We start from the raw sequence: 70940 nt of genomic DNA on the forward strand, positions 1-70940 counted from the left end.
CGGCGAAGCCAGAAGCCCTGTCTGTTCCGCTCGTCTCTGCACCTCAGTGACTCCCAGCCCACTCTCTAGCACACAGCACATAACTGATAAATATTTGGTGAATATGTGAATGTACAGGTGAATAGGAGGCACTGAATAAGGGTTTGTTGGATCATAAAAGAGCAAGGTGTGCCTCGAAGGGCTGCTAACGTTGTTTCTTGATTCGGGTGCTGGTGACACCCGCTGGCAATACACCCAAGTTTCAAAATGTAGGTTTTAGTATCGTTCAGATGTGGCCAATCCAACAGATCAGGAGACGCCTGCTACTGGAAAGCAAAAGAACAAAGAGATATCTGCTATGGTGAGTGTGAAGCATCAGAATATAATCTATAACACGGCGTACTAATGGTCGGCGGTAAACACAGAGGGCTACAAGACCCTGTAAGAGGGGCTCCGGCGTCTACCTAGTAGGGACAGAGAGGGAGACACCATATGGAATAAAGCAGCTACACACAAGCTTGGGCTCTATTTTTGTTTGTTTATTTTCTGAAGCCAAACCCAAGAAAGACGGTCCTAGCAAGGTGGTGATGGGAAACTCAGGAGCTGAGGGCAGTCCAAGGGAGCCAGAAAGATTCACAGTTCAGGTTCACAGAACTAGTAACTTGCAGGTTGAGCTCTGAGGCCAAGTCTATCCAATTCCAAAGCCCATGCTCTCTCCCCTACTCATCACTACAGCTCTTTGGGTAGAAAAATATTTTGCCAGTCTAAGCAAGTATGAAAGAAAAAGCTCATAAAGTTATTCATTTGTTTGTTTTCTGATATAATGACTTGGTTTTATAAAGTTTCTGAGAGACACATAAGAATACATAATTTTCAAAAATTACTTTTTAAATATTTACCGTGCGGCAGATACATGCTAAAGTTTTTACCTACACTATTGCATTTTTTTTTTTTTACACTATTGCATTTTATCTGCAATAACCCTTTACAGTAGGTAGCATTATTATCTCCCTTTTGGGGGGTGAAAAAACTGGGATTTAGAGAGACTTTAATTTGTACAATGCGATACAGTTAGTATGTGGTAAAGCTAGAATTCAAATCAGGTCTGAGGCCTTAAGGTCTTAATCATTAGGAGAAATAGCTGAGAAGTCAAGGTAAAGGAAAAACATCATTAAGAAATTACAGCCTGATTACCCCCTAGACTTACATTCTTTTTTTAAAATTTTTTATTTATTTATTTATTTTGGCTGCGTCGGGTCTTAGTTGCGGCATGTGGGATCTTTGTTGAAGCACGTGGGATCTTTGGTTGAGGTGCGAGAACTCAGTAGTTGTGGCCTGCAGGCTTAGTTGCCCCGCGGCATGTGGGATCTTAGTTCCCCGACTAGGGATCGAACCCGCGTCCCCTGCACTGGAAGGCGGATTCCTTACCACTGGACCACCAGGGAAGTCCCTAGAATTACATTCTATATCATCCTGATTGGAAGTCAGGAATGAGCCCAAAATACTAAAGATTCCTAGCAGACAAAGCAAAATAGAAGAATACTAATTATGAGTCACAATATGCTTAAGATAAAAACTGGGAACTCCCTGGTGGTCCAGTGGTTAGGACTCTACTGCAGGGGGCCCAGGTTCAATCCCCGGTCGGGGAACTAAAGATCCTGTAAGCCACCTGATGTGGCCAAAAAAAAAAAAAAAAAAATTAGGATAGCCCCAGTTTTTCTGCTACAGCGAATTTTACCTGTGAGTCTTCACAAAGAGAATAAAACTGTGTGAAGCCATGGATAATGTCCTAACCACATCTTTACAATAAGTACAATGACAAGTTTTATACATCATACACTTGCAATTCACACGCTTCATTGCAGTCAGGATAAAACAAAAGAATGTGTTAGTTTAAGAAATTCTGTGTGAGGCCAAACAAATGCAGTCTAATTCACAGCTCTCTGAGCAACTGATCTGAGCCAGGGTGTGTGTGTGTGTGTGTGTGTGTGTGTGTGTGTGTGTGTGTGTGTGTGTGTGTGTGTGTGTGTACAGACTGCACTTCGTTCAGGGAATCCTCCATACATATTTGAACCGGAGTTATACAGGGAGCCCTAGCTGTCATTTCTGTTAAAATTGAGGAACTAAGAAAGGTTTACCTGGATGGATGGTCACCCGATCTACATGGAATAATTTGATTTTGATCAATATTATCTCATAAATATTATTTTTCAATATCAATAGGCGGAATTCTATGAAATGCAATCTAAAACTATTCTAAGAACAATATGTGAAATACAAATTCATATGCCAATACTATTTTCTGTTCTCTCAATTGTTTTGAAAAGAAAAGCAATGATTCTTACTGTTTAATTCTAAATAGAAAAGGACTTTAATAATCAAATAAACAATGGCCAGTGTGCGCAGTTGGATTACAGATGGAAGCAAATGAGGTGGCTCTCTTTAAAGCAGATTTTTTTTTTTGCGGTACGCGGGCCTCTCACTGCTGTGACCTCTCCCGCTGCGGAGCACGAACGCGCAGGCTCAGCGGCCATGGCTCACGGGCCCAGCCGCTCCGCGGCACGTGGGACCCTCCCGGAATGGGGCACGAACCCGCGTCCCCTGCATCGGCAAGCGGACTCTCAACCACTGCGCCACCAGGGAAGCCCTGAAGCACAGCTTTGATCATGTAGTAAAGAATTGTTGTTTGAAAGATTTTCCTCTCTTCTTTATAACGGAAATAAAGTGCCTTATAAATGAAGTTTTCATTAAGTATTGAAAGAAAGCAATGAGAACAGAAGGAACTTGGAATGAGGGGGAATTGGTGAGGAAGACGTATTAGTAGAAAGTACATCAAAATATATGAAGATGTCAAATAAAATATGACTTGGAATGTCAGCCAGGTAGTATTCAACATACAGGTTTAAACTGGGAACAGAATATTCTGATGTTTCTATTTAAGTCAGGAATAAAATGAAAAACGAATAGGCCTAATACCATGAAGTGAAGAATTCACAGTTTGGTTAATCAAAAAGGATTCTTGGATTTAAACATAAAACTGTTAAATTCACTTGAGAATCACCTGTGATAGTTTTTGCTCATGACGTGGTTTTCGTAACACAGACTGAAGTAAATGGTGGCTAAGATCCGGGCCTCTGCAACAAATGGATGGAGTGTAAACCTTAATGAGAAAAAAATGGGCTGATGATGAGCGAAAATGGGCTGATGTCTTTATGACACCAGTTACAGAAACCAGAAGTTCTCTGAAGAAAAATGTGGACCTGTACCAACTTTTTAAACATCTTTATTGCTGTGACATACAGTAAAGAAGTTATATGTTGATGTTTAAGTTAGGATGCAGATTTTAGGCAAATTCCTCAATTTTAGTTTTAACTAGAATGAAAATAATTTGGTTAAAACACTTCCTTACAGCCTCACTCACATATGTCTTTGCGATCACAGCTGAATGGTACGTTGCTGCCCGTTTGCATCACTGGGCAGACTTGTCTGGTCACTTCACTGGTATACCCGCAGCACCGAGAACAGTGTAGCACACAATTACTGCCCAAGAAGTACTTGTTAAAAGAATGAATGCTTTTGAATGAATGAATGAATGCCATTTAGACACAGAAGTAAATGCCCCCCAAACTTGGAAATAAAGTTGCTTCGGGGAATGAAATTAATAATAAGATATACTAAAATACCATAGCTGTAAAAATAACCCCAAATATTGCCTATACATGTGAGAATGAGGAGATTTGGGACTCCTAAGTATAATCAAGATATGGGGTGTAGTATTAGGGAGTTATGATATAACGTGATCACAACCAAGAAAATAAAGACATTTTTTATATGTTGCTGGAAAAAACTAAGTAACTGAATGGGATCTGGGAAATAAGGGATCAATGATTAAGAATTTTTAATTTCTCTGACTCCCTTACTAGTGAGAAAATAAGCTCCACGGGGGCAGAGACTTTTTTTTTTTTGGTTTGGATAGGTGGATGGAGGGAGGGATGGATGGATGGATGGATGGGTGGACGGAAGGATGGATGGGGTGGATGGGTGGATGGAAGGATGGATGGATGGATGGATGGATGGATGGATGGATGGATGGGTGGATGGAAGGATGGATGGATGGATGGGTGGGTTGATGAATGGGTGGATGGAAGGGTGGACAGATGATTCATTCATTCATTTATTCATGTAGTAAAGAATTGTCCGTGCTAATCCAAATGGTAAGTCTTAGACTCACTGCGTCTCAAGCCTCCTGTGGATCTGTTCCCCACACCTGCATCTCCACCAGCTCCATCTGTGCCGGAGGAGAGACACAGAGGCTGGAAGGCTGAGCACAGATGTGTCTCGCTGCCAGGGAAAGGGGTGCACGAGGACGTGAGGTGAACGGTGACCCCTGGCTCTGCAAGCACAGATGGACACTCAAGTGCAGCCCCTAGCTCTTCTGCCTGGTCACCTGCCGGCCCCAGAGTATTTGCCTTGTCTACGTGGCTGCACTCCAGGCAGCAGGAAAAAGAACCCATTCCCTCTCCTCCTGGAGAACAACAGGGCAGATGCACACATGACTTCCACTCGTGCCCCACTAGCCACGTGGCCACGCCAGGTAGGCTGGGAGGCATAGCCTTTATGGTCCGTGGCCACATCCCTGGTGAATCTCTTCCTCAGCAAGGGGAGAACAGACACTGAAGGCAGCGTCTGCCCTTCGCTGGCACGGTGGGGTCATTTGTAAGGTACTTTGGGGAAAATGTGACACCAGTAAAAGTTAAAATATTGATGTTTGTAAATGAGCTGTTGCAATTTGCAAATTATATCTCTCCTTGACTGTCTTTCATTTCAATACGACTCTGGGTAAAAAGCAAGGCACAGAGCTTCGTCGGGCACAACTGCGTACATGAGCAAGGCTTTGGTGGCCCCCAGAATTCATCAGGGGGGTGGGGGAGAAAGGCACAGACCACAGTGGAATTAGAGAGCTGGGAGTGCAGCAGCCTGGGCTAGAAAGCCATGTGGGAGCCCTGCAGCAGCTCGGCATTGCCAGCATTTGAAGTTCGGGAGGAATGCTGTGGAAAGACCCACGTGAAGTGTCCTTAGAACCCTGCAGATCCCTTTACACAAACATCATCCTCACCAAGCAAACCCCGATGAGAACCAGCTTCCCAAGGACTCTGAAACTGGGTAGGGCTTGGTGCCTTTGTTAATAGATCAAATATGGCAGTCACCATCAATAGATCTTGTCCCCTGTAAACCTCTTTCAAGTTTGGGGATCATAACATTGTGAGTTAACTCAGAACCTAGCTGATGCTGGGCTCACTGATATGGTGAATGTTCCCAAACTAGTGCGTGAATGCATGTCACCAGAACACAGGGACCGTGGGTGAGGGGCCCGGCCCATGGCGAGCACCCCCTCGGCGTTTCGATCACTGCATGACTCATGGCAACAGAATAAGCCCAACACCATGTATGTGGCGTCATGGCTTAAACATGCATGTTTACACCAGGATGACTGCCTGCCAACCAGAAGATGCAACAGGATAGCAGACCTGTCCCTACAGCCACCCATGTGAGACACAGGTGCTACTCTAGCCACCAAGAATCACAGAAAACTCTCAGGGCAAATGAGCACAGAAATCCCTAAATGCCTTTTTCCCAGCACTAAAAAAATTAGACCGTTCCAGTATTTCTGATTTAACATGGCTGATTTTAGATTCATATACCGGGGAGAAAAAAGGGACAGAACTCTTGCCAACTGCTACAATGGAAATAAAATAGCAAAACTTTACAAAAAGCCCAAATCAGAAATACATTGTAAATATAATTAAAGGTACATAATGCCCTGCCTGTCAATTTGCGTAAGTGATCTTTTCATTTTCAGTGAAAATTATAGGCATAGCTATTCTCAATAAATGTGTAATTTGGATGGAGAAAAGCCCAGAGCTAGCGTAAAATTCATCTCTACCAGTTGGTGTTTAGCTGTTTCTAAAATGAAATAGAGCAGAAACAATCACAGAGCTCCCAGAAAGTGAGCGGGTCCAAAGAGGTAGCAAACAAAAAGGAAACACCTGCAAAGCCCACAGCGTCCAGCCACCTCGGAGGATGTTGTGATTCCAGTAGATTGGGTCCACTTTAGGAACCCAAAAGTCTTTCTCTTTCTGCGTCAAAATATCCTTCATTGCCTAGAGCCAAGGATATCAGTTCACGTCTATGACTCAAAAGGCAAGGACCACAAAGAGAATAATGGCTAAGAAGGTCAAGGCTTTTCTTAAATTTCATTATGTATTTTATTTTTCTGGTTCTGTTATAAACCCCAATTTCCGATACTTCCGAGAGCAGCTTAAGTGTCCAAAAAGCTGGGCTGGCCGCGAGCACCTTGGTGGCAGCCGTGTCAGCATATTGTCCTCTGGGGAGGAGAGGGAGCAATGGCAGGGGGGACATCCACACCTGTTGAACTCCTTCTATGGCTGGTATTGGGTGAAGCCCTTTAAAATCCATTGCCTTGCTTAAAGGGCAGGACCCCTCTGGGGTAAATAATTATTATCTCCATGTCACAGATGGGAAAAATGAAACTTGGAAAACTAAGTCACTTCCCCAGAATCTCACCACTAAGACATGGTTCCTGCTACGTAGTCAAAGTTAACAAACGTTTGCTCAATGAAAGCAAGAATATATAGTTCCATAAGTTAAAAATAAAAATACAGAGGCTGTCAGATTCCATAAGCAGATGTATTTGTTTGCCAGAGGAAAACTATGGCCCAGTGCCCGAGGATCCTGACACGGGGCACACTGAGGGCCTGGCTGAAGGAGGGGAAGTACCCAGGGCCAAATCCTCACATCTGAGCAGGCACAGGAAGCCCAAGGCAACAGCAAAGGCCTCTGGGAAGCAGGGTCTGGAACCAAACTCAGGGCAGGCGGGGGAGGGGCCCCACGAGCAGTGAGCACAGAGTCTGCTCATGAGGGGGTGTCTGAGCCATACTCGGGGCGTCCAGGCGGGGGCACAGGCCACAGCGGCACAGGTGACATGGGGGACCCCACTGGTCACTTTGGGAAAGAAGGTGACCAGTATTCCCTCAGAGCTGAGAGATAAAGGCATTTGCCTCTGGGCGGGCACAGGTCCCTGGACACAAGGCTCAGCGAACAGAGTTCAGATCAGGAACTTCTGGGCAGTGCACAAACCGTACACCTGTACACGGCAGCCCTGAAGGTAGGCAGGTAGCTGGAGAATCTGTATCAGAACCTCTGGACCCCAGACGCTGCCTGTCTCCTGGTCCAGCTCCGTGTGGATCGTGACCTCCTGCCGACACAAGCAGGCCTCACCGAGCATCCTACCCCTCCGCTTCCCTGGACAGAGGCCTCCTCTCCATCTCCCACCTGAAGCCTGAACAAGGCAGGTGCAGCCCCCTGGGAGGGGCAGGACATCCCCTCCTTTCTAGGAGCTTCTCTCCTCTCTGCTTCACGGCCCTGCCCTCCCTCCTCTCCCTGGACCACATTCCAGAAATAAAATAAGATCACACGTGTCCTCTGTCTCACACCCTGCTTCCTGGGGAGCAGAGGTAGATAGCTAAGAGAGTAAATGGAAGCCCCCTCCCCAGGAAAATGCACATGCCAACAAACTGAGGCATGGCGTCTCCGTGGTTCGTGGCTCCCCCGAAGGCCAGGCTGACCTAGGTACGAGTTTCGGTTTTGAAGTAAATGCACATTTCTTTCTCTTATCTGTGAAGACACTCCAGCACTTCTGACCCCAGGAGAGCTCAACATAGCACAGAGCACCCTCAACACAGCCACCAGAAGCTAAAACCAGACAGGGGTGAGGCAGCTCTCAGAGGCTCCTGGAGACCTGGATGGGGGTTTGAAGTGGATCTGAGACAGGACAGGGTGTTTCCGCCGCACTGCTGTGGCCCTTGACCAACCTCGGCTCACGTGGTCTTTTCCCCAAACTCCCTTGTATCTTAGCAAGTAGCATCAATGTTGTTCAGTAAGATAAAAGGTTCATTACAAAACCTTCCATGGTCCAGAAGCCCACCCGGACCGCAGTTCCTCCAGCCCTGCTGCCATGGCCGCCCCACGTGTGCAGACACCTGAACCACTGCACTGCTCCCCCCGACACCCCTACCACCTGGAATTTTGGTGGGTTTCCGTTTGCCAGAGACCTTGAAAGACCTGAAGGTTCTCCCTCGTCTCCCCTAAGGAGGGAAGAAGCAGCCCCCTGGCCACGTGCCTGCATCTATGAGGATGAGCTTTGAAGTGGCTGGAGGAAACCATTAGCCATCGCTGGACACACAGCCAATGCACCAGCCTTGGACACACACGCTACCTGTCAACTGAAAACCAGCAGTGGCATCCAAATGCCACCCAGAGAACCCCTGAGAGGCAGGTAGGCAGTTAGGTCTGCCTAGCACCCCTGCTCTGTGCAAAGGTGCTGCAGACAGACAGACAGGCTGGCTGCTTTTAACCCACTCCAGCTGCTCTGAATACTTCCTCCTCTTCACACCCCCATTGCAAAGGGAGCCACCAGTCCCTGCATTTCCAGCGCTGCAAGCTGAGCCAGCGCCAGCAGCAGTATGCGTGGCCAGGAGCATCCTCGGAATTCAAATCCGGTGGCTCTACCTTCTGCCTGGTCTCAAATCTGAAAGACGACCAAAACCAGGTGCCTGGCAGACAGGTTCCCAAAATATCGGCCTCTGGTGTTAAAAGCGCCCTCCTGACATGTGCCTGATTAAGGGTGATGGATCTGGAAACTGCTACAATCAGGAAGCTAAAAAAATATTACAATGCTAGCATCACATTTCCAGTAAGCTGTGGGAGGGCGTTAAGTGGAAGGAGGCCGCAATAACGCTTCCCCGCGGTAAACAGTGACCTCAGAGGCTCAGGCCACACGGCACTGGCCCACTCGCTCGTTCTCCTAGATATTTATTCTATGAAGACACATTCATTGACATTTGTGGAAGCAGGAGGGTGGAGAGCAGGTTTTCAAACTGCTCTGCTAAAAGCCCGGAGCTCCCAAGGGGCTTTCATTCAACGAGTATGAACCAGCGCCTACTACGTGCGGGCACCGTTCCTGGTGCTGAAATACAGCAGCAAAGAGGTCAGTCCCTGTTCGCATGGAGTTCAGCTTCTACTGGGAGAGAGGACACCAGACAAAATTAATAAGTAAAGTACGTATAAATTGAGAGCAATAAATATTGAGGAAAAGGGAATAAAGCAGGGAAGGGGTGAGGACAGCCAAAGCAGGAGGCTGGGGCTTTAGGTTCCCTGGGAAGGCTTCGGGGAGAAAGGGACATTCAAGTAAGGCTGTGAGAGAAAAGGAGACCCTGGTGGTCCACCAGGGTAGGGGTGGGGGGAGAAGGAGGCAGAGCCAGGAATGTTGTAAGGGAGGTAAGAGCCCAGGGGAGGGAAGGGGATGCGGGCTGACCCGGAAAAAGCCAGTATTAGGAAGGGGAGGGAGGGCAGAGTGGGCTGTACCGGGGGACCAGATGCTTCAATCATGGTAGTCCTATTTTCATCTGTTCAAAAAACACTGATGTTCTACATCAGATTTTGTTTCGGAAAATCACTCACTGTCAAAGGGGGGCTGGGGGACAGTTTGAAAACGCCTTTCACCCGTGTGGTGTGAAAGGCTTTGGAACAAGGCAATGCTGGGTTTGATTCCCAGGTCGGTCACATGCGGCCTGAGTGTCCTGGAGCTCTGACTTGCAGCTGACCCTCCCTCTCTGCACGCCCAGCACAAGGAGGCTTGGGGAAAGAGCCCTTGGCACAGTCTGCAGCTTACCTGAGCTCAACGGACGGTTTCCCTGATCCTGTCTCTAGCATGGACAGCCTGGGCTTGAGGGACACACAGGCTGGGACCCACCTTCAAGGAACCACAGCCAGGAAGGAGGGTGAGATAGTACACACAGGACCCAGTGAGAGGCAGCCTCAGGCCACAGCTGAGCTAGAGGTTTAACCTCCAGAAGCCACTGTTTTCAGCTACAGGGGCCAGGAGGAGGTGATTCACTAGGGAGGACCTTGCAGGTGGAGGGGACGAGGCGCAGGTTTATCAGCAGGGTGTGTTGGAGGATGCCAGGGAGACTTTGGTGAAGGTCCATCCTCGACAGCTGGAAAGGCTGTTGACCGACCGTAGTCAGATCACAGAGAGCCTCCAGCGCCAGGATGATAGGGTGGTTTTTAGAAGGAAATGGGTCCTTGGAGGTTTTAAAGATGAGATACAACCATTAGGACCATTTAGACACAATGTGTGGGATGGATGGCCAGAGGCAGCAGGAGACGGAGGGAAGACAGGGGCTGGGGTGCAACGCAGACGCAAGCGGCAGGAGCTCAGAGCCCTGGCAGGGCTTAGATAACCGTCTGGGCGGCTGACTGAGAAACCTGCCCTGTTCTCTCTGGTTGTTAACTCGAGAGACAAGGCAATTGGAAGAGTAGAAATTGGGAAGTTTAAGAGGGACTTTGCTCGGTGATGTCGGAGGGGGAGGAGAGGAAGCAGGTCCAGAGACGACTGTCAGGGACTGACCCCTGGGGACACAGGGCCTGAGGGAGAGCGAGCTTCGGGGACACCCGGGACCCTGGAGATGGAAGAAGCAGAAAAGCCAAAGGTGCCTGGATACAAGGAAGATGGAGGGCCAACCCAACAGCCCAGAAGCTGGGTGGTTCAAACTGGCCCCAGGATCTTTCTGAGGGCAGCTTCAAGGGGGAGGATATCAAGGTAAATAGGGATGACAAACGTAGACTGTTCATATCTGGTCGGCAGTCAAGAGAAGGGGCTGGGGTGATTTGGGAGAATTATAGGATTGATACCCAAGTTTTTTAGATTAAAGATATTCTGTGTGCATCAGTAAACAGAAAGGAAAGTGATAGAGATTTGAGAGACCGAGGATGTGGTTAGAAGACTGGGAAAAGGCTATTTGACTCATTTAATCTGTGATAAAAGCCCAGAGCGTAGAGAAGATACCAGCACATGCCACCTGGCCAGAAAGCCGGGACACCAAGTGCCGTGCGCACCCACATGTGCACAGACAAGGGCAATCACCTCAGTCCTGAAAGTGGCCTCGGTGGTCCGTTGAGTGTGGCCACATCCTGTATGCTGACTTGCGTGGCTGCCCCCCTGCTTCCTCTGGGGCTCATCACCACTGTGGCACCTGCCAGGCGCTCTCTGCTGGGATCACATTTCTCCGAATGTGTTTCTCGTCCCCGACGCCTGTGGAGCCTAGTCCTGCCGCCTGCAGCATGGTTGAGGCCCCCCCGCTGAGTCGCACCCCTCGGCCCTCCTTTGTAACGAGAACCCTTTCCCACTCGTCTCGGTTGCATTCATGATGGAGCATTTTGCAAACCTTTCTCTCCTCCGTAACATTTATGTTCTACCATCAGCTATAACCCCATGCAAAATCATTACAACAATCCAATCACCACGAATTCATAGCACCTCGAAGCCATGCCGCCTCGGCCATGCTTCTTCCTCTGAGGAAGAAAGAGATTTTCCTCCCAAGAGGTGGACCCAGCTGAGCAGCGAGAACAGGATTTTGCAGAGAACCATCATGATTCTGTTACTTCTCCAGCCACAAAGCTTCCTGCCCCGCCCGGGCGAAGGATAACCAGAGTGTGACAAAGTGACAGGAGCCAAAGGAGGGGGATGCTCGTGAAGCATGGCGGTCACGGTGCACGGAGGGACGAGGGGCAGGCCGAGACCGGGCAGTGCGGAGGGGAGGGGACACTGAAGAGGGTGCCTTGGAGCGAGCGGGCTCCCACGGGAGGGCGAACGGCTAGCGGCTGGTGGCCGAGTGGGGACAGATGTGGGGACGGCGGGAAGGGGGCCAGGGGTGGGAAGGTCCTCGGCGTGGACGCCAAGGCTACAAAGAACAGAGGCAGGAAATGGGAGGGAACTAGACACAGAGCCACGGAACCAGCAAGTGGGAGAGGGCTGGGAGGCACGGGCAGGATGTCCACAGCGACACAGGTGACGAGAGTCCTCCGGCCCAGCGCCCAGGATGACACCTGCGACACCCGTCAGGCCAGGGAGGAGACAGACAGAGGGGGCTTGAGACCCTCCGAAAGGAAAGTGAAATGAGAAAGAGAAAAGAGAGCGCTAGGAACACACGGGAGGGAACGAAGAATCACAGGTGACCCAGCCTACGCCTCTGCAGAGGATTTCATGGGACTTGAAGCATAAAGGTGAGAGCTGATTAGACAAAAGAGGAAGGGGCGTAGCTGAATTATTTTGAAGATGAAACGAGAAACTAGGCAAACGAAAACTTCCAACCCGAATCCCTCCCAGGCGCGCGCGAGCCCTCCTTGGCTGGACCCTGGGAAGCAGCCGAGAAGGAAGACAGGACACAAAGGCCCGGCCGCTCTGGTCCACGGGGGGCGGTCAGGATGGCCAGGGCAGCCCCCGCAGGCACGGCCCAGAGCCCCACATTCATTCTTCTCGCCCCCCAACTTCCAGCACATCTGTCCTGCCCTTCGGGTGCCCATCCTTGGCCAAAACCATGGTGACAAGCGATGTCCATGCAGCCTGACTGAAGGCCCCTGGGGGCTCCTGATCATCCGGGCAGGTCTCAGCTCAGACATCACCTCCCCAGGACGGCCCCGCCCTTGCCCAGCGCCTGCACTGGGGCCCCCTGCCACGATCCTGCGTACCTGTCGGCGGGTCTCAGTCTGTGTCCCCGGCAGGAAGCCAGCTCCGCGAGGCCCAGCACCGCCCTGCACAGAGGGACTGATGTCAGCATGTCAGATGCAGGAACCACACAGGCCTCCAGTGCAGAGGCTGGGGCCACACACATCACAGGGGTCTCACTGTCACCCCGGGACGCCCCACTGCCACGCGGAGAGCAGCCTGGGCCACCTCTCTGCCCGCAAGGTCTAGTCTGATAAAGTATTTAAAATGAGGACTGCCGAGCTCCCATGATTACCACTAAGAAAATGGTTTCCTCTTCCCTATTAACCACCAAAACAGAGTGGAAAATTATTCTCCCCTAGGAAGGTTTAGCGTTCAAGCAGAGATGTCTGCAGGGATGGCCCAGATCCACAGGCCCGTCGTCCCCTCCCTCCCAGGCTGCAGGCACCTCTGAGTCCTGAGCAAGGACAGCAGCCCTGCAGTGCCACCACCAGGACGCCCGAGGAACTGCTCCGGGCCTGCACCCCAGGAAGGGTCCCAAAGCAGGGCGATTCCTGAACTTCTGGCAGAGAAAAAAACAGGCGCAAATCTGTGAGGGCCTCAGAGACCAGTGACCCTCCTGTCGGGGCACTTGACCAAGAGGGTAAAGCCAAGAACATGGTTTTCACTCCAGCTTTGTTTACAATCTGCATCTGTAAGGTCCCCTGCAGGCTCCAGCACAGCATCTCCAGGTGTGAAAAAGGAACATCAACCCCTCGGAGGATGCTGCAGGGAAGTGGGCACAGGGACAGGACTCCACCAACGCAGAGCATTAGGCAAAAGATGTCAGAACCCCGGATCCATTTCTGGTTACCAGAGTTTAGAAAGCTTCTACACACAAATGTCTAGACAGAGGGTAGGAAGCGGATTAAAACATGTAGAATGCAAAGCAGAACTATATCCCAGACTCGGTCAGCCAATGCAAGAAATACAATCAAATCTTGAGGCGTGAAAAATGGGGTATTTCTCTTAGGTTGCCAAAAAATCCATTTTATATTGTCTGCTACAATAACACGTGCTTGAAAAGTTAGGATTAAAAAAAAAAAACACCTTTTGCTTAGGGATGATCCTTCAAACAATTTGTCTATATTTTGACTGACTAAAAAAGGGGTATCAAGAAAATTCCAACATAAATTCCACAAAGATAATAAGAAAAAAAGCAAATATCCCAATTGAGAAACAGGCTAATATTACATAAGGAACATAACTGTATAAACATAATTTTTATAAGAAATAAAAATGGTAAGTATAAAAAATGAAAAATCTCAGTAATTAGAGAAATTTAAAACAAAATAACATTTCCCTATCAAGGAGGCATTAAAACAAAGAAAATCAATAACATTAAAGTTGATTCACTGGGAGGAAAATAAATTTGTATACCTTCTGGAGGGCAATTTGGCAATATTTACATAAATCCTTAAAAACCGACAGGATTTTTTGACAAATAATACAACTTATGGGAATTTATCTTATAGAAATAATTATAGCAGGAAAGAGCTGGCTGCAAGCATCATCTGTAAAAGGAAATTTGTAAAGAATCTGATGTCTACCACGAGGATTTATTAAATCAAACAGCTGTGTCCTCAGCAGACAACTATGCAGCCATTACAGTGTGTCTAGTATCTGTATGCCCCCAAGATGTTATTGAAATATTACACAGGAAAAGAAGCTGGGTAACTAAAACAAACAAAAAAATGCACTTATGATCCAATTTGGCAACTCTATATACATTTATTTAAATACTCATCTACATATATATATGTAAAGGGACAGAAACAAGGCCCTCCCAGATGACGGCGGCTGTCTGTACAGCTGAGACTGGGGGTATTTTTTAATTTTTTCCCTTTTATTTTCTGAGGTTGCTACAATGAAACATATTGCTTAGGCAATACAAAAAAAACAAGAGTATTTCTTAACATTAAATTAAATTTAAAAAAAGAGGAAAATAAAATTCCAAAATAAACTCCCGAGAGTGGAAGCAGGAAGGAAGAGCCCCAGGCCCAGCACCTTCCCACCGAGTGGCCACCCGCACAGCAGGGGCCGCCATCCCCAGCCGACACCAAGTCTCCACGTCCTGACTCGCACAGCTCCATCGGAAGATGCGCTCCGAGGGGGGGCAGAAAAGCGGTGTTTCAGAAAACGTCCCATGTTTCTTGAAGAACGTAAAAGGCAAAGATATTTAAATTGGGCTTCATTACACACCCACGTACCTGAAGTGAAAAAAACAAGTTCTACGTAGTTCCTAGTGGGGAGATGGGACCCCAAACCACTGGACCGAGACAAGAACCACATTTGGAACGGCCACAAGGGAGATCTGGCAAATTTTATTGAATTCAGGATCTATTTTCAGGATTCTATTGCAATACTTACTGCATAAAAAGATGTTAAGAAATAGTGTGAAAAAATAACTGTAAAATGCAATACATATTATATAAACTCCAAAGGACTCTCCACGTGTTTCAATGCCGTGAATTCAAGCATCTGAAGTCCTGCCTCCTCCAGCTCTCTTGGACCTGGGCCATGGCTGCATGTCCGTACGCAGCTTAGACGGTGTATCTTCTCTCTCCCTCGTGCTTTGCCTTGTGGTACTTCACATAATCACTATGCAACTCCTTAAAGACGTCTCGGACCCCCGGCTGCAGCGAGGCCCGCAGGAACTGGATGTCGGGCTCAATGCACAGGTCCAGGATGAGGTAGATGCCCTCCTGCAGGAGGCCTTTCACCGCCGGATACAAGGTGACCTGGGAGAGGGGGACACACTCACTTCTCTGTGAGCACAAACAGGCAGGTGCCAGACCCTTGAGGCTCTGACAAGGGATTCCAGCTTCTGCCACCAATTTGAGAAAAGACATTCTTTTTAAAATGCCATTTTGGGGGCTTCCCTGGTGGCGCAGTGGTTGGGAGTCCGCCTGCTGATGCGGGGGACGCGGGTTCGTGCCCCGGTCCGGGAGGATCCCACGTGCCGTGGGGCGGCTGGGCCCGTGAGCCATGGCCGCTGAGCCTGCGCGTCCGGAGCCTGTGCTCCGCGGCGGGAGAGGCCACGACAGTGAGAGGCCCGCGTACCGCCAAAAAAAAAAAAAAAAATGCCATTTTGCTTGTAAGTGAAACAACTGACTATTCATAAACTTTTAAGTTTATATTTGGGGGAAAGAGAGGCCAACTCAAGCAAACAAAAACCTGAGATGGAGTAAAACATCATGAAATCACAGGGGTAGCTTTGCTATTCAGTGAATGATGCCTCCGCACTTACCAGAGACATTTAAAAACTTGAATCTTTAGATTTAAAAAATCTTATGGTAGGACTTCCCTGGTAGCACAATGGTTTAGAACCCACCTGCCAGTGCAGGGGACACAAGTTCGAGCCCTGGTCCAGGAAGATTCCACATGCTGCGGAGCAACTAAGCCCGTGTGCCACAACTACTGAGCCTGTACTCTAGAGCCCACGAGCCACAACTACTGAAGCGGGCATGCCTAGAGCCTGTACTCCATAACAAGAGAAGCCACCACGATGAGAAGCCCGCACACCGCAACGAAGAGTAGCCCCCGCTCACCTCAACTAGAGAAAGCCCCTGTGCAGCAACGAAGACCCAACACAGCCTAAATAAATAAATAAATTTATGGGGAAAAAAAATCTTATGGTAAGAGCCACCTGAACACTGTGTCATATTCTTCCTCGTGGCCAATCACGTTGGAAGCTCTACTAACTATGGGATGAGGGCGGCAACGTTGCCACCTCCCCCCAGAGCAGGGCAGGCAGGCAGTGGCTCTGACGCTCTCCAACCGGATCCCTGATAGATCCCGTCACGTGGCTCAGTGTCAGACGTGACTTATAATAGATATTTTTACTTCTTTCAACAATAACACAATGGGCCCTAAATTCCTAACTGCCCCAGAATGGTTTAATCGGTCCCTGTGTCCAAAGAAGCAAGCCTTCCTAAAAATCTGGGTTAACCAAAATCCGGGCCACAGCAGGAGGAGTGGCAGCCCAGCTCTGGCGTGGCTACATCGGCTACTGGCACAAACTCTGCAGATCAGAGATTCAGGCTGGTATGTGGACACAGAGGCCAGGACAGCAGGCACTACTCACCCTGCCAGAGCCGCCCAGGCTTCAGCCGGACCTGGGCAGGGCAGAGTCTGCCCACTGTGGCAGCTGCAGCCAGAAAGCAGCAGCAAGGTTCCGGCTGACAGGCCTGGCGTGTGGCCAATTCTCCCTTAGTGTCCTGATGACCTAGGAGTTCATGCCTCTCTGCAGACATGCAGCTTCCGGAGAGGACACATTTTATTAACTAGGAGAAGCATGATTCACCAAGGCAACCTCCAGGAGACAGAGTCCTAAAGAGGCGGTTTGTTTCTGCCCCTAAGACGATGCTGTTGTTCACAGATACGGTTATTTTCACACAATAGCTCAAAAAACATCTGACAGATGATCATCTTAATTAAATTTTACCGTTTTATAGATGATAAGAACATGCAAGGGCCACAGGAGGAATGGCTTGTCTGTGATTCCATACTAAGGTATTAGGGAGGGAAAGAAAAAATAAAACGGACAAACTGAAACCAGAAGTCCTTAACCTCACTAGCTGGGTGAGGGCTTGCTCATCCATTCACCGAATCACCACTCACTAAACAAATAATTCCGTTTCCAAAGGCAAAAAGAGGCGCAGTAATTTCCCCAGTGGCAGCACTGAGGTCTGAACTGGGCATCTGAGTCCAAATGTCACAGCCCTTTAGCTGGTGTGTCTCCTTATGAAGTACAGCCCGGAGCACGGGGAGGGGGGAATGGGACAGCAAGGCCGGTAGTATCAGGACAACACAACCCCTTCGCATCTTTACGTTAAGACAGATTATTTGGAAAACAGGGGAAAAAAAGTCAATTTCTACAATGTTACGGTCACTGGCCAACGAATGGAAACATCTCTAAGTTAACCTAAAAGGACCTTAGGCCAGGGGAATAGTGCAAACTATTTAACTCTAAGCTATTGATATAGAGGGACAGTTGTAAATCTGATCTACAGGTAAAAGAGGAGATAAAAGTGACCGTAACTTCCCTGACACTTCTCCAGGGTGACACATCTCTGCGTGGAAGGAACAAGGTCTGTAGGAGCGGCTGCCCTTCCTGCCCGAGGCCGTCTCACTGTCATCGGCCCCAACCACCGAAAGACCTTTACCTATGCTGCCCGCTGCTGAAAAACTTGCCATCTAGCCTGTAATTAAACTTCAACATGTCTTCCTGGTCTAGAAAGATTTATGGCTCTCTCAGTAGAAGCCTCTAATACATATGGAATACTTTCTTCATTCCCGATTTTAAAAACAAATAAGAGTTAAAACGTAGACTGTCCTGCCAGTGGATTCTGGGACGCAACAGCCTCAGATAATTCCCAATGCCTTTGGCCTTCAAGATTAAAATTAAAAAATAACAGATAAGCATAAATTAGACACGAATAATGAGGCTGGCAAACCAGAGACTTTTCATAAAGTAAATCTCAGAAGAATAATCAGTGACTTCAGGGTTCAAATCACAGCCTCTGCTCTTGGCCCTTGGGTAAGTGATATTGACGTGTCTCATTTTGTTCTTCAGTGAAACAAAAAATCATACCAGCTCGGACTTCCCTGGTGGCGCGGTGGTTAAGAATCCGCCTGCCGATGCAGGGGACATGGGTTCGAGCCCTGGTCCAGGAAGATCCCACATGCCGCGGAGCAACTAAGCCTGTGCGCCACAACTACTGAGCCTGTGTGCCACAACTACTGAAGCCCGTGTACCTAGAGCCTGTGCTCCACAGCAAGAGAAGCCACCACAATGAGAAGCCCACGCACTACAGCGAAGAGTAGCCCCCATTCACCACAACTCAAGAAAGCCTGTGCACAGCAACAAAGACCCAACCAGCCATAAATAAATAAAATAAATTTATTAAAAAAAGAAAATCATGCCAGCTCGTATTCCAGCAAAAGCTCACATATTAATGACTTGACTGCTTGGGAAACAACAAGATTCTATAAAAATGTTAAATAATTGCAAGGAAACCAAACCCCAAGCCCATATCTCATTCAAAGGACGAACTGCAGGGGCCCTTGTATGCGGCCCCAGTTCCTACACACCCCGCTCCCCCCCCGACCCGGCCAACCGTCCGCCCACGTGACGGGTATCTCCACTGGCTGAGGGATTGGGGCCGGGGCTGTGGAAACAACCTGAAGCGGGGTCAGGATGGAAGCTGAGGCCACACCAGGCTTTCTAAGGAAGCCCATTCACACGACCCTCCCTTGAGAAACGCCAACACCTCTAATGGAACACATTTAACCAGTGGCTCGCCACCATTCTTACGAGATTTACAAAGGGGGGTATTCTATTGAGAGCAAGATAAACGATGTAACTGTGTATCTATACCTGCACAAGGAGACATAATACACCTGAACACAGTACTTTAAGAGTGCGACGTTCCATTTAAACAAGTAAGACACGAAGTCTTGTAACGAACTTACTACACAGGTCACGCGGGGTCTTGTGGAACTGTGAAAATAGCACACTGACACTCCAAAGTGAGATCACTGTTGAAGAATGAATGAATTATCCAGAATACTAAGGCCAAAAGTCAGATTAGTTGGGACCAGAGCGTTTAATCCAGTTGAACAAGTCTATGGGGGTCTCCCCCAGGCCATCTGCCTGAGCGTCGGAGAGCGGCCCCATGAGCCCCTGCTGCTGAGGGACCCCGGGATCCCTCTTTCTGCCTCCTGCTCTTGGAGCGGGGTAACATTTCACCTCCCTCATGACCCAAGAGACTGAGCAAAACAGGCCCAGGGTTTGTGCCAGAGCAAGGAGAGACCTACCGGTGGCTGAGAGCCCCCGCGACCCAGGCACCGCCAGCGCCCTGCGTCTTCGTGCAGCCCGCACGGGGACCCTGCAGGGGCTGCAGCACACGCGGGACAGCCGCCACCGCACAGGACCGCCAGACCCCACGGGTCGCTGGCCGCACAGCTGGGGGACCCTGCAACCGAGGACTGTGGGCTTACCTTCTGCACCTCCATCACATACTGGGCCACCATAAAGGGGGAAAACACCCTGAACTCCTCAGCCCGCAGCGCCATGTGGCTGTACATCCTTTCCACGAGGCGGGTGCACTCCAGCACCACTGGCAGGTCCTCTGCGCTTCCTACAGAAGTAAAGAGTTTCCCAACCGATTAGCTCAAAAGCCGTGAGTTTTAACTCTTCCAATTTTACTCTTTCAACATAGCCCCAATTATTCAAACCTTCCTTTTTTTTCCCAGACTCTTTCGTTGGCTCAATTTGAAGACAGAATTAGGGAGACAGGATGTGTCCAAATATTGATCTATGTTACAAAAGGAAAGGCACTTACAATCCTCAGCAGTCCGTGGGTTTTTTAAGGATCAGACTAGAATAACCAAGGTTTTAGGGTGGAATCTAGGATTGCTATTGTATTTAGAAAGGAAAATATGATTCTAAAGATAAGACGGCCTAATTATGTCTTTGCCTCGTTAAGTTTCAGAAATCGTCTAGGATTTCTCCTTTATAGACAGATATGAGACTCAACTACCATTACTAGACCTCTTGCTGGCTTCCCAGGTTTATTTCTGACTCCTAGTTCCTCCCACCCTGAAGTGCCAGGATCACCCAGGCCTTTACACACTCCTCTCCCAGGGATTCTAACAGCCTGAAGTGTCCCCGCGACCCAGGTTACATGCACCCCGGCCCCCTCCAGCCAGGCCGTCACAGCAGTTGGGGAGGGATCCCAACTCAGCAGAGCAACCTCCCCGGTTTTCACTCAGCATAGTAATACACCGTTTTTATAAAATTCTAGAAAATGGAAACAAGCCTACGGTGACAAAAAACACATCAGTGGCTCCCTGGGGCTGGGGCTGGACCCCAAGAGGGCTCTTTCGGGGATGATGCAAATGCTGTGTTTTGACTGTTGGTGGTGCTTCCCCGCACGAATTTACCCATCAAAACTCATTAAAGGGGCTTCCCTGATGGCACGGTGGTTGAGAGTCCGCCTGCCGATGCAAGGGACATGGGTTCGTGCCCCGGCCTGGGAAGATCCCACATGCCGCGGAGCGGCTGGGCCTGTGAGCCATGGCTGCTGAGCCTGCGCGTCCGGAGCCTGTGCTCCGCGACGGGAGAGGCCACAGCAGTGAGAAGCCCGTGTACCACACACACACACACAAAAACTCATTAAAGTATATACTGTAAACAGATGCAGTTTGTTACACGTAAGTTAGGCATCAGTGAACTTGACTTTTGGAATGCACAGTATAATATGCAAATTTCTAAATAATGAGACTCTCCCCCGAATTAGAAATTTAGCAAGAATCAACAAACCTCCAGGCTGGAAAACAAGCTGTACACATAATTTATGCGATTGTCATATGGCAGCTTGCTTCATTGGTAAACAAACACAACCTTGCTGAGATGCAGCAGGAACAGTGAGCTGCAGGAACTCTGCCCCCGTATAAGATGAGCAATAAGCTGGCTCCACCACTGCCTGTTCCTCCTTCATTTCCCCGTTAAACTATGAGCTCTGTAAGGGCAAGAATGGAATTGTAGATGCTTTTATATCCCCAGTAAATGAGAGTAAATATTTCCTGAATCTAGATACTTTTTTTCTCCAGAAAAGAACTATTTCAATTAGGGGATGTTAAATGCATTCACTGCTGTGGATACGGTTAAAAAATGTCACAGTCTGAAATTTTTTAAATTGTTTATGTGTTCATTTGATGATCTGAATATTTCTTTTACGTAAACTCAACTGTGTGGTTTTATCTTCCGTAACATGTGTGGCCAGAGACACCTGTAAAATAAACACATTTGAAATCGGTATCTGATACTGTTACTCTGAATTACCTTTGTCTTTCTGCCGCCCTTCACGTATAACTGAACACACCAGTCTATGAAAACAGTTCAAGAAAGAAGGGATGGCTTTCTGCATTACCTGCAATGATAGAAAAAAGACTATGAAAATATGTAGGCAACTGTTTATTTCAAGATCTACTTTAAAGGAGTTCATATTTATTTCCTTCTTAACCTTACCTATCAGGACACTCAAAACAGTGTGGCAACTCCTTTTTGCCAGGATTTTCTAGGGAAATGCTCACCCTACTTACTTAACTCTTTTACATCCGTCTTCATGGTTCGGGGTGGGGCTTCCATGCTGCGTAACTTTAGGAATCTAATGCAGCAATCCTAGTTTAGAATTTGCTGAGTCTTTTACTCTGTTAGTGGTGCCTTCTGGAAATGGGTAGAAATAAATAAATGTACAGTAGCCAGTGTATTCAAGTATAATTGCCACTAGAGAAAAAGATTACATAAAGCAAATCCATCTAAAATGAGAAACAAAACTTCTCATTTTTTAGCAATGAAAAGGTCTGGCTGGGACTTTATCTTGAAAACTGATATGAAAGTTATAAAACAGGCTTCTTCTCTTTTTTTTGTGGTACGCGGGCCTCTCACTGTCGTGGCCTCTCTCTTTGCGGAGCACAGGCTCCGGACGCGCAGGCTCAGCAGCCATGGCTCACGGGCCCAGCCGCTCCGCGGCACGTGGGACCCTCCCAGACTGGGGCACGAACCCGCGTCCCCTGCATCGGCAGGCGGACTCTCAACCACTGCGCCAACAGGGAAGCCCAAACAGGCTTCTTTTACACTCAACCGTCCTGAGATCATGATCAAAGCAATGCACTGTCCAATAAGGCAGCCATGAGCCACTGAAATGTTAATTAATTAATGTTAAAATTCAGTTCCTAGTCATACAATTCCACATTTTACGTAGTCAAGACACGTGTGGCCAACGGTTCCTGTGCTGGGTGGTGCAGATACGGAACACGCCCGGCCCAGGAGTTCTACTGGGCGGCACTGCTCTAAGGCTCAGGGTGAACGAGGAGTGAATCAAGTGTTGGGACTCTTTTCTTTGGTACAGTTTATCCAAGCAAAGTCTGGAGAGCATAACACCACATTCTTTATGTCAAGTTAGCAGCTTCAGCAACGTGTTCAGAAAGAGGTCATTTCTGCCAAAGAATTGCAGGGCGTCATCACATTTCCCGAGGCCCCGTCTTCCTCCTCTGCTATCACAGGGATTAAATGCACACAAATCCAGGGCCAGCCCATCTGAGTTCACACCCTGGCTTAATATGCAATCCCGGAGAGAACACCGAACCTTTTCTGTGCCTGTTTCCTCATTTGCAAAGTGAGGATAATAACAGGCTGTCGTGAGGGTTAAATAAGTTAAAACACGTCAAGAGCTCAGAATGGCACCAGCTGCAGATCACCCTGCCGGGGACCTGGCTGGGCTCACTCTGTGCTGCTCCCTGCACATTTACCCAAAGCCGATTCCAGCCGGGGGCCCGTATCAACCCCCATCCACCGCCCACACGGCCCAACGCGTGGGCCCCGCTCCCCTGAGTCTGCCCCGCGGGCAGTGAGTGTGAGCTGCCATCGTAAGTCACATCCTTCTTTGCTGCAATACCGTGTCATTATCCTTGTCAATTCTCTCCTTTCATTAAATGGTCTAATTCTGCTCAATGGTCATTCCTCACTGGTTTTGCAGGAGGTGCACACAGTTTTCCAACGTCACTTTCATCAACTGCATGAAATCCTGAATCTTTTGCAAGATCTGCAGTGTCAGTTTGTAATTGATTGGTATTGCATTTACATCCTACGGTCACACAAAAATCTAAGAATCAGCAGAGATCTAACAACAAAGAGTCTCACAAGATAGGCAGGGCCGAAGGCGATCCTTAAGTGGGGAGGACATTGGATGGAATGCTTAGTTTACCAGAGAATAAATTTTTTAAAAACCGCCCTGCTGGCAGGTCTCCAACCGTAGAACATCAAAACACTTAAAAAATATTTGAACGTGCCTATGTATGTGTGTATCTGTCCGATTTATAAGTTCCCACGCTTCACACGTATAGCAGAGGCACACACGAACACCAGCCAAGGAAATCCAGTCTTGTAGCTAAAATTCAGGCTCAGCGGGTGACACCGGCCAAATCATTCAGCAGCTCTGAGCATCGGTTTCTCTACCAATGAAATGGGATTGCCACCGACTACACAGACTTGCTGTAGGGGTGAAAGGAGACACACAGCAAACGTTCAACAAGTGGTGGCTAAACTGGAATCTCTTCTACGGGGCGTTTGCTCCTAGTCTCATTTTATTAAAAAAGCAGCACACTGTAAAACCGGAACTCAGGATGGCTCACTCCCTACATGCAACTGAATTATAAACCCGAGAGGAGATCTACGCCAGTGAGTGACATTTAAATATATGATCTGCAAAAACAGAATAATTTCTAATGGGCTTCCAGAAACACCCAGGACACAGGTATGTTCGAAGTGTCAGATCCAACACAGCCTGATGTGAAGGTCACATACTTCTGTGCTTGACAAGCCACCTGGGCCCTAGAAATTACTCGAAGCCGGAAGTTTGTTCCGCAAACCACTGTTCTTCCCACGCCGCCGCTCTTCTCAAGGATGCGTTTCCCTGCCCAGCGGGCGCCCTGTCCTCCTCACCTTCGGGTGACACTGCAGGATTGAGAAGAGCACGTTGTGGACCCGCGGGAAGATGCGCCCATACTCGGGGGGCCTCAGGGCGTCCAAGGGCACGGCCAGCAGGACGCCGAAGGCCAGGCCAACGTGGTGCGGGTTGCCGATGGCCCCCTCCCCCTGCCTCAGCAGCGCAGCCAGGACGTCCAAGACGGGCCCGACCAGTGCCGGCGCCACGGGCTGTTCCCGACAAGCCTCTCGGGTCTGCAGCTACAGGGCGAGGAACGAGGGACAGAAGATGAAGGCGATTCTCCAGAGAAACAGCCCCAAACCCAAAATGACCGAGGGAAGAACGTCCAGACCCCAAAGTGACCCGAGTGGTCACTGGGCAGTTCAGAGGGACAAGGAGACCAGCGTTCGACCCCTTGGGCGGCACCTACGAGGGACGTGGCCGTCTCGGTCCACACCCTCTGACGGATGCGCCTACCACGAAGAGAAGTAATTTCTCACAGAAGAGTTGATTCATCTACTTTCTCAGAATAAAGAAACTTCACATCACACACATAACTATTCTCCCAAAAAGATCCTTGGTTCTAAAATGTCTATAATTCAACTCCATTTGTTACATTTCATAAAGGACAGCTCTAGTTCAAGACATTCAATTATTGTTCTAAAGAATAAAGAGACTGAAGTTGAGGGGTGGCCCGAAGTCTTACCTGGGTGCCCTGGGCGAGCCCACCTGTGACAGCCCTCCTCACACGGCCAGCTGTAAACAGCACCCCAGCTGAGGCCGTCTGGGGCCTCTCACAGTGATCATCTTTCCTGGGTGCCCTGGCTCTGCTGACGCTGTGCTATCCCCTTTAGAGTGACCTAAACGCCTAGCCTGGTGTTTATATCCACGTGGCCCTACTATGCGCTCGGCCAACACTGACCAGGCACTGCCCTGGGCCCTATTCCCCCCTCCCCCCCTTTCTTCCTGATGTTCCCCCTACATACACCTAAGTACAAATGGGCTTCGTCCACTAATGCAGATTCCCAGGGAAACAACAAAGCAACAAAAGATCAGAGAAGAAAGCAATGTCTATTCTCTAGACCCTTTTGCCCTGAGAATATGCTAACCCAAGGCAATGCTCTCACGTAGCACAAGCTATAATCAGGGTTGATAATGATGCTCAAATAGGCACTGCTCTTCCAAACCCAAGTCTGGGAATACTGACACCAGACTTTTATTTTTTTTTTCTTTGCGGTACGCGGGCCTCTCACTGTTGTGGCCTCTCCCGTTGCGGAGCAGAGGCTCCGGACGCGCAGGCTCAGCGGCCATGGCTCACGGGCCCAGCTGCTCCGCGGCACGTGGGATCTTCCCGGACCGGGGCACGAACCCGCGTCCCCTGCATCGGCAGGTGGACCCTCAACCACTGCGCCACCAGGGAAGCCCCCCCTCCACTTTCTTTTTTTTGACACCAGACTCTTTTGAGAGCAGGAACACAGACTGCGCCCACCGGAACCAGGCTTTTGTTCTAATGAAACAAAAAGTCACGTGACTACTGTGTACGTTCACATGTACCAAAATTTAACGCCTGCATGGGATTAACAATCGTCTATCTGCAACATCACTATCCTAGTCGAGACCCATTTTTCTCCTCACTGAATCGTCACTTAAACACACATATTCCTCCACGTGAATGAATGCACTAAACTGCCCACAGCATTTCGTGTGGACACAGAGAGGCCTGGGACTCCTTCTCCTGTCACCTAATTTAAATGGAAGCCTCCTGTGGGCACCATGTTCCTTCCATTACGGACCACGAATGCTTTCTGACGCCCAAGGGCCTTCACATCACATCTACTGATGATACTACGTGTGCAACCAGACAGAGGTGCTGCCTGGACACCCAGACAGAAAAGCAACGTGGTTACAGCCGTCTTCAGGACACGGCCCCGGAAACACACTCTGCATAATAAAACCAGAGTGTGACAGAAGCAGAAGCACCGCCCCGTCTGCACGTGAAAGGCAGGGGCAGGGGGACGCATAACCCAGAGGTACTCACCATTAGAGCCATGACCATCTGTGGGCACGCACGCCAGAACAAACTGGCCTTCTCGCCACCAAATGGGCAGTTCAAGAGCAACTTGACCAACGTCACAGCCGACAAAACAGCCTAGGGGACAAGGGAAAACACTCAGCAGTAGGAGGAACCAGCTCTCTCGGGAAGCCCAGCTCGGGAAGCAGGCTGGTCACTGGTGCTGCGACAAAGCGGAGCCCGTTAGAGCCCTGTGCTGGGGCAGCGACGAGACCCAGCTTGGGTCAAGTGCTGGGCGTGGTGCCCTTCACGTCACCTAATGAAATGAACAAGGTGAGCAGACTGCGGCAAAGGAAGGGCCTTCTCTGTAGCGTCTCACTAAACCGAACACGTAAACGTGCCAGGACAGTGAAACACAGGAGGCCACGGCATCTTATCAGAGGCCCGTCTCGTCAAGGTGGCGTCGGAAGAGGAGGCCGCTGTAACTCACCCGCGAGAACCGCACGTGCCTAGGGGTGAAAGGAAACACGGACAACGTGCGACAAGTAGACCAGGTGCCGGGATGACGGGTGACGGTTTCCGACCATGGGAAGGGAGGGGAAGGGACTCAGTGACCCGTGCTGGGCATCTCTCAGCATCCGCTTCATCCATCGGCCCCTTCCTCCTGCCCCTAACGCTGCAGAGCCCACACCACGAAATCCCGGCTTCTGCCCTTTGCTCCCTCTGACCACAACCCACCCCACCCGGCCCGAGCTCCGTGTGTCTCCCCACTGAGGGTCTGCTGGCTGGTGCCCCCATCCCCCCATCTCCTGGCACTCACCTGCGCTCACTGCGCTGTGCAGTACTTTCCCCTCCCTGTCTCCAGCCCCACCCAAAGCCTCTCCACCTCTGACCTCAGCTCAGCCTCACCTCCTCCACGACCCTCCTCTGACCATCTGAGGGGCTTACACAGAAGCTTATGGTTTGTCTCCCCGGCTTGCTGAAGGGAAGCCCTGAGGCCTTCTCAAAGCTGGGCCCATCCTGCTGCACACGCACGGTGAGAACTTCCAGAGGGAGGAGGGTGGCAGCAGAGATGGGCCTCGCGTTCACACAGAGGAGATGTAAGTCCTCCCCGCTGCCCCCAATCTGCTCTCTCCAGCTCTCCTCCCACCCAAAGCAAAACCCAGCTCCTGGGTGCCAATTACTACCAGCAATCAAGCAGCCACTCATACAGCAGAGAAAGCTCAGAACCAAAAGGCCTGGGCCGCCACCCTGGGCCCAGTGAGCTCCCAGCCTTCCTCTGCCTGTGCGAGCAGGGACAGCCTCTGGCCGGTCCGGCACTCAGGGCCGTTCAGGGGACCAAACTCGAGCACATCAGCTCCGCGCAGAGCCTCCCAGACACACAGGCCTAGTGGGAGTGAGGGGCTTCGTTAGCAACTACCAAACAGACTAGGGGGCTAAGGACCAAAGGGCAACTCGTCACCCTGAAAGAGCCTCAAATGGGACCCAGGCTATGTGAGCAAACCAAGTAAAAGCAGAAGTACGACGTGAGAGGTCTCACACAACGGATGTGAATGTAACTTTTTATGGGTCAGTATACGAGTACGGATTGACTTTGCACGTTTGTTTAGTTTCAGCGCTGACACCGCATTGCAGGTAACTTTTCCCGTTGAAGCCCATATCACTTACGTGCTGCCGCCCAAGAGAGAAAGGAGCAACCCACCTGCAGATCTGCTCTCCACGCGTTACTGACGTCCAGTCCCTGGAGGATACTCTGCAGTGCCATCCGGAAGTCCTCTGTCGTCCCAACCTCTAACATTTGGGTGAACAAGGCTCCCAAATGAGGCTCTATCTCCTCAACTACCTGAACCGGAATCGCAGGATCTGCGAGGAAAACAAAACTGCTGTGATAGACAAGGGGCAGGTGAAATGGTACACAGCTGCTAAAGGTCAGCATCTCAGGGACGCAGCAACGGTCACAGTGCAGGTCGAAACTGCAGGGCAGATGCATAGCATGACACCAACCCCTCACACCCAGCACCTGTGACCTGCCCGTGGCACCTATGCCCTGCCCGCAGTACCTGTACCCTGCCTGCAGCACCTGTGCCCTGCCCGCAATACCTGTGCCCTGCCCATGGCCCCTGTGCCCTGCCCGTGGCACCTGTACCCTGCCTGCAGCACCTGTGCCCTGCCCGCAGTACCTGTGCCCTGCCCATGGCACCTGTGCCCTGCCCGTGGCACCTGTGCCCTGCCCGCAGTACCTGTGCCCTGCCCATGGCACCTGTGCCCTGCCCGTGGCACCTGTGCCCTGCCCGCAGTACCTGTGCCCTGCCCATGGCACCTGTGCCCTGCCCGCAGTACCTATGCCCTGCCCGCAGTACCTGTACCCTGCCCGCAGTACCTGTACCCTGCCCGCAGTACCTGTGCCCTGCCCGCAGTACCTGTGCCCTGCCCATGGCACCTGTGCCCTGCGCGCAGTACCTATGCCCTGCCCGCAGTACCTGTACCCTGCCCGCAGCACCTGTGCCCTGCCTGCAGTACCTGTGACCTGCCTGCGGTACTTGTGCCACCTGTGCCCTGCCTGCGGTACCTGTGCCCTGCCCACAGCACCGGTGCCCTGCCCGCGGCACATGTGCCCTGCCCACAGTAACTGTGCCCTGCCTACGGTACCTGTGCCACCTGTGCCCTGCCCGCGGTACCTGTGCCCTGCCCGTGGTACCTGTGCCCTGCCCGCGGCACCTGTGCCCTGCCCGCAGCACCTGTGCCCTGCCCGCAGCACCTGTGCCCTGCCCGCAGTACCTGTGCCCTGCCCGTGGCACCTGTGCCCTGCCTGCAGTACCTGTACCCTGCCCATGGCACCTGTGCCCTGCCCGTAGCACCTGTGCCCTGCCCGCAGTACCTGTACCCTGCCCGCAGCACCTGTGCCCTGCCCGCGGCACCGGTGCCCTGCCCGCGGCACCTGTGCCCTGCCTGCGGTACCTGTGCCACCTGTGCCCTGCCCGCGGTACCTGTGCCCTGCCTGCAGTATCTGTGCCCTGCCCGCGGCACCTGTGCCCTGCACCCAGCCCGAAGAAAAGCCCGAGAGAATGAGGAGGAAGACGATGTTCAGCAGGGCTTGTCTCTGGACCATAAGAGACAGGTGACCGGCACTTTCTTTATACTCTTTTTCTACTTTGCTTATATTCTTTTATAAAATCAATAGGGGCACAGGGGTGGGGTGGTGCTTTAACACAGACGGGGGTGTTGAAGAGATGGAAAGAACCCCAAGCTTGTGGGGACTGCCCGCTGCAGTCACCCAGTTGTTCCCACTTAATGCAGGATAGCCTTCTGAAGTAAACCCAGTGTCCCCAGGTTAGGGAGTTCAAGGCCCTTTGCAATCTGACTCCAGAGTAACTCTGCAGCCCCGTTCCAGCCAGCAGGCTATCCCACACTGCAGAAGACCCTCCTCTGCCCCAGTCTTTGCTTACGGGGGGCGGGCAGGACCAAGGCTTCGAGAGAGAACATCTAGGTCCAAGTGTTCCACAAACTGTAACATCCTGGATGCAGGACCTCTCTGGGCCTCAATTTGCTCATCCGCGAAATGGGTAGAACAGCACCAACTCTTGCGGTTGGCACATCAAAGAAAGGGCACCGCAGACTCCCATCCCTGGGAGGCTGAGTGTCAGCACTGCCACCTTACCCGCCCTCCCTTCACCCACCTCCCATGGCGGAGGCCTCGCCTGCCTGCACGATCCACCGCTCTGGTCATTTCAGAGCCTTTCCTCACCCTGTGACTCAGGTAAGTTGTGTGAATGTCTGTTTGCTAAATTAGACAAGTCAAAATCAACAGCTCGTTTATCGCCAGAGGACACAGTTCCACGTGTATATGAAGCGTTTTCAAAACCGATGCGTTCTTATAATTGAACCGAGGCCGCGGATTCTCCCGGCAGAGAGCACTTCTTTAAAATGCTCATTTTTCTGAGCTGAAACCTACCTGAATCACCCCCGAGGACCCAGGTGGTCACCTTAACTCTCCCTCTCCCAGCTCAAAGCCTTGGGCCACTCCCCCCTTGGCCTTTGCTCCAGACCTCCCACCACCCTGGTCCCTTCTCCAGGCCCAGTCTAGCAGCTCAGGTGCCTGAGGCCTGGGCCCTGGGGCAGTGCTCAGGCCTGCGACCTGGGGAAGCAGTGGGGTGGCTGGCCTCACTCCCGACCGCGGCTCTGCCCCCAAAGTCAAAGGTACCACCGGTCCAAGGACACACAGTTAGGACTTAGGGGCCACCTCCACTGCAGGGATAAAGGCGGACACTGCGTTCTGCAGGGGGTTGCAGGGATAAAGGGGGACACTGCATTCTGTCTAACGAAGGGGCAGGAGGGTCAGAGCTTCGGACCACCGGGGGCCATATCTCAGGACGTTCGTTTAGAATGCTCTAACCAGTGTTAACAGAGGACTGAATTTCAGCCCCCGTTACTAAGGTGACACCATTCCCTAAGACAGTAGCTGACAGGGTGAGACAGAACACGTGAGACCGAAGCCTTTCAGTCAATCCACAACCAGGGCAGATCAGAAAGGGGGGCGGCACAGTGTCCTTCAGGTTACAGCACCCCAGCCCTGGCCGTGGCCCAGGCGGCCTTGCTTCCTACGGGGCCCAGAGAACACCTGTGTGTGCTGTGATGGCTGGGCTAGGCTGGCAGACTCCCCAGCCCCACCCCAGAGGACTACCCTGACTAGCCTCCACCTTGGTACCAACCAAACAAGAAGAAAATGGACCCACGCCAACTGGGAACAGTGCCACCTTGATGAGCTCAAGTTAGGGACGGACCCTAGCCTGCTAACCTCTGACCTCGGGGACAGCAGGTAGTGACTGTCCTGCTGGAGAGAATGAAGACACCGGCTGGGTTTTGAGTCCTGATTAGCTGGCCTGCAAGGGTGACATCCGACTACAACACTGCGATGACATCACAGGCTGAGCCTCCGTCCAATCAGCATCCACAGCCCTGCGACGCCCGGTACCACTCTCAGACCTGCGGGACGCTGTCCTGCCCTCAAGGAATTTTATGAGGTTCCCTATAAATTAAGTCACTTGGAGTTTTGAAAAGTTGGCAGATTTTATCTTTCTGAAGTCCACTGATGGCGCTGAAGATCTGATACTGAAGGGCCTACGAATAAAGATGAAACGATCTATGTTGACCTCTGGGGCCAGGACAGAAAAAGGCTAAAACAGAGAAGAGTGGTTCAAAACTATAAACTAGAACAATCTCCAAAATAAGTGAAAAACTGAAGTGCAAAACAATATACCTAGAAGGCTGCTGTTTGTCTAAAAAGCAGGTAAAACAACTGTGAAGGTAACTGCTTACAGGTGCAGAGAAGGCAGACGCCGGAAACGAACTCCAGGGAGGGAGAGTTTCTCCCAGGTCATCGTGTGGTACCTTCGGAAATGCAGACCTGCTCCGAAAAGGAGAGGGGGAGCAACTCACCTGGCTGCCGCTTAGCGACCTCTCACCAAAAGCTCTACAGTACAGAACTAGCTCAAGAGAAAACGTCTCACCTGCAAGGACTTTTCTCACAGATTGAAACACAGAGGTAAACACAGACTCCTTCTGGGGGTGCAGTTCTGGGGCTAAAAAGAACAGAGTCAAAAACTGCACAGCTGCCTGGAGAGATGGGGTGTCTCCTGCTAGAGCCGGCAACTCCGACAGGATCCGAGAGTAGACAGCCTGGTAGAGGGCGGCACGGGGCAGCAGCACGTGGTCCGTCCCGCCGCGCCCGGAGCACAGGGCCACATCGGCCTCCAAGAGCGAGGCGACCGACGAGAGGACGGGCGGCGGGAGGCGGCGGCCCCGGGCCCCGCGGGCAGCGCACAGCTGAAGCACGGCCCCCGCCTGTACCACGGCCGCCCGCAACAGCTCACGCGGTGCTTCCAGGGCCTCGTGCTGCTTCTGCTCCTTGACCAAAGGCCCCAGCACCTGGCACAGCTTGGTTAAGGACACCAGAAGGAGCTGCTGGCCCAGAGGTGTCTGATCTTCCGACCGTGTGCCTGGAGCTGCTTCAGGGCGCAGCTGGGAACTCGAGAGGAACGCAAGGATTTTCCCAAAATTGAGCTCCGGGCTGAGCTTCCTCTGGAGGAGCACCTGCAGTGGCTGTTCTAAGAACGTCCCCACCACCTGGAGGAATTCCAGCCAAGAGGGGTCGTCCACGTCCACAAGAAACCTCCTACTGGCTTTGAACAAGGAGGTCAGCGTGATCTCAAAGATATCACTAACGTACATGACCCTGAGCACCGACTGGGCGTTCTTCCCTCTCTGCAGGTAACCGAGAAGCCGGTAGCACGTCATCAAGAACCTGAGGGTCAGCGAGGGGGAGCAAGAACTGCCCAGCACGGTGCCGGCCAGGGACAGCAGCAGGAGAACACAATGCACATGGCAGGGGGGTGGGAGGCTGTCCAGCTGCAGAGCAGAAAGAACCTCCAAAAGCCGAAGAATGCTCTCCAGCTGCTCTCCCTCCAGCTGGATGGGGGAGTCACCCCTGGCCAAGGAGAGTAAGTTTTGGGCGATTTCTCCCCTTGGCTCTACACCTTCCGATCCGACCTTTGGAAATCTGCTTTCCCCGTGAGCCACGACCGCATAATCCCCTTCAAAAAGCCAGGGCAGCTGCTGGCGGAGAAGAGCAGGGCCCCCCTGGGCGCCAGCACACAGGATGCCGGCGCAGCTCGCAGTCACGCGCAGTAAGAGCGCAGAGTGGAGGGACTGCATTTCGGGGAGGAGAGGGCTGTGAAGGACGGCCTTCGATATTTCTCCGAGTGTGACGTCTGGCTCCTCCTCCGCCGGGCCTTCCTGGGCTTTGCTCGTTGGCAAAGTTCTCAGCAGGACGTTGGCCAGGTACTGCAGGTCGTCTGGACAGAGATAGGATGCTAAGATCGTGAGATTGGACACGACCAAGTGCCAGTGGGCGACGGGGTAGGTGAGCGCGCTCACTGTCCCCACCTGGCCGTCCCAGGAGGCCGTCGTCCCCCGGGTCAGGCTCACTCTCCCGGAGCCCAGGATGTAGGCGGCGTCGCGCCTCAGAGCGAGGAGGGCTTCTTCAGACTGGACGCTCGCTTGCAGCAAGGTGTTTTTCATCCTCTGCAGGTAGAGCTGCTCCAAGCAGTACCTGCCGAGGGAGTCGGACTGAGCCGCAAACTCCTCTATCTCCTTCCACTGCCTGGCCTCCACGCCCGGGAGCAGCAGGGGGAGGCTCGAGGGCTCCGGGGCGGTGCCCGCGAGGGCCCCGGGCTCAGAGCGATACGGGTCACAGCTCAAGCCCAGCACAGTGTCCACCTGGGCCCAGGTATGGGCGAGCAGGAGCGCAGAGTCACCGACCCTCTGTCGCCAGGGCTCGGGCACCGAGGGCTGGGGCTTGCAGAGAAGGTCCAGCAGGGGCTTCACGAGGCCCCGCAGCGTCTCGTCCATGGTGCGCCGCGTGCGCCTGACCACGGGCAGGGGCGAGTCACCATCCAGGCTCCGCGCGTGGACCATGACGCAGTGCAGCAGCGAGCTCAGTGACAGCGACTTCAGGGCCATGTCCATGTCACCCTGCAAATCAGGCAGGACCAGAGACTGGAAGCTCTCCAGGATGAGGGCCCAGGCGTCCAGGACCTGGCTCGGGGGCAGATCCGGGAGGCACTCGCGGAGCACAGCAGCGGGGCCCGCAGACAGCACGGGCAGCCTGAGCGCCTCGGCCGCGGGGCGACAGATCACGCCCAGCACCTCCCCGAACAGCCGGGGCACCTGCCGGAGCTTGGCGAACGTCTGGAAGAGTGTACCGATCAGCGCCTCCTGGGCTTTCTGGGTCCGCAACTCTGCGACTTCTGCGTCGATCCAAGCTGAAGCCAACAGGTCATCCAGGTCTGGCTCCAGAATCAAATGATTCAGAGACAGCAAAACCTTGAGGCAGCGGAACCAGGCTGGCACGGAGGCCTGTGGGTGGTTTAGCAGCATCTCGGCCAGACGGCGGTAGAAGCGGAACTGAGTCTCCCCGTGCCGAATCCGGTCAGTGGCAATGTTGTAGATGGTACTACTGGCCACTGAATTCAGCAGCTGTTCCAAGGCCAGGAGTTCCACGGTCCAGTCAGACGCAGACAGGGCTTGCAGCTGCTCCTCCCGCAGGTGGGAAATCCTTAAGCAACCGAACAGCGGAGGGAGCACCTTGAAGCAGAGCAGCTGGTTCCCCTCCTTGAGGTAAGAATCTACAAAGAGCTTGTACAGCAGGGCCACGGAGTTGGCCACCACAGCGGCCTGAAGGGACGGTTCACAGTAGCCGGCATCCACCAGCCTGGCCATCACGGTGCCCAGGGGCGCTAGGAGATTCTTCATGGCCCCCATCTTCGTGTCACCTTGCTGCTGGTCCAAGAGCTCCTCTTTGTAGGAAGGGAGCAGCTCGGCCTGAAAAGCTCCACCTCGAAGCACGGCCTCAATCTGACTCCTAATGTCCCGGCCTAGCGCCGGCCGCAGCAGGCCCTGGCCAGCCTGGGTCCACGTGCCTGCCAAGAGTAAGTGTCTCAGGACCAGGCAGGGCTGGAGCAAGTGTGTGGTCACCTCCCCAAAGGTGCGTCTCGGGTTGACCTGCTGCCACTGAATCGAGAGGTAAAGGCCGAGGGTCAGGTGAAGAACCTCGAACAACTGGGGCGTCACGGCTCCCGGCTGCCTACAGGCCAACCAGCACAGCTGGCTCAGCAGGTCGACCGTCAGCTCCTGCCTGGCTGTGTAGATGACAGCAAGGGCGGGCGTCGAGAGGATACCCTGGCAGCAGCTCAGCACAACACAGATGCTCCTCTGAGATCCCAAGAGAGCAAACTCGGCCATTCTCTCATTGATGATCTGACCATTAAGAAAGAAAGAAAACTCATCACTGACCCTGAACCCACACGTACACACAAAAAGTACAACACAATCAGTGAACTCACTCCTTGCTCTCATCTGAATGAGAGAAATGCCCAGATTCGCACATCTAAATGAACTTGGCGTTTCCCTAGCGCACCAAAGGAAGGACCTGTCTTAACTCCTACACACATCCATCTGCTACCAGTATAAACTTGGGAAGGGGCTCGGTGCCTTTGTAAATTTGCTGTCCCTTTTGAAAGAGCAGAGTTTTATAAGGCTTAAACTCCTAAGATTTCACTTTTTCTTAGATCCTAAACCTATAATTCAACTTAGATGCTACAGGTAGATGGACAGTGGCCTTGGGTTATGATCCTGTGGTCCAAAACACATTTTTATAATCAGTCATACTCTTTGTATTTAAAAAGCCAAAGCAAAAGGCATTCTTCAAAGAGGAAAGTAAACGCTGCCAGCTACTACTTAACATACAGCAAACCCACAGTATTGCTTCCAAAATTCTGAAATTCACAAGCACCAGAAATCATGAGGGCCAGACAGGTTCCAAAGTTCACTTATAGGCTAAGTGACTTGCTCCCAGCCTTACGGCATCTGAGAATCAAATTTATCCTAGGTGTTAAGTTAGCAGTAGCCCAAGGACACAGGTGTGTTTATCTCCATCCGAGTAACTGCTGGCTCTGGAAAAGCCGAAACAAAGATATCACATACTTAAATGCCAGCACACTTACTACAGTGATCTCCAAATTTTTCTGATTATACAACTTTTTCCACACTTATACCTGATAAGGTTATAAATTATATGTATGTACTATAGCACTACTATCTTATATAATTATAAAGCATACATAGAAATTAAAGTGACTTTTTAAAAAACATATAGAGATGTAAGATTTTCTTCCCACACTCCCAAAGAACCATTCAGAATAACCCACTTTGGTGACCACTGGTCTATCATTTTAAAAAGTGACACAATTTAGAGCATAATTTCAAGAACCACTAAAGCCTATGAACCATCAGGCACCAACCATTTAATTCTTCTGTTCCCAGCCTCTACTGCTTTTCTCCTGCGCACACGCTCGTGTGGGTGAGGCTGCAGCGTAGAGCACAGGCTTTGCCATCAGACAGATGGAGGTTCAAATCCCAGCTCTGCCACTTACTTTCTGTGTGACTTTCGGCAGGTTACCTGGCCCACACTCAGTACTCCTTATTCGTGCTTTTTATTGTCACCGGCTATTCTCACAGTATTTCAAAATACTCAGTACTGACAGTGAAGTTTATAATCCTGACCTGAGACTTCAAAATCACGGAGCCAAAAACCTTTGAGGAAATTCTCATCCAGATTTTGGCCTCTGACCTCCCTCCAGTCCAGCAGAAAGGTGAAAAAAAAAGTCATGAAGTAGCATCATTTGCTGGCTACCTTTTCCAACTAAAAAGGTAATTAACCACTTTACGAAAAAGTTCTAAGCTTTTCATAATATAAAGTGCTTATTAGCATGGTGTAGAGCCTACGATATGCATTCAATAAGTATCAGTCGTTATTATAACTCTAAAAATATTATTTCTTTCTCCTCCCCTACTTTGATATTGTCTGTATCTTCATACCATTAACCGTAAGACAAATAAGCCTCCAGCATTAACAGGAAATCAATAGAGATACATGCAACACTTATAGGATAACATAGGAAACTGTTAATTACCTTGAGGAGGGAAATCTGAAGGTTAATTGTCTTTCCATTCTTGAGGAGATTCTGCAATTTTCTGCTATGTAGAATGTTATCCATATAGATCCAAAGCCTTTCGACAATGTCTTCCTTCAGTTCAAGTTTTTTCTTATAAAACGCAACCAACGACTGTCGTGCCCAATCAAGTAATACCTGAATTTGGAATATACTTTAAAAATAAACGAAAAACCAAATACAATTGCCAGGGGGGGAAAACTCTCCTCTAAAACTTACCTTTGGTAACATTATATTACATTTTGGTGTCTTAAAATATTTATTATTAAAGAATCAATCAAAAAAACTAAATGTGTCTTCATCTGGGGCCAATAAAAAGTTTCAAGAGAAACGGTTTCTTCTAACTAATTGCTTCCAAGTTTTACAAGTTAAAAAGCACAACAACAATTGCTCAGAATGGCCACAAAAGGAATGACACACAAAAGCAAAAATGCAGAGTCAGAAGACCAGGGTTTGTGTCCTGGCTTCCCGAGTTAACTGCAGCTTCATCCCTAAACCTATTTACCCTGTTCAGAAGACAGAGAGTCTTCTCTGAAATGATTCACAAGGGCTATATTAAAAGGAGGGCTGGACATAAACAGTTTCCATTATTGTGACGTGTTTCCTTATTCATAAACACAAGGAAAAGTGGTGAGGCTTCAGCTCAGGACACCAGAACTGTCAATAACAACACGAACAGTGACAAACGCTAAAAGGAAAAAACTCTCTCTGGAGAAGGGTAGCGGAAACCTTGATGAAATGGCCTGCCACGGCTGCCAGGTCAAGCGGCCAAAATGATTCTCAGGTGCAGCCAGATTTAGAAACGACTAGCTCTGCTAGTGCTCTACATACTGGACCTCATCATTTCAATGGCTGTAATCCACCTGACACATTTTGTGCTGCTTAATACTAGCAAATGAGTAACCGCGTGAGCTCATCATCCCGGTGTCTCCATTGCATTAACTGCTTTTCTTAGTCAGATAAGCTTGAGAAATGTTAACAAAGAGCCATGTCTTTCTGGGTTCCTAATCTGTTTCTAATCTACCGGTTTCTAATCTATTTCCCCTCAGTTTACTACAAATGCTAAAGCTTCCCTACTTCCAGCCTTCGATTCATCAAGTTCCAAAGACGTTTAACAAAGCACCAACAAGACTTGCTTATGGAGCATCACTTAGGATTTACAAACAAATGAAGCTGCCAACAGACTCAGAACTTAACTTCTGTAACCTAAATCCTAATTTGCTCACTGAAGCACATATTTAATTCAGAATATAAGAGATGTTTCCAAACATAAACGAAATGCTGAGGTTTTGTAACAGAAAAACTTTGTTAATGTAATACCTAACTACTTACTTTATCTCACTGATAGGACTTTTAACTTTCTAACCATGTTTCCTTCCCCAACCTTTAATCTTTTAAAATTTTAACTAAATGTCAATATGTAATTTACATAAGTGATCATTAGTTTAGGTTGTAGAAATGTAACTTTCACATTAAACTTACTTGTTCTTTATTTGGAAGAACACACTGATGGGAAATCCACGCAAAGTGCGCTAGTTTTAGTTTATCTTCCCAGGAAGTTGTCTTGCTTTTAAGTTTTAGAGAAATGCCAGAATAAACAGCAGCCATTGCTGCGCTTTACCTACAATTTAAAGCAATGGAAAAAATTTATATTTTTTAAATATAAAGGACCAGAATATTAAGGTCAAACTTAATAGGCAGCAGAAAACGAACACTATGTAACTTATTGTCTACATAACTTATACTCCTTTAAAAATATTTTTCTAATGAATTAAACACTGTTGGGCAGAAGTTTCTACATAAGATGCTTGAGTCCATGAGTTTCTTGGAGGAAATTCAAGCAGACGATGGATTACACACACACATACAAGTATTCCTGCTGTGATCAAACATCACATCCTCAGAGGTCAGTGCGCAGGAATTCAATGGAACAAACCCCAAAGTGTTCAAATTACTTGTGAAAAGATTCGTTCACACATGGCTTTAGACTGAAAGAATTGTTTCTGCAAAAATATTCTAATACATACTATAGAGTATATACTAGGACCCACCCCACTGAACAGCTTAAAAAGATAAATAGGGCTTCCCTGGTGGCGCAGTGGTTCAGAATCTGCCAGCTAATGCAGGGGACACGGGTTCGAGCCCTGGTCCGGGAGGATCCCACATGCCGCGGAGCAACTAGGCCCGTGAGCCACAACTACTGAGCCTGCGCGTCTGGAGCCTGTGCTCCGCAACAAAAGAGGCCGCGATAGCGAGAGGCCCGCGCACCGCGATGAAGAGTGGCCCCCGCTTGCCACTAGAGAAAGCCCTTGCACAGAAACGAAGACCCAACACAGCAAAAATTAACTAATTAATTAATAAACTCCTACCCCCAACATCATCTTTAAAAAGAAAAAGATAAATAAGCAGTATTTGGAAATAGTAATATTTCTCCAAGTACAAAAGAAATATAGTACAAACCCAGTCCCAACAGATAGAATGTTGTTTCAGCTACAACAGTAACTTCATAAACTTACCAACACACACTGCTTCTAAGACTCTACAGAATATAGTTACACGATTAACGCTGGAAGGATACAATTATGAATAAAGAAGGAACACAAACATACCAACAACCTATAATCCTATAAAACTGAGGTAAATGTAGCTTAGAGTTTCCTAAAAGCCATAGTAAAAAGGGGAGAACATATCAGGTTAAGTCATTTTCGTTACATAAAAGTAAACAAGTCAGTTCCTCGAGGGAGAAAGTTTTTCATGATACTTAATACTGAAATAAAATCATCGTAAATAACAACAAAATAGGGCCAATGAAATACCGAGAAAAGATCGCAGCCCCGTGATTCCAATTTAAATACTGTCAAACCAAAACAATTTGCTATCCTGAGAACTGAATCGCTGGATTTTTAAAATCTAAGGGGTCTGAAATCCTACAGACCTACCTTCAGAGCTAATTCTCAATAGGGATCTTTACAGGGAATGAGCGAACATCGGATGAAAGACAGGTTCAGCACGGTACCCTTCACTATTACAGAGGCCAGAACAGTCAAATGCTGTCAGTCTTCCTCTTTGTCGAAACGTCCAATATCCATTCAACAGCTACTAATTTAACTTCTAAATTCAATGTTACACAGCCATCGCGACAGCTACAAAGTACTTTAAAAGTATCTGCAGAACTGGCTACAAAGACGCCCCATACACCCTCCCGGATCTGTCAACCTTGGGCCCTCGGTGCCCGCAGCGATCCCTGCGAGCGGGCGTGGAAAGCCCGGCGCGGACCGCAAAGCCGCGTCCGTCCTCGCGCGGCCACGCTAAACCCTGCGGAACAGAAGGAGGCGAGCAGCCAGGAGCGAGGCGAGGGGCCGCCGGAGGAGTAGGCCAGCGTGGGAGGGCCATGCCCAGGTAGGGAGCTTACCTGGAGGGACCTGGTCACCTGGGAGAGACCGCGGGCGGGGCGGAGGGCCGGCTGGGAGGGGGCTCACCTGCAGGCCGCCACCAGGTGAGGAACTCACGCAGACCCCGCCGTGAGGGGCGGCGGGCGGGGCGGAGGGTAGTCACCGGGTGGGGAGCTCTCCCGGCGGCCAGCCCCGGATGGGGACCGCGCGGGGACGAACGGCCGCAGCAGCGGCGGGACCGACTCCGGGGCCACCACGTGGGGGATCGCGCTCCTTCCTCCGGACTCCGGCTGCGCTGGGAGCTGCGGGGCGGTGCTGGACCGGGCGGAAGGAACGTGGGGCGGGACGGCTCGCACGCCAGGCATCGCCAGCCGAGCGCCGAGGCGCCGCGCCCATTGGCGGAGACGGCCGCGCGTCGAGGCCCGAGCGGCCCGGCCCAGCCCGCGGCGGCTCCGCGTCAATCAGTCATGGGGCTGCAGCCCAGAGCCGCCGCGGGGGCGGCGGGGCACTGGGCGCGGGGTCCCGGCTGAGCCGGCCGCGGAGCGCGAGCCTGCCGCGGAGACGACGGAGGCGGACGCGGGGCGACCCCGGCGGCGGCGGGGGCAGCGGGAGCCGCCTGGGATGTTCAGTGAGTGCGGGCGGCGGGCCGAGGGCGCGGGCGGCAGCGCAGGCGGCAGCGCGGCCTGGGCGGTGGGGGCGGGGCGAGCGGGCGGCACCGCCTGGAGGCCCGGAGCGCGGGCCCGGCCTCTTCTTCATTTACGGGAGAGGGAAGTGTCTGTGGGCCGAAGTCGGGATGAAACTTGGCGCGGGGTGGCGAGGAGGACGCAGGCGAGCGCGGCGATGCCCACCTGCAAGGGCGCCCGCGAGGCGGCCGCGCCCCTGACAGCCGCGTACGGGGTGCGCGCCGCGGAGCCCCGAGGCCCTGAGCGCCCGGGCGCGACGTGGGCGGGGGAGCCGAGGGTGAGGGACCGGGTGTCCTAGGAGGCTCAGCGGAAGTGCTGCCCTCCCGACAGCGGTGAGAGCGCCCTGGGCTCGTGCCCCGCGGCGGCAGGCTGGAAGCGCTGATCTCTGACTTTGCAGGTGGAGGTCTAGGAAGGGAGACCCGGCTGGCAGGAATCGGGGCTGCGCTGGGAGGGGCGCGCGGGCGGGGGCCGTCTACTCTTAGGTGACCTAGCGCTGCGGGGTAGGGCGGACACGGTGGCCGCCCCGGTCTGGGTCCCAGCTCTGCTTGAGGGTGGGAGTAGGAAGAGGAGTTTGGAGCCGTAGCTTTACACTCGGAGAAGCTTCATGCAGCGGAGGGGGCTTGGTGACTACATCGGCCTCAGGTCGAAACCATGTAACTACTATCTGTAACCTCTCGGAGCCTTCGTTTCCTCTTCAGTAAAATGAGGTAATGATTGATAAACTGGACCTTTTGCAGGATACCCAAAAAAGGATTAATGAATGTGAAAATGCCTGACAAGGGGGAAGTGTTCTGTAAATACTAGTTATCAGCTATTACAATCTCTTTTTTTGGCAGAGAATACTTTCTAGGTTCTTCGAAGGCCTAAAGTTCTTGCGTTAAATGTAATTTTGATTTTTGTCAATTATAAATCATTCCTGCCTTAAAAATCAGTGTTAAATTGGCAAACCAAAAAGTGGGCTTGCCTTGACCATTTTTTTGTTTGTTTTTTGTTATCAACAGTAAAGCAGAATTGTGTGTTTTGGAATAGTTTTGTTGCTTCTCCCTCTGAATGTGTGAAATTTGTTTGGTTCTATCGCTGTGGAACTAGGTAAAGTCTCCTCTTAACTATTCAGTCGCTGGTTTTTTGGTTTTACTTTCACAAACAGATGTCCTTCATAATACCTATGAAGGACATCTCTGGAGAAAGGGCTGTTGTTTGTTTGTTTTGTTTATTTGATGATTCGTTTTAGCTGGAAGGGAGCCCCGGGGGCGCTCTGTTAAACCAGCATTACCCAGTGGACAGTGCTAGAAACCGTTTCTAGCCTCTCCATGTGACAGCCAGCCAGTTTCTCAGGTAGTAACTGTTGTGATCACTCTCTCAACAAGCATTTGGTAAGCTTTCACTGTTGTGTTTCCCGAGAGAAGCCTTTGAGCAGCAAGACACTGTAAAAGGTAAGAGCTCAGACCATGCAGCCAGGTGGCCCAAGCTCCCCTCCTGGCACCGTGGACCCTTGGGCACCTGTCTGACTTCTTTAAGCCTCAGCTTTCTTATCTGAAGAATGCTCCCTAGCTTATAGGGTTCTCGGGAGGCGTAAACGAGATAGTCTACATAAAGCACTTAAAATAGTATCTTACCTGTGATGTACACTCAGTAAGTGCCAGGTATTAGTAGTGGTGGTGTAGGAAGCAGATAGTATGGCGATTCCTGTGATAGAGGTTTGTTCCTGGGTTTGGTGGGTGGAAGGAATCAGGCTCAAGGAAGCTTTGGGGAAGAAGTGGCCAAGCTAGGCTGTGAAGCATGAGTGGGAGTTAGCTAAACCAGCTAGGAGTGCCATTTGGGGTGTTCCTACAGTTAATGGAGGAGCCTTGACCAAAGCCCCTAAGGCGAGAAGGCCTTGTGGTACCCACCTGTTTTGTAAACAAAGGCAGATCAGAGTAACCTCTAGGTGACACAGTGGAGACGATTTTTTTACCCTCCACAGTGGAGACGATTTTTTTACCCTCCACAGTGGAGACGATTTTTTTACCCTCCACAGTGGAGACGATTTTTTTATCCTCCACAGTGGAGACGATTTTTTTACCCTCCACAGTGGAGACGATTTTTTTACCCTCCACAGTGGAGACGATTTTTTTACCCTCCACAGTGGAGACGATTTTTTTATCCTCCACATGGTGAAGGAAGGAGAAAGTTTTTAAGCTGAGCACAGATGGCATCAGATTAGCTGTTTGGAAAGATTGTGCCTGTAGTGGTGTGGGATTAAAAGTAGGGAAGGCCCAGCCACTTGTCCTGGCAGCTTTGTGTCTGCCTGTGACTCCAAAAGGAAAATGACTGCTTGGCAGGGGCAGCCATTTGAATCCAGATCTGGAAGCCTGAAGAGCACTCTGAGAAGGCATGAAGAAACCAGATCATTCCAGGCAACCTTCTCTCTTAAAAAGCGTCTTCAAGGATGTACTGTATATGCCTGACTACAAGGCAGGATTCCCCCCAAAGTTTCCCTCTGAAAAGAGGGTGGTACCACATGTTTAAGTCTCTCCTGTTACAGGCACTGTAATTACTCTTTCCAGCAACAAGATGCCATTTGGGAAATACATATTGGACTGAAACAGTCTCAGTCATTGCTAGTTCGGGATATTTATACCACCAATGTATCAACAGTAAGTGATAAATTTTAAAAGTTCTGCCACCTGAATGGGTATTGATGGCTTGCGTTGAGATTTCCAGCGAGAGCATCAAGTGCTGTATCATAGATGATTTGGTAGGAGCGAAGATGGTGTGTTCTGGAAAATGGAATTTGATGATTCAGAGTGGCTTCAGTGACTACAGAGACGCTGGTGTTGAAGATGTAAGTGAATGGTTGGCGTAAAATTGTTTCATGAATTAATGTGTTGCCTTCTATATTTTAAAATACATGGAAGTTAATAAATTAAAGATTATAAGCAGACATTTGACTAATTGATCTACAGTCCTAAAGGTTTTTTTTCTAGTTTAAGTTAGCCAGAAATTTTTCTTTTTTAATTTTCTCATTGCAGGGGTAAAGTTGTCTTAGGTTCGAGCTTGCCTTTTATGTGAACGTTTTACAGAAAGTAACTGCTGCTCTGTTTATCTACTGAAACAAATTCCTTTTTCCCGTCTCATTTTTTAACTTTAAGAAGGTTTCAAGAATGTTGTGTACTGGCAAGTTCTAGAAAACACTGTAGAAAACTCCCATTCATAAATCTTTGTTTAGCAGTCAAATAAGATATCTTTCTGGTAAGATGTATGTAAATGTATATGTATCTGAGTAACCTTAGAGTGTTTGATAGTAATAAAAAGGTAGCTCCATTTTTACTAACAAAATACTAATTTTTGGAAATTTGGCAATTTAGGAATCAGAAGTGTTTTGCAAGACTTTGTGCATTGCCATTTTTAAGTCAAGGCACTGCTGCTTTAGTTTCACAAAGTAATGCCATGCTCTGGAACTGTGTTGTCCAATACAGAAAGCACGGGCCATGTGTGGTTGCTTACATTTAACTTAATGAAAATTAAAAATTCAGTTCTTCAGCTGCGCTAGCCACATTTTAATTGCTAGATAGCCCTTTGTGGCTGGTGGCTACCACACTGAACAGGGCAGACCTAGAACATTTCCTTCATTGCGGGAAGTCCTACGGGCAGTACTACTCTAGAATAAAAAGTGATCCGGCTGCTCTGTGAGACACACACACATAAAGGATTCAGTGTCATTAAAGCATCTCCAAAACCTCACTTGCTGCATTTGAATTCCATTTCAGGGAGAATGATAAACATAGGAAACCATATCCCCCTTATTCTGAGAGCACAGCATCCTGTTTCTTCTGTCTACAGTGGTTGTAAATGGAGCCCACGTGAAAGGTATTCTTTATGACGTAAGACACGGTAAATGTAGGTAGCCGTTCTATAAATTGTGCCATACTCTTCCATGTTAACAAGGTTTTGTATAGAAATAATTTTTCTGAGCCCTAAAATAGTTTTGAAGTAAGCATCAAATATTTGTGGCTTTCTTGTTTCATAAAAATCCAGAGAAATCATGTGCCTAAAGTAAACCGTCAAGAATTCCAAGCAGAAGCTAGATGACACTCACTTTACTTTTAATGTGAATTTCCAAGATAAAAGCCCTGTTCTAGGGAACTCTCCATCTGGTGGGGGGACCTAGAGAACAGTGATGGCAGGAGTGGGCAGTCTGCATGGGGTGCAGAGGATGATTTTAAGCATGGGAGTAGCATAGTCAGTCTTTCTGTCTGGCTGCATTCAAAAGGGTGTTTGAGGTTGGCCTAGAGTAGTAGGAGGACATTGGAATAGTCCAGGTGAGAAGTGATTTGCACTGTCAGATCGCAGCAGTGAGGATATGGTAGCACAATGGCTCCAAGAGAGTCCTGTTTAGAATCAAGAGTTGATGGCCATTTAGAAGTGAGGGGAAGAGAGATAGAGAAAAGCATCTTAAGACGACAGTTTTCATTTGATTGGTTGGTTTTGGTTGTGGTTTTCTCTGTTGGTGGATGGTGGCACCATTAAGCTGGCTGGGAAAACTAGGAACAGGAAGACGTATGGAAGGAAGAGAATTTGAGCACATCGAATTTCAGATGCTTGCAGCATCCAGGTAGACAAGTCTTGTAGACTTGAGCTCAGGAAGGTGCTCTGGCTAGAGACTGCACGAGTCTTGTGTCAGTAGGGAATGTGAAGGGCGGAAGAGGGGCCAGAGACCTGCCTGCAGGGGAGGCGGCGTGTTCAGCCTCCTAGAAGCCATGTAAATAGTGGGAAAGTGACGGATTTGACGAGGTGGGGGATCTCAAGTCTTAGCAAATAGCCCGCTGACATAGAAAGCAGGGCCGGCTGGCTGAGTAAGGAGACTGGAGCAGGTTTGGGGGTGGCTGCAGGTAGGAAGCTGCAGGGAAAGGAAGTAGTTGACAAGGAAAGACTTCTGGGACTTTATGGAGGTCCCAGCTGACGTTAGTCAAGTTCTAGGGGCATCTGTCTGCCTGGCTGTATGATTTCTGCTCCACCCCCAGCCCTCCTATCCAAATTAAACCCCCAGATTCTACATTGCATCCTGAGCCCGCAGCTGTGAGCCTTGTTCGTGTGCCATTTACTTCTTAGGACTCCGTGGGGAAAGAGCACAGGTTTTAGTTCAAGTGTATTCATGTTACGTCTGTGTCTGAGCAAAGCCTGAATGTGAAAGGCCAACCTAATTTAAAAATTATATCATGTATGACTGAAACCGAGCTCATTTATTTTTCAGCTGCGATTTTTATTTTCACAAGCATTTTATCACAATGATTAATGCAAAAGCTTATTAGGTTTGTAGGTGCTACTAAGAGTGACCTTTTGATGGATTTTATAAGCACTTAGAATACTGCAAGGAAAGAGAAGAGAGCTGATACATGAGCACCTACTAGGCACTTTACATGACCTCTCAGTTAAGAAAAAATACAAAATAATTTTTATCTGTTTTTAAGCATAAATTTATAATTGGAAAAAAATACACTTACTTTAAAAAACAACAACAACAGAAACACCTAGCTGCTGTCCGTATACTCAGTTGGGGAACTGATTTGAGGTTAGTGGTGGTGAGTTTGCCTGGATTTGTTTTGAACTCATTCATCCTCAAAGCTGACACCTTATATCTGAGGGGCAGGGGGAGACACACTGTTCATATAGTACTCTATTGGCATCTCATGGAATTGCGTAATGCTTAGCCCATGAAGTGCTGGGCTGGGGGTGTCTCTCCGAGCAACCCTCCACCAACCATACACATTTGAACATAAGTGGGTGGGGTTAGGCTGCAGCAAAGAGTATTGAGAGAGTGGTTCTTCCTGCACAGTTGTTACTTTGAGGCAGGAAGGTGATCATGTCCTGATTTTCTGTAGCAACTTTGGTAACAGTAGGCAACTGTTAATGCATGAGAAATAGATACATATTGTGTCAGAATCCTCACGTTAATTTCCAGAAATCCTAATAATGTGACATGAAAAGAAAGGTATGTGATCATCTATTTTTAACTTCAAAGTTAAAATATTTTCTGTCAATTGAAAATTAAGGGAAACCCTGAAAATTTTAACAAAGATGTAATTAGATTGAAACTCAATTTAAATTTAAAAGATTTTATAATTACGGGAAAAGATAAACAGGTAACTTGGAATTGCAGTGTTAGTCTCATGTCTGAGTCTCTCAAAAGACAGGTCTGTTTTTAAGAAGGTTTGTGGGTTTTTTTCCCATTTCATTTATTATTTACTTCACTTGAAATATGTGTGCCCTGGAATCAAGTCCAGGGCAGTCAGTTGGATAATGTCCCTGGTATTTCAGTTGAGTGTGGCTATAAAAGAGACTAATGCCCACGTTCCTCCTCCCCAGACTCTTGGCCCTGCAGCTGGCTCACAGCCCACCCTCAGGGAAGGTCCTTGTCCTGCATGGTGGTTTGGAGCCAGAAACAGCTAATTTGGGCAAATTCATTAGCATCAGTATTTACCAGCTAGTTTCTAGTAATCCCCAATATGGCCCGTTTTTTACTATTGTTCATTCTCATAGCTTTCTGTTCGCTCTCTCTTTTCCCCTCCTCTTCAGACATGCATATACATTGTCCCACCTTGGGGACACTTGGCGTTGCAGGGTCTGCTGTGTCAGTTTTCCCATGTCTTTTCCTGTGCACGTTTTTTTTTTTTTTTCCTGTTAGAGAGATGACCTCTTACTCCCATCTTACTTGAAACACTAAGGGACACACATTGATACAAGCATGCACTCCCATGGCAACAAGAGATGGGCAGTAGAAAGTCTGGAAAAGTTTTAGTCCCAGCCAAAATACAAGGCATCAGGCTGCTTTGGAAGAGCTTGGAGACTAAGAATTCTTGAAGTTACATTGAAAGCATCTTTAGCAAGCGGCGTAGGGTCGTGTGGTGTCGGGGCCGGGGGTGGGAGCCTGGTGGATTGACTGCTTCTGACTTGGGTCCAAACTGGCAAAGGGTAGTACTCTCACAGTCTCTGTGTGCACTTAAATTTTTTTTCTCTAAATATTACATTGAATCAGAATCTCCAAGGCTGAAATTATTTATACACACACTCGCAGGAGATTCTTATGTGTAACCAGGTTAGAAAACCATAGAGAATCACTGAAATAGTCAAACTGGTACAGGAATGCTTATTAGTAACCACAAAGAAACAATTATCTGTCTTCATCAATGGACAGGTGAATACTTAGAGCAGTGATCTCAAAGTCTCAGAATTCTTGTATGAGCAATAGAAAAAAAATCTTAATTAAAAAATAATCTGGGGACTTCTCTGGTGGTGCAGTGGCTCAGAATCCACCTGCCAGTGCAGGGGACACGGGTTCAAGCCCTGGTCCGGGAAGATCCCACATGCTGCGGAGCAACTAAGCCCACGTGCCACAACTACTGAGCCTGCGCTCTAGAGCCCGCGAGCCACAACTACTGAGCCCACGTGCCACAACTACTGAAGCGCACGCGCCTAGAGCCCGTGCCCCGCAACGAGAAGCCACCACAATGAAAAGCCCGCCTGCCTCAACGACGAGTAGCCCCCACTTGCCGCAACTAGAGAAAGCCCGTGCACAGCAGTGAAGACCCAACGCAGCCAAAAATTAAAAAAAAAAAAAAAAATCTGAGTTGTCATACAGTGAAAGACTAACACACCATAACCAAGTGAGGCAAATTCCATAGTGAAAGGTGGTTCAGTTTGAGGAAATTTGTTACTGTTTCACTGTATCACTGAATCTCAATCATTTCAGACCCAGTGCCCCTCCTTTCTAACAAATATTTGATACTGTCTCTGGTAATCCAGAAATGAAATGCATAGCTAATATAATCATTCTTTATACCTGGTTTAAAATAATATATTTATGATGCCTTAACATTTTATATTTGTATATAAATATACGTGGTTTTGTGTGTGCATGTCTCCAGCCTTCACTGTTTGCTCTGTTGTGTGACTTTTAGGCAATTGAAAAGTTGATCTTCAGATTGTGTTTTAAAAGAGTTACCATGAATCAGTTTGGAAGGATTATTTATTTGCAGATGATTTTGGAACAACTTGTTTGCCGCAGTATCTGGGTAAAATAGTTGTTTGGTTATTCACCACATATTGTACACTGAAAGAAATTGCAATGGATAAACATTAGATACAGATAAACTTTTTTAATATTTAAAGAAAAAATAACAGGTTTTTGGAATGGGGGGAATTTTAAATCTTAAAAACATGGAGGAAATCACAAAGGAGAAGGCCAGTGCATGTAATTGAAACTGAAAATTTAAACACATCCAAATAAACTATCAAAAACACATCTTCCACACACAAAAAAATTAGAAGTCCTTGATTTAGAGAAAGTTACCCTTGGGGGGACCATCACATGTGTATGGATAATGTTGCATGCATTCCAAAATGGACACGATATTCTGATCCTGAAGATGAAAATATTTTTTACATCGCAGAAGTGAACCTAGAAAATTCATTCAGCTGTCACTGGTCATCTGGACTGCAGTATTCTTTACTCCAGGCAAAGGAGTATTTGAGGCCCATGGCAGTCAGGGGTTCCTGTCATTCTTGATAATAAATTTAGCAGTCAAGGAAAATAGTCCTGTTGGAGGGGGAACCGCCAACTTAGCTTGAATTATCAGAAGTTATTTACCCCTGTTGAGTGCATTTCCTTCCGTATAAGAATTCATGAGACATTTTCTAACACATATACATACCCTCTTACAATGTTGATGCTTTTCTGTACCTGGCGTTACAAATAAAGCGTGAAAGAGGTAAACAGTATGATTGACATGAAAACACACTGCTCAAATCCTTGACTCAGCGCCAGCAGCCTTTTCCTGACTGCTAAGAGAAAACATAACTCTCCCTTTCCCCATTATTAACTTCTCACTTTCTAACACCTCTTTACCTGGTTTCTGAATGTCTCAGGGCTCTGATTTCGTGCTGCCTCCTGCCTGCTTTCTGGCTGGCTCCCTGCTCCCTGAACCCCTCTCCCTGAGCGAGGGGTGGCCAGTAACACGGGGCCCTGGAATTCCTCGGAGCGGATTGAAATCGTGGTCCTAAATGGAGTTTGCCGGGGATCTGGAGCTTTTTTTGGGGGGGGGGGGCCCGCACCTTGCAACACGTAGGCATGTGAGATCTTAGTTCCCCAACCAGGGATCGACCCCATGTCCTCTACAGTGGAAGCGTGGAGTGTTAACACTGGACCGCCAAGGAAGTCCCGTGGGGCTTTATTATCTAGGCTATTCCCGTTTTCCATCATTGAAGTTGGCCGTGTTTTCATCGGGACAATACATAAAGTGGAAGAGAGGGTGAGGTTGGTCTTAAGGCTCTCAAGTCAGCCAGGAGACTGGCCGCGTGGCCTCTACCCGCGCGTGACGTCAGGCTGTCCCTATGGTTCCCCCTCAGGTCATGAAACGGGTGCGCACCGAGCAGATTCAGATGGCCGTGTCCTGCTACCTCAAACGCCGGCAGTACGGGGACGCGGATGGCCCACTGAAGCAAGGCCTGCGGCTGTCGCAGAGCGCCGAGGAGATGGCCACCAGCCTCGCAGGTACCACCCACCCCCGTCCCGGAGACAGCGTCCAGCCCAAATGCCTCTCTGAAAACCCCCCGCCCAACACGTCCTCCTGCAGGATCCCGGGGGCTTTGAGCTGTACCTGATGTCGTGTGCGACTTTCTCCTTCCGTGAGCTAGGGCCAGGGTCTCTGTCCCCCTCTTGCACGTGTTCCCTCCCCTGTCACTTGGGCCTCACCCGTGGAAGGCATGTTCTCCAGGTGGATGAGTCCTTTGGGATCAGTGGGTGGAAATGTTGGCATCATACACGTGTTCCTGAGACTTTTAACATTTCTTTTTGCTTCTGCTGTTTGTTTTGAAATTGGATTTGGATGGATTCTTTTTTAGAAAAACTTTGGAAAAATTTTTCCTGCCGTGCTGTCAGGGTGGTTATGAGCGTCTTTAAATGGCCAGGTGTGGGGAGCTTAAGGTGGCAGTGCCTTCTCCAGCTCAGGCCGGCTCCTCAGGGGAAGCCTCCTTCCCTTCAGTGTCAGACCCACTCACTGTCCCTTGCCTTCAGACTCTGCTGGGTTCCCCTGACAAGGACAGGGCCAGGCGATGAACTCGGAATCGATTCATGAAAGCCTTAATGTTTCTAGTAGGATGGCCAGTGTACAGGACCAGAGTAATTCCTTCTAAACTCGCCGTCACGGCCTTTGATAAGCTCCCGCTGGCCTGTGTTCATTGGGGCCTGTGCTGTTGCTGATAGACAGTAGGGCAGCACTGTTAAATTTGTGTTCTCAGTTGGCTTCTTTTCGATACGATGGCGTATTAGGAGAGTCAGTGTTCCTGGAAAACCACCAGGAAAAGCGGGAAGCTTCTAAAGTGTGATTATTGTAAGATTTTGTCCTAGGTTTTTCTGTTGATTGAGTAATCGGAATACTTACATCTGCGTTCAGCAGATGGTCGTGAAGGTCTGCTGGTGGCCAGGTGCTGAGAAGTTCTCGAGAGAGCTAAGACTCGACCCTGGCTCCCGAGGAGCTCGGTTACAGTCAGCTGAGGCAGGCGGATGAGCTCATGCGGGCGGCGTGACGCGGTCCTGTGAGGTCTGCTCAGCCTCCATACGAGCAAAGAAGGTGGTGCGGTCAGGTCGGCCGGCAGGTCACAAGGGCTTCCCAGGTCTCATGGTTCCCAGCATATAGTCAGGGGTCAGGTCACAAGGGCTTCCCAGGTCTCATGGTTCCCAGCATATAGTCAGGGGTCAGGTCACAAGGGCTTCCCAGGTCTCATGGTTCCCAGCATATAGTCAGGGGTCAGGTCACAAGGGCTTCCCAGGTCTCATGGTTCCCAGCATATAGTCAGGGGTCAGGTCACAAGGGCTTCCCAGGTCTCATGGTTCCCAGCATACAGTCAGGGGTCAGGTCACAAGGGCTTCCCAGGTCTCATGGTTCCCAGCATATAGTCAGGGGTCAGGTCACAAGGGCTTCCCAGGTCTCATGGTTCCCAGCATATAGTCAGGGGTCAGGTCACAAGGGCCTCCCAGAAGGTCTCATGGTTCCCAGCATATAGTCAGGGGTCAGGTCACAAGGGCTTCCCAGGTCTCATGGTTCCCAGCATATAGTCAGGGGTCAGGTCACAAGGGCTTCCCAGGTCTCATGGTTCCCAGCATATAGTCAGGGGTCAGGTCACAAGGGCTTCCCAGAAGGTCTCATGGTTCCCAGCATATAGTCAGGGGTCAGGTCACAAGGGCTTCCCAGAAGGTCTCATGGTTCCCAGCATATAGTGAGGGGTCAGGTCACAAGGGCCTCCCAGAAGGTCTCATGGTTCCCAGCATATAGTCAGGGGTCAGGTCACAAGGGCTTCCCAGGTCTCATGGTTCCCAGCATATAGTCAGGGGTCAGGTCACAAGGGCTTCCCAGAAGGTCTCATGGTTCCCAGCATATAGTCAGGGGTCAGGTCACAAGGGCTTCCCAGGTCTCATGGTTCCCAGCATATAGTCAGGGGTCAGGTCACAAGGGCTTCCCAGAAGGTCTCATGGTTCCCAGCATATAGTCAGGGGTCAGGTCACAAGGGCTTCCCAGGTCTCATGGTTCCCAGCATATAGTCAGGGGTCAGGTCACAAGGGCCTCCCAGAAGGTCTCATGGTTCCCAGCATATAGTCAGGGGTCAGGTCACAAGGGCTTCCCAGGTCTCATGGTTCCCAGCATATAGTCAGGGGTCAGGTCACAAGGGCTTCCCGGAAGGTCTCATGGTTCCCAGCATATAGTCAGGGGTCAGGTCACAAGGGCCTCCCAGAAGGTCTCGTGGTTCCCAGCATATAGTCAGGGGTCAGGTCACAAGGGCTTCCCAGGTCTCATGGTTCCCAGCATATAGTCAGGGGTCAGGTCACAAGGGCTTCCCAGAAGGTCTCATGGTTCCCAGCATATAGTCAGGGGTCAGGTCACAAGGGCTTCCCAGAAGGTCTCATGGTTCCCAGCATATAGTCAGGGGTCAGGTCACAAGGGCCTCCCAGAAGGTCTCATGGTTCCCAGCATATAGTCAGGGGTCAGGTCACAAGGGCTTCCCAGGTCTCATGGTTCCCAGCATATAGTCAGGGGTCAGGTCACAAGGGCTTTCCAGAAGGTCTCATGGTTCCCAGCATACAGTCAGGGGTCAGGTCACAAGGGCTTCCCAGGTCTCATGGTTCCCAGCATATAGTCAGGGGTCAGGTCACAAGGGCTTCCCAGAAGGTCTCATGGTTCCCAGCATATAGTCAGGGGTCAGGTCACAAGGGCTTCCCAGGTCTCATGGTTCCCAGCATATAGTCAGGGGTCAGGTCACAAGGGCTTCCCAGGTCTCATGGTTCCCAGCATATAGTCAGGGGTCAGGTCACAAGGGCTTCCCAGGTCTCATGGTTCCCAGCATATAGTCAGGGGTCAGGTCACAAGGGCTTCCCAGGTCTCATGGTTCCCAGCATATAGTCAGGGGTCAGGTCACAAGGGCTTCCCAGAAGGTCTCATGGTTCCCAGCATATAGTCAGGGGTCAGGTCACAAGGGCTTCCCAGAAGGTCTCATGGTTCCCAGCATATAGTCAGGGGTCAGGTCACAAGGGCTTCCCAGGTCTCATGGTTCCCAGCATATAGTCAGGGGTCAGGTCACAAGGGCTTCCCAGGTCTCATGGTTCCCAGCATATAGTCAGGGGTCAGGTCACAAGGGCTTCCCAGGTCTCATGGTTCCCAGCATATAGTCAGGGGTCAGGTCACAAGGGCTTCCCAGGTCTCATGGTTCCCAGCATACAGTCAGGGGTCAGGTCACAAGGGCTTCCCAGGTCTCATGGTTCCCAGCATATAGTCAGGGGTCAGGTCACAAGGGCTTCCCAGGTCTCATGGTTCCCAGCATATAGTCAGGGGTCAGGTCACAAGGGCCTCCCAGAAGGTCTCATGGTTCCCAGCATATAGTCAGGGGTCAGGTCACAAGGGCTTCCCAGGTCTCATGGTTCCCAGCATATAGTCAGGGGTCAGGTCACAAGGGCTTCCCAGGTCTCATGGTTCCCAGCATATAGTCAGGGGTCAGGTCACAAGGGCTTCCCAGAAGGTCTCATGGTTCCCAGCATATAGTCAGGGGTCAGGTCACAAGGGCTTCCCAGAAGGTCTCATGGTTCCCAGCATATAGTGAGGGGTCAGGTCACAAGGGCCTCCCAGAAGGTCTCATGGTTCCCAGCATATAGTCAGGGGTCAGGTCACAAGGGCTTCCCAGGTCTCATGGTTCCCAGCATATAGTCAGGGGTCAGGTCACAAGGGCTTCCCAGAAGGTCTCATGGTTCCCAGCATATAGTCAGGGGTCAGGTCACAAGGGCTTCCCAGGTCTCATGGTTCCCAGCATATAGTCAGGGGTCAGGTCACAAGGGCTTCCCAGAAGGTCTCATGGTTCCCAGCATATAGTCAGGGGTCAGGTCACAAGGGCTTCCCAGGTCTCATGGTTCCCAGCATATAGTCAGGGGTCAGGTCACAAGGGCCTCCCAGAAGGTCTCATGGTTCCCAGCATATAGTCAGGGGTCAGGTCACAAGGGCTTCCCAGGTCTCATGGTTCCCAGCATATAGTCAGGGGTCAGGTCACAAGGGCTTCCCGGAAGGTCTCATGGTTCCCAGCATATAGTCAGGGGTCAGGTCACAAGGGCCTCCCAGAAGGTCTCGTGGTTCCCAGCATATAGTCAGGGGTCAGGTCACAAGGGCTTCCCAGGTCTCATGGTTCCCAGCATATAGTCAGGGGTCAGGTCACAAGGGCTTCCCAGAAGGTCTCATGGTTCCCAGCATATAGTCAGGGGTCAGGTCACAAGGGCTTCCCAGAAGGTCTCATGGTTCCCAGCATATAGTCAGGGGTCAGGTCACAAGGGCTTCCCAGGTCTCATGGTTCCCAGCATATAGTCAGGGGTCAGGTCACAAGGGCTTTCCAGAAGGTCTCATGGTTCCCAGCATACAGTCAGGGGTCAGGTCACAAGGGCTTCCCAGGTCTCATGGTTCCCAGCATATAGTCAGGGGTCAGGTCACAAGGGCTTCCCAGAAGGTCTCATGGTTCCCAGCATATAGTCAGGGGTCAGGTCACAAGGGCTTCCCAGAAGGTCTCATGGTTCCCAGCATATAGTCAGGGGTCAGGTCACAAGGGCTTCCCAGAAGGTCTCATGGTTCCCAGCATATAGTCAGGGGTCAGGTCACAAGGGCTTCCCAGGTCTCATGGTTCCCAGCATATAGTCAGGGGTCAGGTCACAAGGGCTTTCCAGAAGGTCTCATGGTTCCCAGCATACAGTCAGGGGTCAGGTCACAAGGGCTTCCCAGGTCTCATGGTTCCCAGCATATAGTCAGGGGTCAGGTCACAAGGGCTTCCCAGAAGGTCTCATGGTTCCCAGCATATAGTCAGGGGTCAGGTCACAAGGGCTTCCCAGGTCTCATGGTTCCCAGCATATAGTCAGGGGTCAGGTCACAAGGGCTTCCCAGGTCTCATGGTTCCCAGCATATAGTCAGGGGTCAGGTCACAAGGGCTTCCCAGGTCTCATGGTTCCCAGCATATAGTCAGGGGTCAGGTCACAAGGGCTTCCCAGGTCTCATGGTTCCCAGCATATAGTCAGGGGTCAGGTCACAAGGGCTTCCCAGAAGGTCTCATGGTTCCCAGCATATAGTCAGGGGTCAGGTCACAAGGGCTTCCCAGAAGGTCTCATGGTTCCCAGCATATAGTCAGGGGTCAGGTCACAAGGGCTTCCCAGGTCTCATGGTTCCCAGCATATAATCAGGGGTCAGGTCACAAGGGCTTCCCAGGTCTCATGGTTCCCAGCATATAGTCAGGGGTCAGGTCACAAGGGCCTCCCAGGTCTCATGGTTCCCAGCATATAGTCAGGGGTCAGGTCACAAGGGCTTCCCAGGTCTCATGGTTCCCAGCATATAGTCAGGGGTCAGGTCACAAGGGCTTCCCAGGTCTCATGGTTCCCAGCATATAGTCAGGGGTCAGGTCACAAGGGCTTCCCAGGTCTCATGGTTCCCAGCATATAGTCAGGGGTCAGGTCACAAGGGCTTCCCAGAAGGTCTCATGGTTCCCAGCATATAGTCAGGGGTCAGGTCACAAGGGCTTCCCAGAAGGTCTCATGGTTCCCAGCATATAGTCAGGGGTCAGGTCACAAGGGCTTCCCAGAAGGTCTCATGGTTCCCAGCATATAGTCAGGGGTCAGGTCACAAGGGCCTCCCAGAAGGTCTCATGGTTCCCAGCATATAGTCAGGGGTCAGGTCACAAGGGCTTCCCAGGTCTCATGGTTCCCAGCATATAGTCAGGGGTCAGGTCACAAGGGCTTCCCAGAAGGTCTCATGGTTCCCAGCATATAGTCAGGGGTCAGGTCACAAGGGCTTCCCAGAAGGTCTCATGGTTCCCAGCATATAGTCAGGGGTCAGGTCACAAGGGCTTCCCAGAAGGTCTCATGGTTCCCAGCATATAGTCAGGGGTCAGGTCACAAGGGCTTCCCAGGTCTCATGGTTCCCAGCATATAGTCAGGGGTCAGGTCACAAGGGCTTCCCAGAAGGTCTCATGGTTCCCAGCATATAGTCAGGGGTCAGGTCACAAGGGCTTCCCAGAAGGTCTCATGGTTCCCAGCATATAGTCAAGGGTCAGGTCACAAGGGCTTCCCAGGTCTCATGGTTCCCAGCATATAGTCAGGGGTCAGGTCACAAGGGCTTCCCAGGTCTCATGGTTCCCAGCATATAGTCAGGGGTCAGGTCACAAGGGCCTCCCAGGTCTCATGGTTCCCAGCATATAGTCAGGGGTCAGGTCACAAGGGCTTCCCAGGTCTCATGGTTCCCAGCATATAGTCAGGGGTCAGGTCACAAGGGCTTCCCAGGTCTCATGGTTCCCAGCATATAGTCAGGGGTCAGGTCACAAGGGCTTCCCAGGTCTCATGGTTCCCAGCATATAGTCAGGGGTCAGGTCACAAGGGCTTCCCAGAAGGTCTCATGGTTCCCAGCATATAGTCAGGGGTCAGGTCACAAGGGCTTCCCAGAAGGTCTCATGGTTCCCAGCATATAGTCAGGGGTCAGGTCACAAGGGCTTCCCAGGTCTCATGGTTCCCAGCATATAGTCAGGGGTCAGGTCACAAGGGCCTCCCAGAAGGTCTCATGGTTCCCAGCATATAGTCAGGGGTCAGGTCACAAGGGCTTCCCAGGTCTCATGGTTCCCAGCATATAGTCAGGGGTCAGGTCACAAGGGCTTCCCAGAAGGTCTCATGGTTCCCAGCATATAGTCAGGGGTCAGGTCACAAGGGCTTCCCAGGTCTCATGGTTCCCAGCATATAGTCAGGGGTCAGGTCACAAGGGCTTCCCAGAAGGTCTCATGGTTCCCAGCATATAGTCAGGGGTCAGGTCACAAGGGCTTCCCAGGTCTCATGGTTCCCAGCATATAGTCAGGGGTCAGGTCACAAGGGCTTCCCAGGTTTCATGGTTCCCAGCATATAGTCAGGGGTCAGGTCACAAGGGCTTCCCGGAAGGTCTCATGGTTCCCAGCATATAGTCAGGGGTCAGGTCACAAGGGCCTCCCAGAAGGTCTCATGGTTCCCAGCATATAGTCAGGGGTCAGGTCACAAGGGCTTCCCAGGTTTCATGGTTCCCAGCATATAGTCAGGGGTCAGGTCACAAGGGCCTCCCAGAAGGTCTCGTGGTTCCCAGCATATAGTCAGGGGTCAGGTCACAAGGGCTTCCCAGAAGGTCTCATGGTTCCCAGCATATAGTCAGGGGTCAGGTCACAAGGGCTTCCCAGAAGGTCTCATGGTTCCCAGCATATAGTCAGGGGTCAGGTCACAAGGGCTTCCCAGAAGGCCTCATGGTTCCCAGCATATAGTCAGGGGTCAGGTCACAAGGGCTTCCCAGAAGGTCTCATGGTTCCCAGCATATAGTCAGGGGTCAGGTCACAAGGGCCTCCCAGAAGGTCTCATGGTTCCCAGCATATAGTCAGGGGTCAGGTCACAAGGGCTTCCCAGGTCTCATGGTTCCCAGCATATAGTCAGGGGTCAGGTCACAAGGGCTTTCCAGAAGGTCTCATGGTTCCCAGCATGCAGTCAGGGGTCAGGTCACAAGGGCTTCCCAGGTCTCATGGTTCCCAGCATATAGTCAGGGGTCAGGTCAGAAGGGCTTCCCAGGTCTCATGGTTCCCAGCATATAGTCAGGGGTCAGTAAACCGTAGAAGGCATGAGCTGAGTTTCCAGAGAACCGTTAGGAGCTTATCGGGGGGCAAAGCTGGGGGCGGGTGTCCAGGTTATCAGATGTGGGTCTTAGGAGGATGGCTCCCCCGCCCCCTGGATTGGCGCCAGGGGAGCTAGTCAGAAGGCTGCAGCGTGATCCAGTGAGAGGTGAGGACAGCCTGAGCTAAAGGGTGGTCATCGGAATGGCAAGGGGAGGATGCCTTTGAGGGCTTGTGACTGTAGGACTCGAGACTGGTTCCCTCACGGCGGGGCAGCAGGAGGGCCCACAGCCTTCCAGCGTGAGTCCAAGTTCCCGGAGGGGCTCTGACTCTCTTCCCATCTGTCTCCCCGCCTCTCGATGCTCTCTGTCGTGTCTCCTCGGCCCTGCTGCATTAATTACATTCCTGCTTCCTCCTTCCCACGTGTGTCCCACGCACATCGGTGTTCGTCCGGATTGTTGTTGAAGATGGCTCGTCAGTCCCCCGCCGCCTCTCCCCAGTTGTGAGGTCCCCCACCCCACCCCCAGCAGAAAGGGTAGGAGAATTTTGCTTTTCTTGTTAGAAAGCATGAACTCACAGAATGGCGATGAAGTGCATGTTTACATCCTGAGTATTGAGACTCCAGCCTCCTTCCTCCTCTCGCTGCCGAGAACACTGCCATCCAGGTACCTGCTGTCCAGGAAGGTGATTAAAAGCCTCGCCCCTGGTGAATCTGTCCTGCCCAACAGAATGGACCTAAAGACATCGCCAGCAGGGAATTGCCCATCCAGGTCCTCTTGGGTGATAAGCGCACGCCCAGAGTTCTCATCAGCTCTGTGGTGCCTCACTTTCAGATAACTAGGGACTGTCAGATCCTGGAAGAAACCGATCTGCTTCATATGAAAAATGGAAGGAAACAGTGAGAAGCAACTTGAAGGAAGCAAACAGCAGAGAGAAAAAAAAACTTCAAAACTACCATCATTGATAGCCTTGAAACAAGAAGAGACTGCTACTTTAAGAGAAGAAAACATTCAGATAAATACATGACAGTGAAACTGAAAAATCATTCAAAGGGTTGAAAGTTGAGGAAGCCTCCCAGAAAGTAGAGCAGAAAGACAAAAAATGGAAAATCTGGGAGACATTAAAGGGTCAGTTCAGGAGACCTACCTCGAAATTGTAGGCGTCCCAGAAAGAGAACACAGGAGAGAAAGCAACAAAATGATTCAAGAAAATTTCTCAGAACTGGAAGACGTGAATTTCCAGATTGAAAGGGCCCACTGAATGCCCAGCACGGGGGTTGAAGATGAACCCATCCCAAGGCACACGATGGTACAGTGTCAGGTCCTGGGGTCAGATGCGTCCAGAGGAGTCTCTCGTGAGCCTGTGTGCCTCTCCTCTCTCGTCCAGCTCATGTACCCTGTGCTTTATACCTGTCGTTCCTCTGCTGTCACGTCACTGGGTGTCAGGAGCAGGTGGGGTAGGCATGTCGGTCACATTTAACCAGAAGCCCCAACGTACTTTGAAAACGGGCTGAGATGTCAGATGCTACAGCTGCGCCTCCTTCCATCCATCCTGCCACGTTTCGGGCTGGCGATTGTCTTTGCCGTCCCCATCTTATGTATCTTTTCCTCCTTAGTCCAATCAGAATCTGGTTGTGCCAACATAGTGTCTGCGGCCCCTTGCCAGGCAGAGCCCCAGCAATATGAAGTGCAGTTCGGACGGCTGCGGAATTTCCTCACCGGTAAGTACTCCACACGACCCCCTTCTCTTGTTAAAAAAGGGTGCTGCGAATTTCCCTCAGAACCATCTGCGTTCCAGCTCTGGTGTTAGGTACCAGGGGTTCAAAGGTGGTTGAACGCAGGCCTTGCATTCACACTTATGGTCTATTGGAACTCCCAAGAGAGTCACATCAGGAGATTAAAGTGTGCAAGGGCAGAGCTCTGGGTGCATTACTCACTGTTTTGTCCATGGCCTTCAACACAGCGACTGTGACTTGTGTTGAATAAGTAGAAGCTCAGTCAGCCATGTAGGGAAACCTCCTTAAATGCAGCAGGTGTGAAATGGACGTTGATATCACTACCAGTGATACAGTACATCTCAAAATGGTTTTTTTCCCCTTATTTCCAAAAATGCAAGACAGTAATCCTCATGAATCAGCAACACCAAAAAATTAGAAGTTGTAATTTAGTCCAGTTTGTGGGCGCTGTGATAACCACAGACACACTGAATCAATAGATACGAGTTTTTCTAATTCACTATATGACTTTTTAAATTAATCACTCTAAAAAATGTAGTCATGTAGCCTTTCTGGGGCCTTTAGTTCCTCGTATGTAAAGTGAAGAAGGCTATTCAGAGGCAAAACCAAGTGATTTCGTCTAGTCCTAAGATGACTGGTTATAACTTTAATGTTGAAAAGATGATTACACTAAGTGAGACCATGTTGATTCTGGTTATTAATCAAAGTCTTTTGTTGAGTACTTTATACAAAACACCTTGAGGTACAAGAAATACAAACCTTTCTCTGTCCTCAAAGGATGGAGAGTAATTAGCATGTATTGGTTAGTAGAAAATTATAGTTAAAATACTTTGAAGTTGTTTTATTTTTTTTTCTTATTTGAACAACCCTCAGGTTAATAATTTTTAATGGTAAAGGGGCATAGTAAGTGATCAATATATAAACCAAAATAATAGACCTAATTTTGCATACTTAGAGTTGTCCTAATTTTACTTCACCCTTATAATGGTTAATATTTTAAAGGAAAGAATCCACATTTCCTGTATTCCGTAGTCGGGCAAAATGACCAAAATGTTACAGGAAATAAAGATTACAAAATAAAACCCTAAAGGAGGTCATCTTATCAGTCTCACAGTTGTTGACTGATAGGATTCATTCTGTTGAATTGTTACAAAGATGAAAAAATTGCGAATTCTAAGGGTCTAATAAAAAGTCTATTATGTTTAAACTGGAAAGAAAGAAACTCCATTAAGATCCTCACATCATATAAATGTTAAATGTCTCAGAACAGTGATCAGCTGCTTTCCATGTCCACTAAAGATAAAAAAAGAAAAATTGGATTTATAAGAAGGATTTCATTCAGAGGTAAGCAAGAACTTGGAGATAATCAAGTTATTTTTCATTATTGGCATTGGTTTTTGAGGCTTTGAGCAATTTTTAAATTTTTTTAAATCAGTTTTTAGAAAGTTATTCTACTCATTTTTTTAAATACGGTTATGATTTCTCCCTGAGAGACTTATCTCATCAACCTAGTGGTGAGGAAGCTGGTTTAGAAAGAAGTGCCTGGCGTCTTTCAGCCCTTCTCTTTCACTCAGTCATCCTGTACTTACGTGAGGCTCTGACTGTCCTGGGCTAGGTATTGCAGGAGAGTGTATTGATGGGGGCCCGCCCTCTGATGAGGGAGCCAGGCAACACGGTAGCTCCGAATCTGTCACTGTAATAGTCTCCATCAGCCTTTTCCTACGCAATTTCTCGTCTTGTTTCAAAACCGAGAAGGCTGTCTGTTACCTTGTCTGTGATTTAATTCCTTTTTTTTTTTTTTTTTTTTTTTTTTTGCGGTGCGCGGGCCTCTCACTGCTGTGGCCTCTCCCGTTGCGGAGCACAGGCTCCGGACACGCAGGCTCAGCGGCCATGGCTCACGGGCCCAGCCGCTCCGCAGCATGTGGGATCTTCCCGGACCGGGGCACGAACCCGTGTCCCCTTCATCAGCAGGCAGACTCTCAACCACTGTGCCACCAGGGAAGCCCTGTAATTTAATTCTGTAATCCTTGGTCACAGGTTATTTTGAGGGGGTGAGTATATGTGTTTTTCCTCACAGACTGCTTTTCCTGGAACATTTTTCTCCACCTTCAGGGCTCTGAAGAGCAGTCAACCGAATCAAATGAAGAGTTATTTCCTGAGCACCAAGATGAAATACAACATGTAGTCATTAATCTGAACTGAAAGTTAACCCTAACATAAGAGGGCTAGAAGTCACAGTTTTGCATGAGATGTGACTGGGGGAGTGTCTTCATAGGCCAAGACAGAGCCAGTCACTGGGTGTTCGTGGGAGCTGCATTTGGAGTGAAGGGAGGGGCTGGCGTGGGGTGGTCAGAGGCAGCCTTCCTGAGGAGGATAGGGTTGACGTTAGCACTTGCATGTTGGGCATCTGTGCCAGAGTGGGAGGATCCGGCCTACGTGCGAAGGCATGAGCAAAGGGGCAGAGACGGTGATGATTTTTTCAGGAACAGCGAAGGAGCCGGCTTTGTTGAAAATGGGCTTTCGGGGAGGGATAAATTGGGAGATTGGGATTGACATATACACACTACTATATGCAAAATAGATAACTAATAAGGATCTACTGTACAGCACAGGGAACTCTACTCAATACTCTGTAATGACCTATAAGGGAGAAGAATCTAAAAGAGTGGATAGATGTAGATGTATGTGTGTAGCTGACTCACTTGGTGTATAGCAGAAACTAACACAACATGGTAAGTCAACTGTACTCCAATAAAAAAAATTTTTAAGAGAAAAAAGAAAAAGAAAATGGGCTTTCAGATTGGAGATAAAGACAGACAAAATGGAGGCAAGATCTGACCACAGGGGTAGAAGTGTGACCCTCATCCTGTGTGATGGAGACAGGCCCGGGCGTGAATGTGGGTGTGGAAGCAGTGGACGAGAGTGTTTGTGGGAGGGGCGATGGGAGGCCAGCCTGAGTCCACTGTGGTCCCTGAAGAGTGAGACAGGGCTGTGGATTCCGAAAGTGGGGTCTTCAGTTCACAGTTACATTGTCAAGGTAGGATCTCCAGGGCTAAGGAGAAAGAAGGGAGAAGAGCTAAGGATGCCTCAGGCTCTTTGGAGGGGGGGCGGGGTATACTGAACAGAAATAAGTCAGGTTTTATTTTTTAAGTTGTTATGATGATAGCATCCTGCTACGTAACACAGAAGATACAGACTGTGATACAGAACTCAGCATCAGCCCCGGGGAGATACAAAGTAAATTCTAGGAGATGGTAACTCTCGAAGGAGATAATAGAGAAAGGTAAGAGGTTCTAAGGCTGAGCTCCCTCCAGTGTTTCTCCTCCAGAAGCTGTGGGGCTGAGAGCTGCCGTGAGCTCGCCTGTTGCTCCAGGGCCTTTCCTACAGGACATGTAGTGGGAAGAGCATAGCCTATGGAGTCAGTCACTCTGGATCTGAATCTGGGGACAGCTGTGACTCTTAGACACAATGTGGGTGTAAGTGCCTGGCTCATGGGAGGCACACATGCAGTGGTAGTTCCGCAGAGTGAGGTGAGCCTTCGAGGAACAAGGGAGGAAGAAGAGCCCCCAGGCAGGGACACGGAGGCGCAGGCCAGCTAGTGCTGTTTCAGAGCTGAGGACGGTGTGCAGTCGGTGGACCCAGCCCTGCGGAGAAGGGCCGGGGAGTGAGGACCAACAAGCTCGGAGTTCGTTTAACTTAGTGTCCTTTTCAGTAACATATAAGGTGTATGTTACGATTTCAAGGGAACGAGATTCAAATTGAGTTAAGCCTTAATGTTAGTCTCACCTTGTTCCACATAGACAATATGTTGATTGGAGCTTTTATACCTAATATACTGTTCTCTTCGGACAAGAAAGGACAATTAAATAGCGTTGAAACTATGGGCCGAAACAACAGTGAATTTCAGTAAGTTTTAAAGTACTGCATCCCTATTTCTAGATGGCTAGTTTTTTTTAATCCTGGACTTGGTAAATTAAAATGCCTCTCATTTTCGAAAATAAGCCTAAAACTAAGATTGTAAGGAGTTGAAAACAGCCCTTCGTCCCAATAGAATATATTGGACGTCTAATTGGTAAGGGTTGAATCTTTTTGTTTGTTTTAATTAGTATTTGGGGAAAGAAATATTCCAGAGGTCTTCTAAAGAATTACAGTATTTAAAGAATTATTGAAATCTGTATTAGGGTTCTCCAGAGAAACAGAACCAACAAAATGTATATGTATAGAGAGATTTATCTTAAGGAATTGGCTCACGTGATTGTGGAGACCAACGAGTCCAAAATCTGTGGGGCAGACCCGCAGGCTGGGACCCAGGAGAGCTGCAGTTCATGTCCACAGGCCGCCTGCTGGCCGATTCCTTCTCCCCCTCCCCAGGGAGGTCAGTCTTTGTTCTCCTAAGACCTTCAACTGATTAGACGAGGCCCACCCACATGTGGAGGGTAATCCAGTGTACTTAGTCTACTGATTTAAGTGTTCATCTCATCTAAGTTCATCTCATCTAAAAAAATGCCTTCACAGAAATATCTAGAATAATGTGTAAACAAGTTTCTGGGCACTGTGGCCCAGCCAATTTGACACATAAAACTAACCATCACAAGTCCACCGCCTATGGACTTGTGATGGCACCCTTACCCATCTCCTCAAACCATAATTAACCTGCAAGTAAAGGTGATTAACAAGGTCATAATTCTACTTAACATGGTACAGCTATCCCAAGTACAACCAAGAATGCCCTAATGCCTTCCTCAGAAGAGGAGGCAAAGTCCACAGGTGATGTTTACCCTTCTCCTTGAGATCCCATAGTTTAAATACTGTGACGTAAAGTTAACAATACTTAAACACCACGATATAGGGAATTCCCTGGTGGTCCAGTGGTTAGGATTCCACGTTTCCACTGCAGGGGGCCGGGGTTTGGTCACTGGTCAGGGAACTAAAATTCCACATGCTACACAGCACAGCCAAAACAAAAAGAAAAAATACTGTGATACAAAGTCACTATAACTTATGTTCCATGGTAAGGGGATAAGAAAGGAAAGAAAAAGATATTTGCTTATGTATAGGTATACACACACACAAACATGTTCATAACAAAATAAGGAGGAATACTCATGACAGGTCCAATCCTGGGTTCTGTCACTGGTCACGTGATCATAGCTGGTCTCTACCTTCCTCTGCCGCCTATTCTGTGTTCCCTTTGCCTTCAGTTAGCACCTCAGCTGGTCCTGGTTCTTTACCTGGTGGGATGATGCAAACCTTCGTTCCTGAAAGGCCTGGGCCACTACTCGTCCTGCCTGGATTGGATTGTTGCATATTTCCACTCACCTTAATTTCAGGGACGGTGGTACTAAGAGATGCCCTAAGTGACCTCCTGTGTCCCAGACACACTGTCCTCGGCTCCCTGTGGAGCACAGTCCAGTTTCCCCTCGGCATTCAGGGTCACTCACCACAGCGAGCACCAGAGCTCACCGTGCCTGTTGGTACAGAGGCAGGAGCCCTAACTTCAGCCGGATCAGTGCGATTGAAGTTCAACTTCTAAGAATGCATTTGAGTGGGGGCATGTTGATCCTCAAATGCACCTACCCTGCAGTTAATTCACCTGTGATGAGGTGAAATAGAGCATCAAGCAGAGAGAGCGTGCAGGGATCATCTCCCTTCCAGTTAGGGAGATAAGATTCCCTAATGCCGTGTTCCTGAATCTTGAGCCAGGTGTGGATTCCTTTTCAGGAAAAAAAGAAAAAGAAAATGCTAGTGGAAGTGCTAAGAGCTGACGTAAAGCATTTTTATATTAATTACTTAGGTATGTACAGACATTACACATGAAACCTTTATGCTTTATTTTGTATAAAAGCTAAACTCATTTACATATAAAGTACAAGCAAAACCACAAAAATAAACTTCAAATTAACAGCTAAGTGAAAGTAACAGATGGATTTTGCCAGTCATAACTTGCTACTCTAACGGGCCTAGGGCTGGTGTCACCCACCTTCCCTGAGGTGCTGGTGCCTGCGATGGCCCTGCTCGCTGGCCACTCGCCTCCGTCCAGATGGCTGTGGAACCTTCGTTCTGTCACAGCTCTCTCTGCGCTCCCTCACTTAAGTGTCACACACACTTCTGTGCTTTTCTCATTAGCCTGTGACAAAGCTGTACACTTTTTTGAACATTCTTTGTCATGTACTTTCATGGTGTTAAAGTCTCAGGTTAGTAAATGAGTTAGTCTTAATGACACGAAAGTGTTCCACTTGTAAATTATCACTGCAAAAGAGAAGTTGTACTTTTCAACCAGCAAAATCAAAATGAGTACACTGACAGATGTGGGACAATTCCAGATGAACGATGTCATGTTGCCATTGAGACATGCCAGTCGGGGGGGCTAGACATGTTAATGAACCCACTAAAATAAGAACTTGATGTTAACTGCAGGTGATGGGGCCAAGAGGAATCACAGAACAAAGTAGAGCACTAAAACTGTATGTTAATACTTACTTGCTAAAGGCCATCCAGATAATTCTGAATTTACCTATGTTCATTGTTTTTTAAATTATCAAGTTAAAGTTTCTGTGAAGAACTCAGTCTCCCGAGAATGCATCTAAGTTCTCTCCAAGGTCTCAGGTCCCAGTTGGAGCAACACTAATGTGCTGGGGAAAATACTAACCCTTGAAGACCTGGTACGAGCTACTGAATGCATGTGAGAACAGGCACATCGCTTAACCTCTGGCCGTCGAATTCTGGGTTTACGGCTGACTTCGGGCCGTGTTTGCTGGCCTTCAGGGTCCGTGCTCTTCCTTCCTCAGTCCCGACTTGGACTTTAAGTGTGCAGAATTCTGTGTTGGGCTTATACTTCAATCCATAGCCTCAGAAAGTAGGGTCCTGGCCAGAAGAGGCCATGTGCCGGCGGGCTCCCCAGGAGACTCTGCTGACTGTAAAGGCCCTGCTTCTCTTTCATTACAGATTCTGAATCCCAGCACAGCCATGAAGTGATGCCTCTCCTCTACCCCCTCTTTGTCTACCTCCACCTCAACCTGGTCCAGAGCAGTCCCAAGAGCACGGTGGAAAGCTTTTACAGCCGCTTCCACGGAATGTTTCTGCAGAATGCCAGCCAGAAGGACGTCATCGAGCAGCTGCAGACCACCCAGACCATCCAGGACATCCTGTCTAACTTCCGGCTGCGGGCCTTCCTGGACAACAAGTACGTGGTCCGCCTGCAGGAAGACAGCTACAACTACCTTCTCCGCTACCTCCAGAGTGACAATAACACCGCCCTGTGCAGAGTCCTCACCTGGCACATCCACCTGGACGTGCAGCCCGCCAAGAGGACGGACTACCAGCTCTACGCCAGTGGCGGCCCCTCCCGGGGCGGGGGCGAGGGCGGCGGCCTGGAGCCTGCCGATGTGCCCGCGCCCATCCTGCAGAACGAGGCTGCGCTGGAGGTCCTGCAGGAGAGCATTAAGCGTGTCAAGGACGGCCCCCCCTCTCTCACCACCATCTGCTTCTACGCCTTCTACAACACGGAGCAGCTGCTGAACACGGCGGAGGTCTCCCCGGACAGCAAGCTGCTCGCCGCTGGCTTTGACAACTCCTGTGTAAAACTGTGGAGTCTGCGCTCCAAGAAGTTAAAATCGGAACCGCATCAAGTAGACGTGTCCCGCATCCACTTGGCTTGTGATATCTTGGAGAAGGAGGTAGGAATATCGGTCTTTCTTCCCTGCGTCTGCCTTACTAATCAGCTTGGAATATTCCTACCAAACGTGACAGATCTTATGGCAAACGCACTTCCTTATTTCCCGCATCGTATAGCTAACGCCAAACTCATGCCTCGTAACCTGTAGCCAGTGACTCCCTGCTAATGCCCAGCCTTGGCGGAGACAATAAGCAATTAGACGTAGGATCACTGGGTCAGAGGGTCTGCGTCTTAAAGTGTGATACTGCCGCCTCCCAGTGCCATGAGCAGTAGACGAGGACACTGGTTTCTCTCCACTCTCGCCCACCCTGGCTGCTCTCGGCCTTTCGAGGGCAGTGCAAGTCCTCTGTCTTCACCCAGGGTGCCGCCATTTCGTCCAGCAGTCGGTGTGATGAGCTGGTTCACTCTGTTTGCGGGTGGTAGTTGAAAAGGGCAGGCACAGTGGCCTGAGTTTCAGGTCACCGAGAGCCATTGCCTCAAAAAAAGCGTGGGCAAAGGGAGATAGAAATTGAACTTCACAGAGTTCACCTTCCCTGAGAGTGGCGCCATGGAAGTTGTGGGTAGGATAGCGCTGTCGTATCACCACTGAAATTCAGGTAGCTCGGCCTCAAGTTACTTTGGATGGAAAACCTTTGCACCAGGTTGAAAAGTTAATGAGTAAAAAAAAAAAATCACTCGAGTTAATTTCCAGTTACTGATGAGGGTGGCAAGAATATCGGGTGTACAAATTAAGCCCCTTTTCTACCTATTCCTGTTTTCTTAGTCACCTTCCAGTTAGTATGGCCTTTGAGTCTTTGCTTCTTGCAGTTAAGACAGTATAATTAGAGGAGTTTGTTAGGATGAGTAAAGAGTCTAAATTCTGATGCACAAACTTTGATTCCTAGAATTCTGTAGTGCCCTGAGAATGTTTTTCACTGCATGAGTTTATCTTCCTTGGAGACACAGCTCTAGCTTCTTGGGGGTTCTTCACATACAGTGAGGGATACTGCCCTCATTTACTCTCAGTTTTTTACTTAAAAAAATTATTCCTACCGACCTTATTAGCTTTGATGATACTGAGTTTGGGGATTATTCTAGGCATTAAAAAATAATATAAAGGAAGATAGCAAAGGTAGAAAGATAGATGCAAAGATGGAAAGAACGTTAGCCTAAAATAAAAATTTTTAAGATTCCACCGTGGCTACCGCTGCATTTTGTAACATGTGAATTATATCTCATTTTTTAAAAAAACCAAAACAGTAACCAAAAGCTCCTGTGTAAGCATAAAATTATCCCAAATGCAACTGGATTTACAGCCCTGCCCTCCAGCTTCTGTTGTCTCCATGTGAAGAGAAGCTAGATTAGCCTCGGAAATGTGTTCGCTGGGCCCACAGTGCTCCCGTCACCCGGTGCCAGCAGCCTTGGAATGGGGAGCGGGCCTGCCCTCCCTCCTCCACTTTGTTGCACACCGGATGGAGGTAGCTTGTCGATTGGCAGCTGTGTGTTTTTAATATTTGCACAGCATGGTAAAACCACAGGTCCCCAGTGGAGGACTTGCCCTTCTTTCCAGTTATGTGGACAGGACAGGACCACCCTCATCACCACCAGCCTCCCCGCCCTCAGCCCAGCAGTGCAGCACCTGTGTTCAGTTCATTTAACGTCTGGTCATTCTGCCCCCAATCTGGTCGTCTTTAGGTTTGGAAAATCAAGTCAGTGTTGTCAATAATACTCAGTTCTGTAACTTGTGTATAAAACTGTTATTTAGATCTGGCCAGTAGGAATGTAATGTGAGCCACATATGTAACTTAAATCGTCCTAGTAGCCACATTACAAAAGTAAAAAGAAGTAGTCAAAATTAATTTTAGTAATGTATTTTCAATCCAATATGGCCAAAATATTGTCATTTCTACACATAAGCAGTATTTTTTAAATATTAATGAAGTCTGTTATATTCTCCCTTTTTGTCCTAAGCCTTAGAAATCCGTTGTGTATTTACACGTAGAGCACACGTCCATTCACACTAGCCAGCAGCCACCTTTTTTCTCCTAGGTCAGGCTGCTGTCATCTCTCACACACATAGCAGTGTCTCACTTGCTTCCAAGTCTCACCCACTCCCAAGCCCAGCCATATTTAATTTCTTTCAGCTCCATCGGTAGCTAATTGGAGAACAGCCCCGGGCTGACTTTCATACCCCAAAGTACCCTGATCTAGGAATGACCACACTGTGAGCTGGGCCACTTGGAACGTCCTAGCCCAGAAGCAGACGGAGGGACTCCGTGGCCTAAAGCAGGGTCAGCAGACTATAGTATTTGAAGATGTTATTTTTCTTATTCTTTGAAAATTTCTAGTTTAAGCATGTCTCATCATGTACATAATATAGTTTATTATTACATGAAAGTACTTTACAAATTAGAAATTCCTATTTGGGATGCATGTGGGGTAGAATTTACTGTGAGGGTTTAGACAGTGGCAGGGCATCTGCGGTGCTGTTCTGTTAGCATGGGAGGCTCCGTGAGGCCAGGCACGTGTGACCCACTGCCTCTTCAGGGTTTCAGCTTGACTGTGCTGAGGCCCTAATGGGGATGGGTTGAGCCACAGAAAAAAATGTGGCCGGACTATTTTAAGCTGCGGTCGTGGCAGGGAGCTGATAGGGATAGCCAGCAGGCCCATTCTGGCTTCCCCATTTCTTGGTTTGTAGAGTCAACCAGGCACTTTTCCACAGGCTCAGGACAATGGTTGGGCCCCTGGGGAGTCCAGCTTGACTCCAGTGTGTCCTCCTCTCTGCCTGTGAGCACACAGAGGGGAGACCCACTTCCATGACTGCCTGGTCCAGATGAAGACCTCTTAAGCCTCGGAGACTACTGTGTGCCCTTGTCGGCCGCTGGCTGTCAGAGGCCCTCTGTGTAACTCACCCAGGGTCGTGTCTTGCCCCCGCAGCTCTGACACAAACTCTCCGGTGCAGAGCAGTAACTTTAAAGTGTTGTTGTAATCTCTTCGGAAAGGAAAATTACTAATATTCTTGGTAACGCTCAGTAGAACCTTAAGCTCTCAAACGATTAAGTGCTTTTAATGTTGAGTATCTGGAAGAGCCATTTTGAATCTTCATGGACATCAGTGTTTATTTTCTCTTAACTTTTCTCCAATACATAAACATTGGAGGCATTCATTCCATTTTGAATTTAATAGTTTTCAGATTAAAAGGATGCCCTTTTTCTGTCCAAAGGCTCACGAGGCAAGCCGGTTCAAGAAGCTTCATCCTACCTCCTGCTTTTCCAGTGAGGTCACTTGACTTTATGAATTCCAGGGTGAGGACGGCTGCAGTTTTAAGGAGCTTGTCCGCGAGAGAATGAATGGAGAGTGGGTTTGAACACAGAGAGTGTGCTTGTGGGGAAGAGGATGAGGAGAGGGGGCCCCCCCACACCACGAGCCGTCCTTTCTGTCGCCACACCTAGGGATTCATTTCCAAGACTCACATGAGTCACTTGGCTTTATTTAGAGCAATTCTGACTCCACGCCTCATTTGTTACTTTGGGAAAATATTTGAGACCCTCCAGAGAGTCACGGTTTCAAAACTCTTCTTTCCTTTTGGACACTAGCCATTCATGCCTGGTCACAGGGTGTGAGCATAACTTACTGATGGC

The 70940-nt window shown here is 49.5% G+C and overlaps 2 protein-coding genes across 2 annotated transcripts in view; one reads left to right on the forward strand and one right to left on the reverse strand.

Annotated features, from left to right (window-relative positions):
* Positions 1-15147: 15147 nt before the first annotated feature.
* URB2 (URB2 ribosome biogenesis homolog) lies at positions 15148-38286 on the reverse strand. The gene is made up of 9 exons (XM_065894855.1): positions 38161-38286; positions 36640-36816; positions 31618-34924; positions 27813-27973; positions 26138-26248; positions 24117-24359; positions 21456-21543; positions 19610-19749; positions 15148-15345 (listed from the first exon to the last, which is right to left on the reverse strand). Exons 1-9 carry the CDS (start codon positions 38284-38286, stop codon positions 15148-15150), a joined length of 4551 nt encoding a protein of 1516 aa, XP_065750927.1.
* An 11854-nt stretch (positions 38287-50140) lies between these two features.
* Positions 50141-70940, forward strand: part of TAF5L (TATA-box binding protein associated factor 5 like) — a 22209-nt gene continuing 1409 nt past the window's right edge. Inside the window, exons 1-3 of the mRNA XM_065894874.1 lie at positions 50141-50282; positions 59526-59630; positions 66591-67321. Of these exons, the coding sequence (XP_065750946.1) occupies positions 50141-50282; positions 59526-59630; positions 66591-67321 (978 nt within the window). The remainder of the gene's footprint in view (positions 50283-59525; positions 59631-66590; positions 67322-70940) is intronic.

This window comes from Phocoena phocoena, chromosome 16 (assembly GCF_963924675.1).
Source record: "Phocoena phocoena chromosome 16, mPhoPho1.1, whole genome shotgun sequence".
NCBI classification, from domain to species: domain Eukaryota; kingdom Metazoa; phylum Chordata; class Mammalia; order Artiodactyla; family Phocoenidae; genus Phocoena; species Phocoena phocoena.

What these genes read in the sequence shown, in the direction of transcription:
- URB2 (XM_065894855.1), bottom strand. Translation starts at nt 38,286, where the DNA reads ATGGCTGCTGTTTATTCTGGCATTTCTCTAAAACTTAAAAGCAAGACA. An exon ending in TGTGAGAAAAGTCCTTGCAG is followed by an intron (nt 27,974 to 31,617) that starts GTGAGACGTTTT and finishes TTTTCCTCGCAG; the next exon opens with ATCCTGCGATTCCGGTTCAG. An exon ending in ATGTGATGGAGGTGCAGAAG is followed by an intron (nt 15,346 to 19,609) that starts GTAAGCCCACAG and finishes CCCCTCTCCCAG; the next exon opens with GTCACCTTGTATCCGGCGGT.